Source organism: Ceratotherium simum, chromosome 17 (assembly GCF_057802395.1).
Source record: "Ceratotherium simum simum isolate JZ-2026a chromosome 17, ASM5780239v1, whole genome shotgun sequence".
NCBI classification, from domain to species: domain Eukaryota; kingdom Metazoa; phylum Chordata; class Mammalia; order Perissodactyla; family Rhinocerotidae; genus Ceratotherium; species Ceratotherium simum.
The window spans coordinates 23,495,253-23,567,341 of NC_141916.1; the positions used below are offsets into that span (position 1 = coordinate 23,495,253).

The 72,089-nt window shown below is 39.8% G+C and overlaps 1 protein-coding gene and 1 long non-coding RNA gene across 2 annotated transcripts; one reads left to right on the forward strand and one right to left on the reverse strand.

Moving 5' to 3' along the window:
• Positions 1-8,443: 8,443 nt before the first annotated feature.
• DBX2 (developing brain homeobox 2) lies at positions 8,444-44,344 on the forward strand. Its single transcript, XM_004428920.3, has 4 exons — positions 8,444-8,899; positions 23,280-23,375; positions 35,703-35,890; positions 42,452-44,344. The coding sequence occupies exons 1-4, from the start codon at positions 8,479-8,481 to the stop codon at positions 42,782-42,784; spliced, it is 1,038 nt and encodes a 345-aa protein (XP_004428977.2). The 5' UTR covers positions 8,444-8,478; the 3' UTR covers positions 42,785-44,344.
• A 3,848-nt stretch (positions 44,345-48,192) lies between these two features.
• On the reverse strand, positions 48,193-55,816 carry LOC147914755 (uncharacterized). The gene is made up of 2 exons (XR_015554886.1): positions 55,699-55,816; positions 48,193-48,439 (listed from the first exon to the last, which is right to left on the reverse strand). It is a non-coding gene; the product is annotated as an uncharacterized LOC147914755 (long non-coding RNA).
• Between the last annotated feature and the right edge of the window lie 16,273 nt (positions 55,817-72,089).

The following is a 72,089-nucleotide window of genomic DNA, read 5'->3' on the forward strand; positions in this document are numbered from 1 at the left end:
AGGACTAGTCCTCCTCACACACACACACAAAAAAGTGTATTTATCTTTTGCCTATCTGTAACTACATTTAATCTTCCAACTCTTAAAAAAATGGGTGATGGGGAAGCAAAGAGTTCCTCTATTTTTAACTAGAGTATTTCATTAAATAACATATTTTTAGAGAATAAATAGTTATGTTATTTTAATGATTGAGGAAATAAAGACTGTGGTTTATATAGAATAATTTATAAGCTACAGTTTACAATGTATAAAAATCTGACATCAATGATCTGTATTAAATAGAAATATCATTTGGAAATATGAAATTTTTCAATGCTGTCTCAAGTTAACAGCTGTATTAGGCAAAGGAAGAAAAATCCTGATAATTAATAGAAATAAAAGAAAAAGAACTACATATGTATCTAAATAATTTAATTGTATTATTATGTAGTCTTGTTACCACTCACCAAAACCAAAGATAACTCCTTATATGATAAAACTGAATTTACTGTTTTAAACCATCATATTTTTCTTTGATCTTACAACCCAGTAGTAGTGTTTGTATGTTCTCAGTTTTAACTGATGCATGTTATATAATTAGGATACTGCAGTATACTTTACTACTGTTCACAAATATTCAGTGCCCCTCCCCATGGGAAGATTTTATTTCCTCATCCTACTGAACTCAAGCATGGCCACGTGACTTACTTTGGCCAATGAAATGTGAGCAGAAGTGACATGTGCCCCTTCTGGGCAGAAATGTTAAGAGTCAGTATGTGCTTTGCTACACTTTCTTATCCTTCTACCAAAAGGCCAAAATTGTTTCAGATAGAGGTTACTCCATCAGCTTGAGCCCAGGAATGAATTTTATGTAGAGGAGAGCTGTAGCCCACCCAAAACGGACATAAACTTTTATTGCATTAAGTCATTATCATTTTGGAGTCATGTGTTACCAGAAAATGACCTAGCCTATCCCTGTCTTTGACCATTAGATACTTTTGCAACAAGTATAGTAAAACCTTACATTGATGGGGTATTGACTAGGAGAAGGCTATTTTGAATTAGTAAGAAGTCAGAGTTGTAAAATATTTCAAAGAAATCAAAGCTTATTATTTTCAAATATAACAAGAACCCTAAATAGACGACTACTTAGCAGTAATACTCTATTAGAAAGGTGAAACCTTGGGAGAATCTATCTAATTAAGCAATGCAATCTATACATGCAATATTGCAATGTAAGAAGAAATGAAAGACGTTGGTGTGTCACTCATTTAAGCGGTGTGCCATTTAACAAGTTCATTGCCGAATGACTGGTCAAGGTGTTTAGGCTAAAGGAAGAAAGTGTGGCTAGAGCAAAAGTGTTGCATTGGGGCTGGGGGAGATTAGCAGATGGAATGATAGGGAGAGTGAAATATATATATGAACTTAAAAAAAAGGGAAGGTATTTGAGGGACATAAGGAATGTCACTTGGGAAGTACACCACACAATTTAAGCGGCTGACTCTCAACCAATGCTTTCTTCAGAAGCTTAGTAATATTACTCTAGTTTCCAAATCAAAGCTGTGAAACTCAACAGAGGACTACGGGGCTAGAAAAAACCTACGGGGATTAATTTTTGTTTATTTGCCTAAAATGCTTATTATATTTTACATGAGATCACTTCTACCCAGAGAAACGACGCTCTAAAGCAAGGAGATTAACACATCTAAATTTGGTTCAGAGAGCCTGGATTCATAGCCTTAGAGCAGAGCTTCACAAGGGATTAACTTCTCTGTGTGCACTTGGTAATTTTGGCAGTAAATGTAAAAAACTTAATGTTCATCTGAAGGGACTATTTTGGTGTAAACACTGGGGACTATGACAAAATTCATAACGCAGTGTGCGGCCTCGCTTTTGTCCAAAGCAGTAATTCAGGTCAAACCAGGAAACTTTGAAGGATTTCAATATGAATGAGAGGCACCTGAGACTTTGAGGACACAGATAATGAGCAACGGTTGAGAAGACTGCTGTTCAGCAGCATCCAGAGTCCTTTCCTCAAAATCTTTCAGCAGTCTCGCATTTCACTTTGGGCCGAGCAGCACAAGTGGAAAAGTGGTTCGAAATGATCAATGAGCAAGTAACGCCAAAGAAACTGAATGGCCTGGAAAGAAACTGGGAAGTCTCCCAGTTACAGAAGAAAGTCAGTAAAATAGAGCTTGAAGGTAGAATGCAGGGCACGGAGATGAACAACGCCTGAGGCATGGCGAAATAATACACACAAAGCCAACAGGGCCAGCCAGAAAAGACATGTGCAGGAAAAGTAGGACAATAAGAGCGTGAGTCCTGCCAGACCAAAATTGAAAACATATTTATAAACGTCTTTCAGAGGTGAGCCAGATTTTTACAATTCATTTCAAAGACCCAAGAGTATCTGGAGGTGGGGTGGGGTGGAGAGAATGGGAGAATATTTAAGAAAGTCTAGAATTGTATAGAATTTAATTGAGTAATGATTATTGAAGTGGTTGAGTGTACCTAACTCTTAACATATTCCTGTACTTTTTAAAATTATTTTTCTCTAACTCAAGAATTAGCACGTAATTTACCCAAAGCTCTGAGTCGTGAGTGGGTGTTGGGCTGCGGAGAGAATCTACACAGTTAGCAGTTATTGGGAAATATCTGTTTCTCCCTGAGTGACCCTGACCAGCCAGATTTCCAGTGGATTACTAAAAAGGCTACAATGATCCCCTCGAATCTTCTCCTTTCAGTAGAGAACAGAACCTAGCTCCTCACAATCGTATCTTCTTTTTAAAGATGTCTGATTGTTGGAGCAGGTGCTCAGAGGCTGCCAATGAGAGGTCAGCAATTCATCCTGGAGTTCACCATCCAGAGTCCATATCTCCGGGGCTATGAGAAGGCTTCTCTCTCCACCCAGCACAGAGACTCTCCTGCCCAAAAGGAAGAATTCAGCCGATCATGGAGGAATAGGGAAGAGCTTCCTCAGACTCCGTTACAGAAGTCCAGTTCTTAGCGGAACTATTGTAAGCATGTGTGTTTAAAAAAGATTTACCTGCTGGTTGTATTTGTTTAGTACTTATAGGATGTGAGGAGGTGCACTAAATGGATACACATACAACAGAGCCATCAAAATAAACATAAAAGATCTAAAGAGAACTAAGGAGAGGATGGAGCTGAGAGAAATACAGGCTAAGCAACTTATTGCAATTGAACTCTAAAATTAGCTCACCTCCTTGGCATTCAAAACACATCAGGAAACACAATGGGCTGTATAGTTCTCACGGTTTGATAAAATGAAGCATACTGGTTCCTTAGGAGAGAAAAGGCTTCCCCAGACTCTAAATTCACAGATACCTTCTAGATAGCTCTCAAATTTTCCTGCTTCTCTCCATCATCACCACCACAAACCCAGCCCAAACTCCCAGGATCTTTTATCTGGATTACTTTAATAGCCTCCAATCAGAGTCTTCTCCAGATCCTAGCATAGTCTCCATCCCACAGGAGTGGTCTTTTAAAACGCAAATATGAGCTCACATCTCATTGCTTTTTTAAAATTGAGATATAACTAACATATTACATTGTATTAGTTTTAGCTGTACAACATAACGATTTGCCATATGTATATATAGCAAAAGGATTACCACAATAAGTTTTGTTAACATCCATCACCACATACAGTTACAAAATTTTTTTTTTTCTTGTGCACATTTCATCGCTTTCAGGACAAAGTCCAAAATCCTGAGTGCTGCATACAAGGCACAATCGGGCCCCAGCCTACTTCTCCAGCCTAATGACAACATAGGTCTAGGCATATGCTTTGCTTGGCAGGCTCTCTCCCTTCCTCTCCTCTTCACCCCCCGGCCTTCTTTAATAGCTAACTCACACTCCTTATTATTTTACACCTGGCTACCCCATAGGCTGCCCATCTGACCCTGACGGCATTTGAGTTTGCGATAATGCTCTTTTTTTGGACCAGATCTCAGCATAGGCCGAAGCGGTTCTTTAAGGAACGGTTCTTTAAGAAAGCTTTTTGTGGACCAGATCTCAGCAAGATGGCCTGAGCCTATTTGGGCAGGCTCAATTATTAGGTTCTTTTTAATAAATATCAGTATCATCTAATAGCTAATAAAGCAAATTAAGGGATATAGAGCCATCCCCATAACCCCACTACCAGGTGTGAAAGCAATTGTCAGACCAAATTCTACAACACATTTAGGTGCAAGCAGGTACAGAGTCATAATATGTTTTGTAAGCTCAATGATGTTCAGCTCTCAGCCCTTTCAAGTTCACATCCTGTATGAAAGATTCACTTGAGGAAATGTGATGGTGTTCCAGTCCTGGGATGCTGCTAACATCATAGTTAGGTTTAGGCTCAAGACTTCTCTAAGTCAGTGACTGAACACAGGACTGGTTCAGAATTAAGCTTTGGGCTTCATTCTGGAGGGCATAGGCTTTCATATAAAGGTTGGAATGCTTTCTCCACATTTTAAACACCACTTATTTATCCACTGAAAAATAACTTGTAATGTCCATTGTGCTAACTAAAAAACCCTCTGGTGTTAATTGAAGATAAAGATAACTGTTAGGAAAGGCAGTCTCCCATATGCAGTCTTGCATCCCCAAGTTGGCTGCATAAGAATGGGCCTTGGGCTTGGAACACTTCCTAACCAAGAGGTACAGAGCCCACACAGCCTGTGCTGGATGTATCACCTCTCTTTGCTCCATCAAGCACCTCCATCTCTCTTTTAAATTCAGCCTCCTGTCTGTAGTACCTGTTTTTTTCCCTCATCATATAAATATATTCATCTCTTTTAACCTATGACTCCCTTTAGCTTTTCCTATATGTTTCTTCAATTTCTACTTCCCCACTTTCTTACCTTCTATTGGCCTTCAATCATCCACAAACTAGTTTCTGCCTCCCTTGCTCCCATGAAAAGACTTTTGCCCAAGTCAGTAAGGATCAAGTTACTTCTTTTGGTTTGAGGCATTTACAGAGCTGTATATTAACTAAGGTAGGCGAGGATACGCTGTGGAAACCAACTCCTAAATTTTAATGGCACTACCTAATAAAGGTTTATTTTTTGCTTATGTCATGATTTACTCATGTAAATACTCATGTTTCTTGGCCTTTCAGGTGGTGATTCAGGGACTTAGGCGCCTTTCATCTTGTGGTTCCACCATCCGCTAGGGAATTATGGTCCTCAGCTGGACCATCTTTTTGTTCATATCCTATGTAAAACCTGCTCCTCAACTCATAAGTCCCCATCTTGGTAAATGGGCGTCTACTCAGTCACTAAACTAGAAAATTAGAAGTGATCCTACATTCTTCCCTTATCTTCTGTAACCAAGGTTTCTCAACCACTACACTATTGACATTTTGGGCTGGATAATTCCTGTGGGAGCTGTCCTGTATATTATAGGATGTTTAGCTGCCTCCTTGGCCTCTACTTACAAGATGCTGCCAGATACCTACAAGACCCCCACTCCCAACCACCTGCCAAGTTGCGACAACCAAAAATATCTCCAGACACTGCCAAATGTCCCCTGGGGAGGGAGGGGATCACCCCAGTTGAGAACTGCGTCATCCAGTCCTATAAACTCAACCATTGCAATATTATCCCTTCCATCCCACTCTTCTTGCCATTAATTTTACTAAACTCCACATCATTTTGTGTCTGGATTTCTCCAGCTGTCTCCTATCTGGCTGTGGCAAGTTGGCTGACCTAACAGTCATTCTTGACTCAAACCTTGATTGCCACCTTCCACTAAAGAAAAATGGAATGCTTGTTTTTCAGCCTCCCATGTGTGGCCAGGTGACACCATTTAGCATGGCAAACCAGGTTTGTGAAGAGGGTGCCAGTCGAACGTAAAGGTTAAGAGCCTTTGCTCTTAACTTTTGCTCTCATCCAGCTTGATGAGATCCAGCTTGGATTGTATGGACTTATCCAGCTGGGCTCATCCAGCTTGGATTGTATCTCAGCCTCTGGTAGTTGCGTAGCCTTAGAAAAAGTTCTCTGATCCCTATCACTAGGATAAAAATAGTCTGACTTTATATCATTATTGTGAAGATAAATGAGTTAGTATGTATAAAGTGTAGAGTACTATACCTGGCTGAAGGTAAACACTGGATAAATGGTGGCTATGATATGCGAATGGCAGTGATGATATCTCTCTTTTCCTTGCTAATGTCAAAGGTTACTACTTCACATCCCATCCCCAACCACTATCCACCTTTGAAGACTCAGTTTCGGGGAGACTTCCTCTGGAAATTTTCTCACACTTTTCCTTCCAAATTACAAGCCCCTCCTCAGAGGTTACTTGTTTTTCTCCCTCACTTGTCTGTGACCTCCTACAAAGCAAGGACCAGATCTTTCTTCTCTCTGTATATTCCCAGGACACCACAAGCGCTCAATGCACAAGCTCAGTAAAGGTCTATTGACTAAATCAATAAGTGAATGAATATAGTAGGATACATCAGCCTTGCAAATAACTCCCCTCCCATTTAGCAGCAGGTGATAAAATTGTACATCACATTAGAAAAGAATTCTAACTTTATTAATTTAGCTGCCTATGCTCATCTTCCGGGAGGGTGGACCTCACAAAAGCTTTGGACATAGCTAATGTAAATGAAAAATAAATCAACAAGTTCACCAAAAGGTGAAATTTTTTTTTTTTTGTGAGGAAGATCAGCTCTGAGCTAACATCCATGCCAATCCTCCTCTGTTTGCTGAGGAAGACTGGCCCTGAGTTAACGTCTATTGCCAATCCTCCTCCTTTCTTTTTTTTTTTCCCCCCTTTTCTCCCCAAAGCCCCAGTAGATAGCTGGACGTCATAGTTGCATATCCCTCTAGTTGCTGTATGTGGGACGCCACCTCAGCATGGCTGGAAAAGCGGTGCGACGGTGCGCGCCCGGGGTTCCCAACCCATGCCACCAGTAGCTGAGCGCGCGCAGTTAACCACGAAGCCACGGAGCAGGCCCCCAAAAGGTGAATTTTTAAAAGTAAATGTATCTCATTAGCCTAGCAACCTTAGCAAGCTTTTAAGTAAATTGAAGCCAGGGACCAAATTATTATGAGAGTAAAGAGGAAAACTCTAAATGTGACCCCCAAACTTGTCAGATATCCTTAAAAACCCTTATTCTAAATAAATTCATCTAAATTTGCACAGGAGAGTGGCAATGGGGAACGTTAACCGAGAGAAAAGTCACAGTTTTAACATTTCATTGATACAGACAGTTTCCAAAATGAGGCTTTAAAATTATCTTGTGGTTAAAGGGACTTTTAATTACACATATACACATGCGTGTGCGCTTGTCTCTATTAGCAGACTGTCCAGTCTCTATTTAGCAGACTGCTAATAAATTGAAAAATACCCAGTTTTCTAGGGGGAGAAAAAAAAGAGCAACCGTAATCCTAAGTAATTCAGTGTTCTCATCCCCGTCTCTGCGGTGGAATACCCAACCCACAGATGGTTAGGAGAACTTAGGGGTGGCTTTTCTTCCCGGGGTTTTGGATCCAACCATCTGTGCCATTTCACCAACTCCGACTAAAATCCCCTTCTCTATACCAAAATTTATTAGATCATCTCTTCTGGAATGATTCCTAAATCAAATCTTATTAAGACATGAGTGAAAATAAATCCCTGGAAACTGAGAAATTTCTTAAAATGTCTCCCCAAAAAACTCATTTCCTTTCCCCCTTAAAATAGGGGCCACATTGAATACATACACAACCCACTCTTTAATAGGTAACTTCTCATCGGTACGACCATGACAGTCTCAGTAACATTTGTGACATTCTATGATGACTAGAGCCCAAGTGACTCCAGTCACTTCCCCTGGATGCCAATCCGTTCCTGAAGTGACATCAACTCTTAAGAGCCAGGGGTCGCACAACAGGTGGAGCGCCAAGCACTCTCCGGATGCGAAAGCCGCAAGCCCTCAGGGCGCTTCCTTGCGGGCATCCACGAGACTTCAAGCCCCCGACGCTGCGCGCACTCCGGAGCTGGGGCAGCGGCTCGACCCGGCCGCTCGGAGGGGGCGGGCGCGCCGGGTCCACGTCGCCTCCACGCCCACCTCCTCCCGCTACGCATCCCCTCCCCTTGCCAAAACTCGGACTCTCGGAGCTGCCCTTATTGTTGGCCGCGTCTGTCACTTTGTGAGCCGGGTGACATGAATGGATGAGCTGGACACACCTTCCAGCCTTCTAGAAAAAAACCCATCCGGATCTGCATAGACAGCGGGAGGGACTCCGCCGGCGCCCCCAGAGCCTACGCCACGGGCCAGGGAAACGCACAGCTCCCCCCTCCCACACTCACTCCTCCCATCCCTTAAAAAACGCCCAACCCAAATAAATACTACCGTTCCAAGCCTGCCAGCGTGTTCCGTGCCATCTCCTCCCCTCAGGGTTTAGCGCGCTCCAGCCCTGCGGGAGGCGGCGGCGCGGGGCTGGGTGCGGGGCGCGCGAGCGAGAGGCGGGCGCGCAGCCGGCCCGCGGGCGCCCCACTATGCTCCCCAGCGCCGTGGCGGCCCACGCCGGCGCCTACTGGGACGTGGTAGCCTCCTCCGCGCTCCTGAACCTCCCCGCAGCGCCAGGCTTTGGTAACCTGGGCAAGAGTTTCCTGATCGAGAACTTGTTGCGGGCCGGGGGCGCCCCGCCGCACGGGCTGCCGCCACCCGCGCCCCACGGCCCGGCGACGGCTCTAGCCACCGCCACCGCCACAGCCGTCGCCGGCGCGCAGGTCCGGCCCCTGCCGGCCAGCCCTGTGCCTCTCAAGCTGTGCCCCGCGGCCGAACAAGTCAGTCCCCCCGGGGCGCCCTACGGCACGCGGTGGGCTTTTCAAGTGCTCAGCGCCTCGGCGGACGGGGCAAGGCTGCCGGGCCGGGCTTCGGCGGACCGGGACTGTACCTTCCATCCTTCAACCCCAGGTGAGCCAGCTCTCCCCTCTGCAGCCGCGCCCGGTGCCTCCCGGCCGGCCGGTCCCGGGATCTGGGCGCGCCGGCTCTGCGCACTGTGCCGAGGGCGCCCCGGCCCCTGTGTGCAGTATTCCGCGCCGGCCTGGGACCTTCCTAGAGCATCTCGAGCTCCAGTGGAAATGCTACTTCGGGGGTAAGGAGGGGACCACCAAGAATTGTGATTTTTCCCTCCAGCCCATGCTGCCAGCTTCCTCTATGTCCCCTTCCTTCAACAAGTGGTAGAACTACCTTGATTTTCAGGCCTTTCCGGAGAAACTCTGAAGGCACCTCGTTGTGTTAGCCGGAAAGGGCAGCCCCAGGCCCGAGATCTCTGAGCTCGCTGGACCAGTTTCATGGTTTTTCCCAAGTTCAGCATTTCTGTCCGCCCGCTCCTGTCCCGGAGGCCGCGCGACACTGGCTCCCTGGAAAGTTCTTGGCAAGTAGAGCTTCGCGCGGCCCTCTTCGGGGTCCTTAGCCTCTCCCGGGGTCCTTAGCCTCTCCAAGTGTTGCGACGGTCGGGACAGTTCGAGAACGCGCGCAAAGATCTTTGGAAGGAGAGTTGCGCAAAGTTTTGGCTTTCTCCACTCAGGTTTTTAGATCACTAAGGCGAAAGGAAATCAAGGCCGACTTGTACTTCGTGCTGAGCTGAAACAGTTGAATTGGCGCCTGGAGTGGGAAGTTCAACAATAAGAGGGCATTTACCAAAATAAAGGCAGTTTTGCTTGGTTTGTTGGTAATTCCCGCATAAAACCCAAGTAGTATGACTGAGAAGAGGATGCGGACAGTTTAGTCAAATATTAGCTCAGGCTTGCGGAGGCGCTGCCGAAATTGGCAATGAACAACGGAAAAAGCCTCTTAGAGACCAGGAGCTGATATCCCGCTGGATTAATTTTTTTTTTCTTTTTAGATTGCTTCCTTAGACTATTTTAACTCATTCTTTTAATCCCATTGGGTTTGTCCAGAATGACTAATAGACGCTTTTTCAGCAGATTCATTGTCCCAGCAAACTGCCGGATCAAATTTATTGCTAATGGCTTTATAGAATTTAACATGTTTAGAACCTGTCCTGGTCTTTCAGTTTGAAATGGTTACTAACAGAAAGGAGCAAATATAATTGTATGAGCACCGCTCTTATTCACGTAGTGTAAAACCTAAATTCTAGGAAGCCTTTTTGCAGCCTGGGAGAGGAACAAATAACAGTTGAGGCAGAGTATATGTGCCTTGGAAATTTGGGCCACTCTGTTCTTTTTGAAGTATTAAGAAAATTAGAAACGTATAAAGCGGGTTCGGGTGGACAAGAGTTAGTAAATAATTAATATTGTCTTATAAAAATAACATTTTCAAGAAAATTTGGTGATTTGCATAACTTTTGGTGATTTGGCGTCGTGTTCATAGAAGTTATTTTTCAAGGATTCTTAAATTACTCCTGATCATGATTGGCTACTCAACCATGGAAAGTTACTTAATTTTAACCATTGTAGATTTTACAGATTAAATTTCGATAAACCAAATGTGAACCAAATGCAGATATTTCAATAACTCTGAAAAATAATTTTGTATATCTCTTTGTTCCGTTCAAAGCATTGCAATTATTGGGAAAAGGGTTTCGTAACTACATTCTTTTTATTTTCAAGAACATATTCATTCTTGTACACTTATTAAAGTGCCAAAATGCAACAGTGATTTTTTGGAATAATTTAGAGGGTATAAGAATTTATGTTTCTCTTTGCCATATTCTAAAATAGTTGAGGCGTATATTTTTTTCCTAATATTTTGTTCAGTTCTCATGGAATATTTGATATTTTCCTAGGTAATTTTTGTTTGAACAAATAACTTTTTATTTTAAAAAATCAGGCTTGTAAAGAGTGCATTTAATTTTTGAAACTAGAAAAATATCTTAAAATTAAAACCCCATAAATTTGTGCCCACAAATATGCTGCTTAAAACCAGCATTTACATTCACTTGTTTCTGTAATTTGACAGAGAATGTAGTTTTCTGAACGTTGCCCCAGTTTTATTTAACTGACAGATTATTGCCTTACCGAATGTTGTGGGAATTTTTATACTGTGTAGAATTAGGAAGTTATAATGAGTGCTGACAATGTTACCTATCACCTGAAAATTAGATGAGGATGAAACAGTGAGTGATGTTCTGTAGAGAGTATAAAGGAGATAGAAAGCTACTGTTTTCAGAAAGATAAGGTTTCTGTCTGAAGTGTCTGCAAACAACCAGTTCTGATCCTTTAGACACTAATTTAGGAATGGATCACAAAACGTGATTTTTAATCATTTCAGCCTATTGACTATCGACTTTTTTCTCAGCCTTAATGTGTTGAGTGCACCAGTCTAAATGCTGCATGAGAAAACCCCAGAGTTCTTTTTAAGTGCATTGGTGAAATACAGCACTAGAGGATTTATGCCGCTGTGTGCATTTCTGCTTCATTATTTTTGTTACCCACATTTAATTATACCGTATATTTCATTCATTCAGCAAATGCTTACTGTGTGTCTCCCATGTGTCAGACTCTGTTCTAGGTCATTGGGATAATCAATGAACAAAACAGATGACTGTCTCTGCCCTTGTGGACCTTAGGTTCCATGTTCTGTACTGCTTTATGGTTTACCAAGCATTTTTGTAGTTGTTAGCTGCTTTAACTCTCATAATAGGCCATTTTTTTCCTACAATGATTATTGTACTTGCTAATTGTGTTTATGTCTGAAGTACCAGTTTAAACATATGTGGACTTGTGAAAGAGAAGAAAATTGCCCCAAATATTCAGGTCCTTTAGATTAGTCTTTCATTGAATATGAGAAACTGACAAGGGATAACGGGATGACCAATTACATGTATCACAATAATAAATCAGATTGTGATTTTGTATCTGAGCCCATAAGGGAAGAACTACTGGCTTTCTCCTGCATCTTGTTGTGTGTCTGAAATGTGGTGAAAGTTACACAGTAACACAGATTTCCAGGTCATGTATGAAAGTATAGCTGTCAGTGCTTCATCCCAGAAAATTGGCAAGTCTTTGAGTATTTAGAGCAAGAAAAGGAACACTCTGTAGCTATATGTTGTCAAATTATATAGCTTAAAAACTTAACTTTAAAAGTCAAAGGGCATTCCTCAAGGCTTGAGAGGGACATAGTAGGTAGTAAGTAGGTTCCCCTCCAGGGGTTGTATCTGGAAAAAAAGAAAAAAATCTTGAATTTGTTATAGTTTATTAGTGGAAAACAGGAGGTTTTGCAAATAAATGCTAATCATCAGCGATCCTTCCCCAGAAGCTGATTAATGTCATTATTTGGTGAATATTGTGCTAGATTAAAATATTCATGTTTTTGTTTATAAAAGAGGGTCTTGAAGTGTAAAAAGCTAAAAAAATTAAATTTCTCTTGGTTTGGCACCAATTTTCTTCAAAATAAGTGGAACAAATGGCCTTACTTCTTAATAACATTTATTTTAAACATTTTAGAAAATGTTTGACATAAACATAATTTCCTGAATATCATTTATTGATTATTAAATCTACTCCTTGTGCTACATATAAAAGGATTAGAAAGCAAATGTTTATTCTGGATAGGTGAGTTGAACTATTATTTTTTTATAGTAATTTTGTTAAGTAAGTTGTACTGTATAATATAGAAATGGGACCAGATCCATAGTATTTTTCCTGGCACCGTGTTAGGATTATTTCTTACCATTAATTCTTCTTATTAATACTTATTACCGTTATTCTTATTATTAATACTTAGTGTGCCCTCTCCTTTTCTTGTCCACTTTCTTGTTCCAGTTAGTGTTTATCTGTTAATCCTTGACTCTGTCTTAAACTGCTTGCACCTGTGTTTGTGCTCCAACTTGTAGTTTCTTCCAGTTTCATTGAGATACACTGAAAGTGTGAAATAAAATAGCTTTTCTTATGTTTTAGGTACTTGGGAGAGGGAGGAGAAGATGGATCTGTGCTCCAAATAGGGATTCCAGTCTAACTGGAGACTTGGTGATCTGACTTGTTAGGCCAGAGTTTGTCATTTATTTTTGCGAACACTCTGCTCTAGATTTGTTTTGGCAAATTAAAATGACAGACTCTTGAACGCTGATGATGCTGACCCAGACCCAGGACAATGAGAACAGAGAATTCGGAAAAGGATAATGATGGGACCCATTCTAGTGGTTCCTCACTCGGGCCATTGCCCTAATAAGCATCCTTTGGTGGAATTTATAGATAATCCCGAACCATATTCTTACTACATCTGTATATTTTTTGTAATCTGCCTGCCATATCTTTGGATTTATATTAACATATTAATAACTTTTACGTAATTCATGAGGAATCAGCTCTGAACAAATTATTATATGGTCCCCAAGTTAATAAACTTCAGGTTCAAGGAGAAGTTCTTACAGAGAAGAGAACCAATAGGACTAATAGTCTCTTTGCTTCTGGTACTGATGGAATAAGCCACACTTCTAACAAAATAATGTCTGAGAAGGAACTGCAACAGGGGAGCAATTTACTGCATGTAACTGGCCTCTGACTCGAGCACCTATCCCTCTCCCAACCCCTAGCACATGCTTCTCGACTTCACTTTAACAAGAAGGAATCTCAATCTGTTAACATGTATTGAAGTTATTGAGGTTTAATAATAAAATGGGAGTAAATCCAGCAGGCAAGTAGGAACATTTTAGAACTTTCCCCTTAACTCTTATTCACTTTAGGGATTTGAGGGTTATTTTAAGAGACACAATAGTTTGAATGCCCAGAAAATTACGTAAGGATTTATGCAGAAATAAATGTAGGATTCAGCGAGTTCAGGGTTACGTACTGGATGCCATATGTTGTGGGCAATTTAAAAGGATTGTCAATGTTATTTTATCTACATTTGTTTGCCATACATGTGGCTCAGATGTTGGAACCAAAGCTGTGCATTAGACTCCATTGTATACTCTTTGGGGGTGCCACCTCCTTCCTGTTCTTGTGCCCACCAGAAAAAAGTCTCTTTTTGCTGTAAGACATTGTGGTTAAGTTTGCTGCTGAACGGTGATAGAAATGGTAGCAACTTGTAAGCAAAGGAAGCAACTTCGGTAATAGTTGTGTTCATAAAATGCTTTGTGATTCCTTGCTATGCAAGTTTTAACAGAAGTGAAATGTTATCATCTTGAAAATATTTAAACAAATATGTCCTTATGTTAGTGTGGGAGGAGATACTTCGTTTACTCCTCACACAACCTACTTTCCACCACCATATTTCTGTTGTTGACATTCTCCAACTTTAGAATCCATCTTATATCTTTTGAGAGGACTTGATTTGCAACACTTAATACAGTGTTTATCCACTTAATCTTGGGTTAACAGAGGCTCTCAGTAAAGTTTTTCCTTTAATTACAGTAATTTTTTTTTCGTTATGAAAGTACACATCTTTTAAGTCAGTTAAATAACTTTCAGTTTTCCTTCAAAGACACCTGGAGTCTGCCAGGAATAAAAAGGCAAATTATAAAAAAGAAACAATATGATTTTTATCTAGGAATGCTTGTTAGAATCCTTAGTTAAGACTTCATTAGATCATGCTTCTATTTTTATACTCTCTTAGTAAGAAATTGGATTTTTGCCTTAATGTATAATATGCTTACCAGACCCTTGTATATTTTATTCCAAAATGTTTTATTTTACTTTCAATAATGTTTCCACTTTTAATGAAATCTCTCTCTTTCATTCTTTTTAGCCTGCAGTCAGTACTTGATTTGGCAATGCTGAGTGATTCATCACTTTATATAAAGTTACCATAACTGATTTAATTTTTAATAGCATTATTTGTTTTGTCAACCAGCTATTGGGAATATTTCAGGGGCACGTTTTTGGTGAGTTATGTTAACGGTAAACTTAGGCCACTAAAATTCTCTCTGAAGTCAAAGATCAAAAAGCCTCTATAAGTTTTTAGACTCTTGTTTCAGAACCAAAGCATCCAGGAAAAGGAAAGGGAAAAAATAAAAGAAAAATTTCAAGTCTTTTTCTATATATTGCCAAATATTTAATTGCCTTCTTATTTGTAAATATTCCAAAGAAGAACTAGGTTTTTCACTTTTCTTTCACATGTTCAGGCACCATACCATAATAATCTTAATTTTATTAATTCTAAGTGACCATCAGAAATAGAATATATAATATATACATTTCTATAGTCCTCTTGAGAGGACTCAAAATTTCTTGTTCTTTAAAACTTTAAATCTCTAATGCTTTTTAAATTAAAATATGTGAATGAGTCAGTAAGTTATTCTTTGAGAAGATTTATGTTCATTAAAAGAGATTAAAAACTATGACCGCTGGCAAGTGTTTTAATACACTAACTGAGGGCTGGATTGAGTTTAGATGTGTTGAACCAATTCTGTAGTTATATTGGTCTGAAACAAAAAAATAGTCTGATTCTTCAAAACAGGAACAGTCACACCTATTTGTTCACACATTTTCTACAGGTGCTTTTGCACTACAAATTGAATAGTTGCAACAGAGACGGTCTGGCCTACAAAGCCTAATGTATTTACTATCTAGCCTTTTATAGTAAAAGTTTGCCAACATTTTCTCCAAAGCATAAATGGAAATTTGGGTAAATTTTAAAATACTGTATAGTTTTCTGAGCTGGTTTGAGCAGCATGTCCATCATTTTAAAGCCTAGATTCAAGTCTCAGGTCTTTAGATTAATGATTATATAATCCTAAGCAATTCACCTAACCTCATTTAGCCTCTATTTCCTCATTTCAAAATGAGCACAGATATTAGGGACAGCATTTGACTTTTAAGCACATACCTCAAAAACCCATTGATAAGATACAGGGAAAGATGTGAAAGACTTTCCCCTGTTGCTCCATAAGTAAAATATTGGTAAAAGGAGTGTTCTGTATAAGAAACCATCTCAAAACTTAGAGGCTTAAAGGAACAATTTATCATTTTTGCTCAGTTTTGTGGGTTGACTGGGCTCAGCTGGGAGGTTCTCACTTGGAATCGCATGTGGTTGCAGTTAACAAATGTCAGCTGGGGCTGCAGTCATCTGAAGGCTCGACTGGGCTGGATGTCCAAGATGGCTACTCACATGGCTGACAGTTGATGCTGGCTGTTGGCTGGGTGCTCAGCTGGAGCTGTTCATTGCAGCATCTACACTTGGACTTTCCAACTGCCTTACGTTTCTTATAGCATGGTGCCTGGGTGCTGAAAGGGAGAGTTTTAAGAGCAAACATTCTAAGAAACCTGGGCAGTGGCTGCAAGTCTTCTTATGACTCAGCCTTGGAAGTTCTAGAATGTCACTTCTTCCATATCTTTTGGTCAAGCCAGCCAGCAATACCATCCAAATTCAAGAGAAGGGGAAATAGACCCCACCTCTCTATGAGAGGAGCGTCAAATAATTTGCAGCCATTTAAAATCTGCCTCAGGGTTGGGCTGACCCCATGGCTTAGCGGTTAGGTGTGCGCACTCTGCTGCTGGCGGCCTGGGTTCGGATCCTGGGCGCACACCGATGCACCGCTTCTCCGGCCATGCCGAGGCTGCGTCCCACATACAGCAACTAGAAGGATGTGCAACTATGACACACAACTATCTACTGGGGCTTTGGGGAAAACATGGAGGAGGATTGGCAATATATGTTAGCTCAGGGCTGGTCTTCCTCAGCAAAAAGAGGAGGATTGGCATGGATGTTAGCTCAGGGCTGATCTTCCTCACAAAATAAGAAAAAAAAATCTGCCTCAGGGTAAAATCAGGATAACCATCATCAGACACAATTCTTGCTACATCTGCGTAGACCAATGCAGGAATTAATTGCATAGAGTGGTATAGGTGGGAGCTAAAGGAGCCTTTGCTAAGGCTTTTAGAGTTTTTCAGAGCTACAGGTACTATTCTGTTATGGTATTCTCTTCTGTGGCATTGATTTTATAATAAAAAGAGCAAGAGATTTCCTAAAATATAGCTCATTTTTTTCCAGAACTGTCTAGTGGAGACTCCTTGAAGGGAGAGGCAGCAGTAGTGACCACGTTTGATGGTTGCAATGAACTAGGGCCCCAGAGCTTGAGGAGAGGCCAGACCCTACCCACCTTTGATGTTGTGAGGATAGAGGCGAAGATGCGGGTGGGAGTGTCCAAACAAATGGTTGTGGTTCCCTATTGCTACAGCATATTATTACTGCAGTAGAATCCTTCCGTTTAGTCCCTCCTTATTCCACCATGTCTTCCACTGCTGCTAGGTGAATTTTTCTAAAATAATCACCAAGCTACTCAAGAAAACCTTAATTATCCCCATTTGACTATTAGATCAAGTAAAAATATTCAATTTGTCCTTCCAAACTTTCTTTCCATCAGCTGTGTTTAGCTCCTCCACGTTGTGTAATGCTCCCTCCTTTGGCCTTGTCCAGTAGTCATGCTGGTCTCCTCAACTGGCCCCATGCATCACCACATCCTTGCCTCCTTTCCTTTGTTTGTGCAAACTCTCCTTCCTGGGATGCCTCTTTCTCAACTTTTGCCATCCCAAATACCTTCCAAATCAAGATCCAGATTAAGATGTTTTTCCTGCCTCAAGCCTTTTTTGACAAAGCTTTCCTAACAATATTTTCTTTTTACTTCTGTGTATTCAGTGGAAGTCTGGACCAGGCTGTTTCTTTTTATATGTTGTGTTTGAGTTGATCTCAAATTATATAATAATGGTAGGAGTAAAGGCTAACATTTATTGAGTGCCTGCTACATGTCAGGCATTGTTTTATGGTCTTTTCAGCGGTCTCATCGGGTTATACATTATATTCTGCTCTGCAGTCTTGAAAGAGGCTATGCTAGGAGGACCACTCCTAGCCAACTTGACTTAACCCAATTGGTGTGGGGCCCAGGCATCTGTATCTTTGAAAAGCACTCCAGGTAATTCTAATGTGTATTCAAGGTTGAGACCACTGGTTAGGAAAACTCACAGATCCCATCTCCTTCTTGGGGAATGCCTCAGACTTAACAGAACAAAATTGAATTTGGAGTATGGAGAAATTGACATTTCATTCCTTTGACCAGCAGATTCAAAATCTGTAAGTTAAGGAATATTAAAAAATAGAAATTCCTCCGGGGAGGGAAACTCCTTTTTCGTGTTTATAGTCCTAGCACACGGTGCACTATGTGACACTTGCAATAAATATTATTTGCATGGAATTAAAAGGACAGAATCAAACAAGTAGACCCTGCACTTGGTTTGTCTTCTCATGAGCTGTACGAGAACATTAAGACCTTTGTTTTTCTGTCTCTCAGATATGTGAGACAAAAAATGCTGACTTCTGTTGTTTTCTGATGAGCAGAAAAGTAAGGGATGAATTGACTTAACTTGCTTTCGCTTGTGATTGCAGGCACGTTTGCATGGGGATCACAGAAATGAATTATTTCCGGGTTGTGTGATAAAATAAATCACACCTTAATAAATAATTGATATTTCTTAGGTCTTACTACTCAAGACAGATGGTTACCATTCTTTATTTTTGGTGCACTCTACTCCAGATAGTCTGTTCAACTGTGTATTATTTTCAGGTCAGAAGTTTAGATGTCTTTATTCTCAGTGCCCATGTATCTGGCGCTTGAAGGAGGTCATTAAAGCCATCGTTTTGAAATTATTTAATTCCCTGTTATTCTTTCCCAGAGGTATTTGTTGACCCCTTGGTTGCATTAGTAAGAAATCTTGGAACCTTTTCTCATTTCTTCTCATGCTTCTTAAAATGTGCTACCCAATCGGCATGGCATCGCAGTAGGCTCCTGAAGTTTATTTTAAGGTTTTATTAGTGGTCTTTAGTATTCTTTCTTTGAAATGTCAGTTCAAGTCAGTTAGTACCAGTTTGCATTGATAATAAAAAGAATGTGATTTCACCCCATTAAGATAACCTGTTGTTCTCCATCGGAAAAGAAGAATGAAAATAACAAAAAAACAATTTAAAAAATGTATTGCTTGCTTTCTAGACAACAGAATTTTGAAAATAATTGCTCTGTAGCTAGGCTTATAACCATCCTTGGCTGTGGGATACTTGTATCACAGAACCCTCTAGTTAAGTGTAAAAAAAAAATCAGGCCAGTTCACCAGTAAGTTGGCTCTAAGTTCCCATTTTAGCTAAACATTCAAAATAATTATTAGGTATTTGGTGCTGTATCTTCAGATAAGTCAGAACATCTGATTAAGAAGTGAAAAGTTCGGGCCGGCCCCATGGCTTAGCGGTTAAGTGTGCAAGCTCCGCCACTGGCGGCCCGGCTTCGGATCCCGGGCGCGCACCGATTCACCACTTGTCCAGCCATGCTGAGGCCGCGTCCCACATACAGCAACTAGAAGGATGTGCAACTATGACATACAACTATCTACTGGGGCTTTGGGGAAAAAAAGGAGGAGGATTGGCAATAGATGTTAGCTCAGAGCCGGTCTTCCTCAGCAAAAAGAGGAGGATTAGCATGGATGTTAGCTCAGGGTTGATCTTCCTCACAAAAAAAAAAAAAAAGAAGTGAAAAGTTCATGAAGTTTTCTGTGAATAAGAGATTTTAATCATTTGGATTCAGACAGGCCCCAGTTTAGTTCCAAAATTTTCAAGTCATTTGTTTGTAACTTGTAAGATATTCCCACCAAAACTAGAAGTTAGATTTGTTGGTGGGATACTCCAAAATTTGGAATATCCTGAAGTGTTGTACCAAGAAAACCTAACATCATGCCGAGAACCTGACAGTGTGCATTTTTTCCATGGGAAAGGCCATTTGTTTTTCTCTTATGGAAAGCTTGGGCTCCAGCTCTTACTGCATAACTGACTGTCTCTGTGCATGAAATCCTTGTCCCTCATGGCTAATAACTAAATATTATGCAAAAGTATTTAGGTTTCTCTTGTCCTTTAAAAAAAATTTGCTGAAAACAGTCATCATCACATTCCAGATACATGCCCATTAGAGGTTGAATGTTCATGAATGAATGAAATAGCATGTGTTAAATACATAGCCAGTCCAGTGCCTGGCATATAGTCATCATAAATATTATCATCCTTACATATTATCTTATAAATATTGTCATCATATTATTATCCTTACATATTATCATCATAAATATTGTTCACGAAGCCTACCGTGACTTGTTCCTCACATGATAAATGATAAGGTGACTGCCCCTAGGTTCCATTGATGGGCTTTGAAATGCATATCATCCGGGATGAAATAGCCTTGTTCTCTGCCCTTTTCAAAGCATCTTCAAAGTGGTTTTTAACGGCTTACAAAAGTTTTAACACATCTGTCAACTTGTCACTTTGTTTTTATCAAATTTGTTTCCATTTTGCTCATTGCTTTAAGAAGTATGTGGTTTACAAACATTTAAAAGTGTAATGTATATATTTTAATGCATTGCGTTGTTTTAAATGGTTATTTCCTAACTCCTTTCAACACTCCTGCAATCACATGCTCAGCTGGATTAGCATTTGACTATGTCAAAGTAGGAGCATGTTAAAAAAAAATGGAGCACTTAATTGGAATTTCACAGCAATTTCCACATAAACCAGCTTAAACAAGGTGTATTTATGTATAGCAATCAAGAATTGACTAATTTCCTGTGTACATATATGTGTGTCAAAGAGGTGATTTAAAATGGTGAAGAAATTCTACACAATAGAACTTTAAGCCTGGTCATGTCACATGTAGTTCTTAAGCCATAGAGTTGTTACTGTAGATAGCATGTCATTTTGATTACAGCATTACTATATTAAGATAGGATAATATAAAGCAATATAACAGACTGTTCAATTAAGACTTTTTCTGGTTAAATTTAACACTAAGATCATATATCTCAGAACCTCATTTATCACAAATGAATTTACTTGATCACTTGTCTCAAATGAACCATTCACTTTTTTTATCCTTTATTTTTCCATTTTTAGGTCTACAAGGTTAGAATGAGAAATAGTTTGACTAGAATAGTAAAATTGGTAATTTGTACATATTGTGCATTGTTATTTTAATAGTATTATTAGTGTACGTATTTTCTTCATTTTATATTGAGCAAATATTTCTTTTGTGTGTTTCCAGCTATCACGATAAATGTTTAATTATATGTATGCAAATGCAACATTGCTGAGTCTTTTTCTTTTACCTCAATTTAAAAAGTGCCAAACAGCACAATGGCCATAACTTAATTGTCTGTGGAGTGTTTATTTTGGAGTTGAAATAACTTAGTTAACAAATGCTTGAGAATAAACACGAGGCAACTTTTATACATAGAAATATATTTCCATTTTTCAAAGTACTTCGTATATTTATAAAAATAAAGGAAAATGTAGCTGCCTCAAAAATGCCATACTCTTGAAATATAATTTAAGATGTTAACTTTAAATGAATGATTTATCATTTCTATGATGGGTTTATAGTCAATATTAGAACAACTTATAATAACAATGAAAATTTTTAAAAAGTTTTATAGAACTTTTTGAACACCACAATGGGTCTCCTTTTTATACTTTGCTTAGTTCTGTATTTTCAAAACAGCATTAAAACAAATATTTAATTTAATTAATTAATTTATTTTTTAAGATTTTATTTATTTATTTTTTCCCCCCAAAGCCCCAGTAGATAGCCGCATGTCATAGCTGCACATCCCTCTAGTTGCTGTATCCTGGATGCGGCCTCAGCGTGGCCGGAGAAGTGGTGCGTCGGTGCGCGCCCGGGATCCGAACCCGGGCCACCAGCAGTGGAGCGCGTGCACTCAACCGCTAAGCCACGGGGCCGGCCCAAAAAACAAATATTTTATTATTTGAAAATCCAGATATTAAACATTAATATTGACAACTTTCCACTATAGTATAGAAAAAAACCTGTGTTTATTATTAATTTGCAATTTGAAGGCATTAAGGACCCTGAGACTATAAAGTTCTTATTGGGCAATATACTTATTTTGATATATCCTTCAAAGATATTGGTGGAAATAAACACATGCTTATCAGTTGGTTAAAATACAAGTCTGAAATTACTGTATTCTTGAAAAAGGTACATATTCGTTTCAAAATAATATTCACTGTGTATGATTAAGAAAAGAAAAAAGTTGCCATTGAATTTGAAGGGAGAATAATAAAAATATTTATTTTCAAGTCATGTTCTAGATTTCAAGGTTGTCTGTTATGGAAGATACTGTATTTCAGGGTGTGTCAGGGGAGCAGGGAGGGGGTTAATTCCTGATCCTCATTCTTTACCTAAGAAGATCAGAAATTTCCTGTTTCTTAGTTTTACAGATCATTCATTCATTTATTGAAAACTTATTGACTATTTAGAATGTGTCAGACGCTCTGCTGGGTATGCCATGGTAAAAGCAAGTTGCCCATCTTCAGGAAGTCTCACCCATATTTATATTGTATTAAACCCCATTATACTAGAGGACATGGTGCATTTAAGGTACTTACCCAAAGACTGGCTTACAGTAAGTGCTCAATTAAGAAGAGCTATAATTAAGGTTTGTGACATCCTTTATAGCTACTTTTCATCTACTGAGAAACAGTTTAAAATTTCTTTATTTACAAGAGTGATGATAACTATCCCATGTGTATGTATTGAAAATGTTATGAATAGTGTAGTTTAATAAAATGAGCAGAACAGAATTATATGGCAACTCCCTATACTATAAACACAAATTCTTTCAGGTTGACTAGATTTCTCTTAAACATGTAAAAGTAATCAGAAAAACCTCTTTTTGTTATGGAATTGTTTAGTAAATTTGCTATTATCAACTTTGGAATCCAACTAACTATATATTTCAAAGAACCTTCTGAAAATAGACCAGAGGGTAATATAATGTCTTTAAAAAATTAAACTTAAGCACATAACATTCAGGTTGTTTCTTGGTAAGTATTGTATCTACAGCTGTGCTATTCAATATGATAGTGCCTAGCCACATGAGTCTAAATAATTTAAATGAAGAATTCAGTTACCCAGTCATACTAGCCACATTTCAAGTGCTCAGTAGCCGTATGTGGCAAGTAGACACCATATTGAACAGTGCAGATATAGAACATTGCCATCATCACAGGTAGTTCACTTGGGCGGTGTTGCTCCAAGATATTTTAAATATAGGAATATTTGATATTTACCACTTATAATTATGACCACACCGAAAGTCAACTATTAAGTTTGGTTTTGACAACTTGAGTCCTTCTACCACATCTTCGAAGTCTTGATTAAATTATTTGGCAAGCTCTTTGACAGATAAAGGCTACTCTAAAGTGACTTTAATTTCAGTAAAAGTTATAATTAAGTAAAGGCTCCAAAAATGAAGTGCTTTACTCAGTGACTTTTGGGAAAGTGGAATTTTGAATGTTGTCTAAAAGAAATGGCTAATCAATGAGATCCATGCTTTCTCTGCAGCGCCTTCCAAACCTTTTTTTCTGAGTGCCCCGCCATTCTACTCGGCGTGCTGCGGTGGGTCCTGTCGGCGCCCTGCATCCCCCACTGCCTTTGCAAGTAAGTTTTTATGCTTCATCAGCAATGCCTCAGTTATTCTGTAAACCAAAGCAGCGGGATTTAATGCGCTCTGGAAAACTAATTGGTAATGCAATGGCAAGGAGCTAATTCCTCGCTAAAAATCACAGCGATCCTATTCAGGAGGTTTCCAGAGATTTATCAAACCTCAGCACACTGAGCAATTGTGAGCGGTTTCTAGTGGCATTGAAACCCAGGGCTAACACACCAAGGAAAGCAACTTGTTTTCCGTTTGATATAAAAGATCTCAGAGGGACCGGTTTGGCTCTTTTTGAAATGTGCAGCAATACTCATTTACAGAAGAAAAAAGAGAGGAAGGAAGGCTAAGATATTGTACTGTGTAAAATTTCCATCCAGCTTAAAATGTGACACAGAAAGTCGCTAGGTGTCCATAGAAAATAATTTAAAATTGTTAAGATTGTAAAAGGAGATAAATACCTCCTCTTCATGATCTTGAAGAAAACCAACCAGGGTTGTAGGAAGTATTTTCAAGAGAACTTTTCTTTGAACGTTACAAAATTTTAATAGTGTCCAGGGGTGGAATGAGAATGACAACTTTCAAAAACTTGTAGAATGTGTGCACACACACACACACACAAGCAAAAAAAGAAACATCTAACTAAAAATAAACAAAATTCATCTTGATCTTGAGATTTCTAGGTCAGATAATAATCTGTAGACAGAGAATTTGGGTTTACGATGGAGAAGTCCAGTGAAGGGGTGCATTTATTTCATCTGCCCCAGAGAAGACATTATTCAGGTTTACAGCTCTGTCAGGCGAAAAGTGAAATAGGAGAGTCAGACTAAGGTACAGAGCACTGGCACGGTTGAATTCAGATCCTGGCTGCCTCTCTGCTTGTGTTTTATGAATGTTTCAGGAGAGCGGTTGCTCAACAGAATGATTCCTGACAAGTGAGGCAGCAAATGCTGGCCGTTTAATGAGCTGCAAGCTTCTGAGCATCTCTTTAGGGGGCTGATACTTTCCCACAGAGCACTTTACATGGCTGGGACCCGGCCACAATGGGTGACAGACCCGTGACCAATTGTCACTTTCACTTGACTCATCCACACGCGACCTCACCACGATTTTTCACTGTGCAGATGAACTTTAGGAACCGTTTCTTATGGAAAAGGCTTGGGCAAGGGTCAGTTGCCCTTTTGTATCGTCATAAAGCCAGGCTCTGTGCGTCAGTCTTTTCCCCTGTCTCACATTCCAAGTGAATTTCTGGACACCATTTAAAGCACTTGACTGAAAAATAAAGCAGTGAATGAAAGTGACTTTTATAGACTCATTCTAGCTCATCTTCCCATATAACCCTGTCCACCTGAAAAGGGATTTAGTGGATGAGCTTAGTGTATACAGGGCTGGCTGAATACATAGGGTCCATTATCAACTGTGGGGACTGTTTATTAACCAGGACCGATACACTACTATTTTGGAAGTGACCTATTAATTGTCCATTTAACTAGAATGTGTTGATTCAAATAGAAAAATAGAAACCATGACTAAACCTTTTACTCGCTCCTTCAAGGTGGTCTCCTATGAGGGTAATTGAAAACTGTTGTGCAAATTAAGGAGACATTTATCACCATATATTAGAGGATTAGGAAGAGACTGCTAAAGTACAGACTTAAAACCCAAATATCTGATACCATAGCATAGTGGCATCTCTGTGGAATTAAATCTTCAGTGTTGTATTCCAGGGGTGGAGATTAAAAGAGGTCCCACATCAGGTTTCGGTGATTTCACCTGGGTATAGTACTGGTCTTCTATTTTAGAAAATGTCTGGCAATGTAGTTTAGGTAAGTGGAAATGGACAAAAAAATTCCACATAACAGGGGGACATTCATGTACGTATGAGTGTGTGTGTATATTCGTTTTTTAGTAGTGTTTTAATAAGAGTCTCTAAGCCATAAAAAGTACACTAATGCCCAGGCTAGTTTAATAAATAGAGCACATAAAAGTAATTCTGAAGACATTCCTAGATAACTTCATCTTTGCAATTGCTTGAAAAATTACTTTAAGCAAGTCTCATTTTCCTCCATTTGCTTCTTAGTTCTTCCCACTTTATGGCGTAACCGTTGTACATTGTGGTGTCTATCCCTGGAGGCTTATAAAATTCTATGTTCGTCTGTTTTATTTAATAAAACACACAAGGGGAAAATCAACGCAGTTCAGATCGGGGTAGAGAATGCTGCATTTGGTTGGTCTCCATTTCTAAAGTTGGCGTTTTAAAACAATGTAGAGATGCCACAAGTGTTTTTAATAAACTTTGGTATCTCATTAGTTATAAATCTGAAATGAATTTCTTGTTTTTTTATTTATAATGTTGATTGTATTGGCAGCAAATAATAATGAAACGGTGGATTTATGCTGTCAATAAAAAATTTTACATAACCGTGATACCAACGAACGGTTAATAAGACTTACATCTCCACAGTAATCTTTCTTATTTAAGGCATTTACTAGATTTTCTTTTCTTCTTTTTTTAATAATGAGAACGATTTTTATGCCCAAGCATTTCAATTTTTTTCTATTGTAAAAAGAAGGAAAACGTACTGTCCAAGTAATCTGGTGTTAAGTTTCAGCATGGACAGCCAAAATTCAGGTTTTATACTAAAAATTTTAAGAAGTGATGAAATCAGTGGCCCTTATCACTGTTTCACAATGTTGATCTCACTCTTTTTGAAAGTGTAGGATCGGATCAACATATCCATAACTAGCAAGTGAAATATCATTTTGACTCTTTTAACATGATTCACTTGTTTAAAGTTGAGTTAGTTTTTCTTATTAACCTTTTAGATTTATGATTGATTTGTTGTTGCAATGTGGAAACAATCATTTGTCCAGTGCCCTGCTCACATATAGTAAGAAGTTTAATAGGCTGTTTAAACACAACCCTTACAGAGGAGAGAAATTAAAATGCAGTGGTAAAAGTTCTTCTCTCCCACAAAGCAGTGTAAGGAAAATCTTTGATATACATCCATAAGGTTCTTTTCAAAATAACACCATTTCTCAGCTAAAAAGAAATAGAAAGTTGTGGAAATTATGCAGAGAATGGCCTTAAAAAAAAAAACTACCTGAAAAAGTATAGGAGTCTTAATTATGTAGACTAGCTAATTGAATTAATCAGATAAATATTTTGTTTTGTCTTTGAGTACCCAACTTGAATTTGACCTTTCGAGAATTTTATGCATTAAAAGACAAAGTTTAAATTTGGAGCAGCAGGGGCCAGCCTGGTGGCGCAAGCAGTTAAGTGCGTGCACTCCACTGCGGCGGCCTGGGGTTCGCCAGTTCGGATCCCGGGCGCGCACCGACGCACCGCTTGTCAAACCATGCTGTGGTGGCGTCCCATATAAAGTGGAGGAAGATGGGCACGGATGTTAGCCCAGGGACAGTCTTCAACAAAAAAAAAAAAAAAAGAGGAAGATTGGCAGATGTCAGCACAGGGCTGATCTCCTCACACACACAAAAAAAAAATTTGGAGCAGCATTATAAGAATATGAGTAGGGGAATATTCTTCTGGGACAAACTGCTCTGCCTTTTTCTTGGGAGATGAATTTGTGTTCTATATTTTGAGATCATTTTACTATCTTCCCTTCTGTGTTAAAAATTAAAACAACATAATATACTCTCCAAATTTGAATTTAGGATTTTGTTGAAGACAGCAGGGAAGGGACATTATTTTACTATTGTGAATGTGGGTTGGTCCTGTGAGTGTCACTGTCAAAGATGGGCAATGCTCTGATTAGTATTCTGGCAACCTGACCTGGCGGTGTTCTCTTCTGCTCTCAGCTGGAGCAGTGAGTGACCTGAGGAAACTGACCAAGATGTATGGAGGTCCACAAAAGGCTGCATAGAAGTTTCTTTTGTAAGGATTTGTCTTTAGCCCTCTAAGATCTTCAGAGGGATGCAGCATTTTGTTCTAATAAGAGAAAGAAGCCTAATTGTTTTGGTGAAAACGTAATCGAGTTTGTGCAATAAGTTGAATGTAGGTTTTGACTTCTCAGTAGTGAAGGGAGAGGCGCTCCATAGATAAATGACAGTCGGTCAGCCAGGGAGAATGGTTAAAGGAGCCAGAGACTCAAAGACAATAGATTTTCCAAGTTGATGGCTCTATTCAGCACTTCTGCAGAGGCAGTGAAAGTATTTGAGCAACTGTTCCTGGAATGGGGTTCCCTTTCTCCCCAAATGTTCAAAAGTGGAGGGTGGGGATGGGAGGGGAACTGCTTGGCACTGTAGGGTGCTTATCCCTGATCTTGTCTATAGCCCTTGCATGAACATAACATGAAATCTCATAGGACACCTGATAAAGTCCTGATTGTAGATTCTTAATAACAAGTGTACAAGTACAGAATAGGGGAGGGAGAGAAGTGGCTGAATAGAACAAAGTAGCAAAGGATTGTACTCTTAGCTCCCTATGTGTCTACAGAACGATATGCGGATGTTGGGTTGTGCTGTTAGAAAGAGTCTCTAGGGCCGGCCCTGTGGCTTGGTGGTTAAGTGCGCGCGCTGCGATGCTGGTGGCCCGGGTTCAGATCCCGGGTGCGCATCGAGGCACCACTTCTCCGTTCATCCTGGGGCCGAGTCCCACATACAGCGGCTGGAAGGATGTGCAGCTACGACATACAACATCCACTGGGGCTTTGGGGGGAAAAAATAAAATAAATAAAATCTTTAAAAAAAAAAAAAAGAAAGAGTCTCCAGAACAAGGGAGTTAGTAGTCCTACTGGACCCTGTAATGGTCGGACTGCCTCCCCCTGTTCAGTTCTGGAGGCCCACTTTAAAAGGCACAATGGAGAAATTTGCATATAAAAACCAGGTCAGGAGGTAGTCAGCAACTAAAATGGTGAAAGGTCTATATGACTGGTCAGGAATTTTTTAAAGCAATTGAATATGTTTGCCCTGGGGGAGAAGAAAAATAATAAGGAGAACATGAGAGTTACCATCAAATTAGATATACTATATTCAATATAAATATAAAGGATAGAATTGGGGCGAGTAAGTGAAGTTTAGTGGAAGTTGAATTTGGGCTTAATATAAGGCAAAAATTTTTAGCAAATCAAACTGTATGATAATGAGGCATTATCATATAGCATTCCCAAATACTAGATTATATAGAAATTGGAAGATAGACTTCTAGTTTAAATAGGGCAGAGCAGGCAAATGCTGTTTCTTTTCTCTCCAAACCTCAAATCTGTAGGAATTACGTAAAACACACACACACACCTCCACACTTGAAAATAAGAAGGGTAAGAAAGCTCTTCATGGGAGAGAAATTGAGAAATCTCTAAAAGACAGGAGATGGGAAGTTACAGCTGTGAGTTTTGTTGCAGAAAAAGGTCAGCCCACAGACAAGAACCATCCCATGTTTGAGGAAAGCTGACTGGAGGAAGGAGACACAGACTCAAGGTTTGAAATAACTTATGTTTGAGGAAATAGTTAATGGAGGCTGATGGCACCTTAGCTGGCCCGGTGGAGAGGCCCAGATTAATCAGACGACCTCTTGTTTCTTCTAGCTCTGAGAAGCTACTATTGAATGTGTATGAAAGGATGAAAGAATTCTGCTTCTGAAAGGTTTGTTGGTAATCCCTGACTTGAGCTATCCTGAAATAATCTTAATTTTTTTTACTAAAAGCCTTGAGGCATCTAGATTCAGTGCTGCTTCATAAACTTGTGCTGTGATTTTCCTTACAAAGTCAGGAAGATACTGGGTTTTCAATTAATTTTTAATACAGAAAGCCTGTGTAAACTCAGAAAGAAAACCTGAAACAACATGGCTTATTGGGAGTGGCCATCATTGAGCACTATTTGGGTTGCTGTGATCTCAAGGTAGCCCAGATTGGAAGTAGAGGCTGGAACAGGAGAACAGGAAACAGCAAGGCCCGTGCCTGGGCAGGGTCCAGAAGCTTACGGTGGAGCAAAGGGCAATAGTGGGCATGAATGATCCAAAACCTTTACAGAACTGCCTCATGCAATAAGGTGAAAGGATGTAGGACAAAGGAAGCTGCCCTAAATGGGATCAATAATCCAGAGATTCAGATGAGTTAAGATGAGTCTAAACATCACACAAAGTGCTAGCACACAGTTCGTGGGACGGGACTCTGTTGGCTTGCAGGGGTAACAAGACAAGGCAGAGCTGCAGCTATTTGCTCTTGGGCTGATGTCTAGAAAGTGACTGTACTGGGTCCCCCTTTGTGTTCTAGGTTGCTGGCTGTTATAAGCAGCAGTGCCCTGTCTTCAGAGTTAAGGTGTGTTTTCTGGAGGTCAAGGCAAAGGGAGAGGCAAAGGCTTCCACTAGTTTGTCTGATGCTGTGTTTCTTTACTGCTCCCCCCACCCAACAGTGGCATTCACACACAGCCGACCTCTATTTGTAGTGCTCTTCATTAGACCCATTACACACAGGGATTCCGTGGGGGATAGTGCTTGGGGACCATCTCAGGATCCAGGGAATCATGCCTTCGAAAACTTTTCTACCCTAGGTCACTCTGCCATTTTGATGTGACTCTACCCACCTCCTGACCTCTCTCCCTACCCACTCATAGCTTTGACAATCTTTGGTATAATTTTAAATAGCATTGGTTGACCTCACTCTGCTTTGGTGTGTGACCTGAATTGCACAACTGAACTTTCTGGAGCCTCAGTTTTTTCCTATGGAAATTGGGGATGTTAATATCTACCTCTGGGGATTGTTGTAAAGATTAAATGACATGCTGCATGTAGTTGGCACATACATCAGCACATGTTTAGCCTTAAATATATATGGAAACTACATTATAAAATAATAATAACAATGATAACCCCAAATTGGTAGAGCCTCTAGTACCTTGAATTGGTGGCCCTGGCTTTTAAAGCCTCTGTTCTACTACATGCCTTAAACTCTTTATCTGTTTATTTTTATATTATTCATTTTTTGTCACCTGGAAGTTTCTATACAAGTCAGACATTTGTCATGAATTTAGGAATAGTTGGAGGTATTTGTTGTTTATAACTTTTCAGTACCTTCTGAAAGATTTTTGAGTCACCAACAAGTTTGTGAAGTCCGTATGTTTGTTTTGCAGGTGTAAATTTGAGCATGTGTTCATAGGTTTAGAAGGTGTGAACATGGTGTAGGTTCATCATGTGGTTTATGGTTAGATCCAGAGGTAGCCCATAAAGGACTCATGGGTGAGACATGGAAAGGAGCATCAATGGTAGAGGTAGCATCTTGTAGGAACCTGTGACCCATCACTTTATGAAAACAAGCAGGATCTGGGTATTGAGAGCAGTGCTAAGAGAAACCAGGCAACTAGCAAGGAAAGGAAGAACGTAATATTTCTTATCTTTGCCATATTTTTTGCTTGTTCATTGGTTGTATTTGTATTTGTCATAGGGCAGTTAAACTTGGGGGCCAGACCCGAGAGTTAATCCTGTGGCCCTCACAAACACTCCAGATCTCTCAGCGACTGAGGTCTGGTTTGGGTCCATGACCCCCAAAATGTTAGTGTTTACCCCATTGGTGAGAATAATTTATTTGTAGATTCCCTTGATGGCAGTGTTCTTTCTCTTTACTTAGAAATAGCTCATTAGGAAAACCTATGGATTTTTATTAAAAGTTTTAGGGCAATTTAAATGTGTTACCCATTGTTTTATTTAAACAAGTAGATCTTGGGGGAGAAGGGGTTAAAACGAGTGGAATCATGACCCCTACTTATAAAACCTCTACTTAGAAAAAAATAGATTTAGATTTTTTGAACTAGCCTTATGGGTCCATAAATTTGTTTTATTTCTATATACATATAAAAAGTTTTATTAACTCAGAGAATATTGGCTTTTCTAAAATGCTAGGTTGGTCAGGTCCTCCTTGAAAGGCTGTCTTCCGTGGCAAGTTATAACCTTAATTTGTTTCAGTCACCCCTGGCCCTAATCTACCTTCCTAGCTTATCTTCTGTGTTCTTCCCATTCATACCCTGCAATCTGGAAATACCAAGCTGTGTGAGATTCCTAGATCACCCATGTTTCACATTTGTCCTCACCCTGCTCATGCGTCTGCAAATGTTAATCCCTCTGCTCTGCCTGCCTGTGTCTAGATTGCCAGCAAGAGGAATTGCTGTTCTTATAGCTGCTCTTCTCTCTCAGGATTTACTCTGTTGGCCTCCAAGACTAAGTGGCTTCTTATCTGGTGCTTAAATGCTTTCTATCCTATGGTCTGCGGGTATTTATCTCGCTGTACTCCTGCTGTCTGTATTCTTCTCAGACCTCTCCTTATCAACTGTGAGCACCTGAAGGATGGATTGGATTCATCTTCACTTGTCACTCAGCAACAACTCAGTCACTCTGCAGATTATCCCCAAAAGGTCGCTGCAATGTTTGCTTGTTCTCCTTAGAAAATAGAACCAGACTTAAAATGTATTGTGGAGATGAATTATTTGTCCATAACTCTACAACGATCCCCTTAGTGTTTATTTTTGTCTTTTCATTCTTTTTTCTCTGCATTTTTACTTAGTTATAAGCATAGTATGTATCTTACATGTCATACGTATTATAGCATATTTTCTTTGCTGCTGTCTGATCTTTGTAGTCCTCATCTTTAATGATGCTTTAAAATTTCACCGAGTAGATATAGCATAATGTACTTATGCGTTTCTTTACCTTTGGATATTTAAGTTTCTCCCCCTAATTTTTAATACATATGGCTGTAATAGTGGTATATTGGATACATTTACCAGTTAAGAATGCTGGAATCAAAATGTCGAGTGAGATGGGCACGCTGGGATTTGAGGACGCAGGTACCAGGCTGTATAGGAGATGCCGTGTAGTCCAGGCTCACACACCGATCCAGGACGGGGTGCAAAAGCCTGTGGTCACAGACAGGAGCTCTGGCTGTGTTTGTAAGTGTTTCTTCCTTCCCATTCTTGGCCCGTCACTCCTGAGTAAGGAAGCAGTGGGGGGCAGAGGAAGGAGCCAAGAATTTGGATTCGGAAGGCCTTGCCACCAGCTGAGCTCAGTGTGCTTTCTAAGCTTTGGACCTTAACCACTCTGAACATTTCTTCATCTGTATAGAGCATGCCTATAACATATGATTCTTATAAGAATCGAATGAAATCCAATAAGGGGAAGTCAAAGAGATTTGTGAGGTCCTTACTGTGGGCTAGGCACTGAAGTTTTCTTGTGCTATTTTATCAGCTCCTTAGAGCAACCCTGTAAAATAAGCTGAAAGAGACTGAGTAACTTGCTCCGAGTCACACAGGTAAGTGCTGAGATCTAAACCCAGCTCTTCCACACTCCAAAGCCCTTTGTCTCGCGGCTTCCTCGAGAGCCATCATCCCAACAGATGAATCTGTGCTCTGAAATAATGCAGAAGGGCCGATTCCACGGTCTCTCTACCAAGGAAGGTTCAGAGAAGAAAAACATTTAGAAAAAGGTGAACATATTGAGATATTTAGAATATTATTGACCAGTATTTCATAAAACTACTTAAACTCTGATAAAGAAATAGTGAATCTAGTTGTCAAGACCTGACTTCAAGATATGACCTTGGCATGAGATAGGCAAAAAAAAAGAAATTGATGCTGTAAATGGAGAATTAACCAAGATCCCATGAGAGGATGAATGGAAAGAGCATCAATAAAAGTAGATCTTGGTAAAGAGTTGGGCTTGGTGACATCCCAGGGGCTATGGCGTTTCTAAGGAGATGCGAATGTTACAGAGCTGGAGGGAAAGAGTGAGAGGCCAGTGGTTCCTCTTGCAGTGTGAGGATGAACTGGAGCGGGATGTAACTCAGGGCTGAGAGACTAGCTGGGAGATGTTTGCAATCTTTTAGACAAATAGGAAAGGAAACTACCATATTAAAGAAGTAGAATTGACAAGATTTATTCATGTATTGACATTTTCCTTCTAAAATACAAGTCGGACTGTGTCAATATTGTGTGAGTTAAGAGTATTTGTCTTGGAATGAGTCTTCTTGGGTTTGAAGGCCTAGCCATGTGACCTTAGACAAAGTTACTTAAGCTACCTAAGCTTCATTTTATTCATCTGTAAAATGGGGAGAATAATAGTAGCATTCATGGCATAGATTGGTTGGGAGGGTTAAATGAAATAATGCGTGTCAGCACTTAGCAGAGTAAGTATAACAGGATGGAGTAGGTGTTCAGCATATGTTTATTATTATCATGTTACACCCTGCTTAAACATCTTCTGTTGATCTTCACTACCTATTGGACAATGTCCCAAACCCTTGTAGTTCTCTATGATCTGGCTCCATGCCACTCCCTAATCTCTATGCCAGAGGTCCAGATATCTTCAAGAGCCTGGCAGGTAAAAAGCAAGCTATGTGAGGCTGTGGCAAACTGGGGGCCACATGCTTCATCTCAAGGGGGCACCTGCTACTCACTCTGGTAGCTCTTTGCTTTGTGGAAAGGTGAGCCCCTTGTGGTTACCTTTGAAGAGAAGTTGGAATCCTGGACTTCACATGAAACCTCCCACTTATTAAATGTGGACAACTGAATCAGAATTCTTACCCAACGCTCTAGGACCAAACAAAGGCCAGGTGCAGGCTGGATAGGGTAGCCAGCTTGCACCCTCTGCTGCATGCCCTTCCCAGCCTTGCGGACTGCCTTCTTTTCCTTGCATAGACTTTATTCCTCCATGCCTTAGTGCTTTAGACATGCTAGTCACTCTGCCTGGAGTGGCCTTGATTCTTTCTCTCTTGAACTGGATTGTTCTTTGAGACTTGGCTCGACCTGACTATTTTCTCTGAACTCATCATTTCCTCCTTTGTGATGCCAGAGCATTTTGTAGATCATTCTAATCTGTCTATTGAAGACACTCATTTGCTTGTTTATTTAAAGATAATTATTAAGCACTAAAATGCATACCAGCTGTAGCTGTAAACCGGAGTCCCTCTTCCCCCGGTGCCTGTGTATTCTGAAGTGATGTGCATGTGTCAGTCCTCCCACGAGAAGGTGAGCTCCTTGAGGGCAGGGACCATGTGCTGTTTGTCTGGTTTCCTCAGCAGTTAGCCCAGTGAGCCTGATACCCAGTGTATTCGTGTTCTCTTGCTGCTGTAACGAATTTCCACAAACCTAGCATCTTAATACAAATGTATTATCTTACAGTTATGGAGGCCAGAAGTCTGAAGTGGGTCTTACTGGATTAAAATCAAGGTGTCAGCAGGGCTACGTTCCTCCTGGAGGCTCTAGGGGAGACTCTGTTTCCTTGTCTTTTCCAGTTTCTAGTGGCTGCCTGCATTTCTTGGATCGTGGCCCCTTCCTCTGTCTTCAAATCAGAAAGTGTAGCATCCTTAAATCTCTCTTTGACTATGACTTCCTTTTTTGCCTCCCTCTTCCGCTTATAAGGACTCCAGTGATTACATTGGGCCCATCTGGATACTCCAGGATACTCTGCTAATCTCAAGGTCAGCTGATTAGCAACTGTAATTCCATTTGCATCCTTAATTCCCTTTTGCCATGCAATGTAACATATTCACAGGTTCTGGGGATTGGGACATGGACATCTTTAGGAAGGCCATTATTCTGCCTACCACAACTGGGAAGCTGAATGAATGAATGAATGGTGAATGATGAATGAAACTCTCAGAGGATGAGAACACTGTTGTGCTGGCCACACAAAGGCAGAAAAAGTAGTAAATATCTCTGACCTGAAGGAGTTGATGATCAACTGAATTGGGGGGTGATGACTGGGGGGTCTTTAAAACCTCCCTTCTCAGATTAAACATCTCTGACTCTTGCAAGCTTTTCCTGACATCCCAGATTAAGATCAGATCCCTTGTTTTGTGCTCCCAAGGCACCCTCCTTAGGAATACTTGATCACAGTTGTGATGCTAGTTCAATAAATGCCTTTCACTAAATTTTTCGGGCACTGAGGGTGATAAAACACGTCTGTCTTATTTCTCAATGTGTAGCATTGAGCAGAGTACCTGGCATATGGTAAGTGTTCAAAAATTTGTTGAGAGAATAAACAAATGAATAAATAAATGAAGAATTAGAGAAAAATGAGATGTTTAAACCACTTATTACTTGTTCTGCATTGGAGCTTTATAACCTGGGACCATGGACTTCTGACATGGCATACAAAATTGGGAGGGCAAGCATATGGACTTTTCTTCCCAATGGGAGCAAGGAGCATTTGTCAGATTCTCAGTGGAGTCCATGACCAAAAGAGGTTAAGAAGCCCTGCTCTAAGTGTGCCGAGTTCAGAGACGAGATAATTTGGCCGTGGTATGGAGAAGGAGGATGCCGTCCTGGGAAAGACAGCTGACTTCTCACTAAAGCTAACTGGGCTTTTGTGTCTTTTTTTTCCCATCTAGGAGAAGAGAGTGTGCTGCCTCTCCTGACACAGGACTCTAATTCCAAAGCCCGGAGGGGTATCTTAAGAAGAGCCGTCTTTTCCGAGGACCAGAGAAAGGCTCTGGAGAAAATGTTTCAAAAACAGAAATATATCAGCAAAACAGACAGAAAGAAACTTGCCATCAACTTGGGACTAAAGGAATCGCAGGTACTAATGGGCAGGAAGATGTCCATTGCTCCTGATTTTTGAAGGAATACAATGGAATCCATTCCTTTGGCAAATATTTGCTGTCCTAGGCGTGTGTTGGACCCTGAAGCATTGTTGAAATGGTTTTCATAATTTTTAAGTGGGTGGAAATATATGTCACAATTCCTATTTGGAAATAGGTTCATCTGCTGAGAGGTCTAGGTTTTTGTCTGATTAATTCTTCCCAAATGAAGAGAAACGCTAAGGATGTGGTATTTACATCATTAAATTGTATGCTCTCTTTTCAGAAAAGCAGGTGACATAATTCCCTACAAAAGCAGGAACCAGTTTTCCTGTATTTTTGTTCATTTCCAATCCAAAATCAAGGCATGAATGAGTGACTCACAAACACCTCTTAATGGAGTTCATTATTTTGCTCTTTGGTTTTATGTTAAGTACAGTTAAGTAATTTGACATTTGCAACACTTACAAATCTTTTTTGGACCACTGATCTTTCATATAATTTTGAATGAGACTTTCTGGCCTTTTGGGAAGTGCAGAATACTCCATGTAAAGATTGGCCTACTTATTATGAATAATTAACAGTATAAGGCACTAGCATTTTCCTATTTAATCCTTCTTGTAATCACCATATGAAATAAGCATCCCCATTTTCTAGATGAGGAAATGTAGAGAAGTAAACATAGAACCAGTGTCACATAATGAAGCTGCTTTGGAGCAGGGCTCCCCGCCCGGGCAACCTGACTCTGGAGTTTGCATTCTGCTTAACCTAGAGCCGCAATGTGCAGTTGTGCAGGATGTTCACTGCACAAGGGCAGTTGGCTAAGGGGGATAGTAGCGACTGAAGTGCAGCAGCTGCTCTGCTTGCCACGCTGGCTTTCCTGATGCAGGGCTACTCCTACCTGGATGTTTTTGAATTACCATAAAGGCATTGAAGGGCAAGCAGAGGTTCTGTGTTAACCACCATGCTCTACTGTTCTTCACTCAATACAAATGACCTGGTTTCTAACTTTGGATTTTATTAAACCAGTTATTTTTGGATGAAAGTCTCCTTAACCTTGCTTCCTTTCTCTAGGGAAGTGATCTGTGTTCCTCCTCCGCCCAACTTTTTCTGGTCACAGGAAACTGTGTGTGGTGTGGTAGAGGGTAACTGGCCCAGGTCAGCCTCTGTGCTTTCCTCGTTGTGTGGACGAATGACTCCATAACCTTAACTGACTGCTCTGTGCCTCCGTTTCTCACGTAAAGGAGAGGGACAAATATAGGAATTCTGTGTCACAGAGCAATTTTCTATGTATGACAGATAAATCAGTAGCTATATCTTGATGGTCTGTTGTGTGCAAGACACTGTGTTAGGTGGGCAGTAAGAGGGAATATTGATAAATATTGATCAAAACATACTCCTTGCAACTGGGAAAACAAAGCAGAAGCTCGTGAACAGTTAGCTAACAATATAAGACAATGATATAGGAGACATCACCTCATAGGTTAGATGTGCTGCCAAATAAAGGAGCTACATCAGTGGTCTCAACGATCTGTGTCTTTCTGGAGGCGTATGTTAATCCCCATCTCTGGGAAGGACAGCCATAGGACTGACTGGTCCATATACCCCTGGGGAGTCTAGTCATGGAACTGTCTGATCCCCAGAGGAATTGTTGGGCCTGAGTGAGGACCCCCCGGGGGCTCGGTGGGCCTGGCCTGTATCTCGTTCGTATGGAAAAGAAGACCCAGAGTCAGAGGGGAGAAGTTGGCAGGTTTGGGAGGTTGGGGGGCCTCTGGTTGTGTCAGAACTTGAAGTAGGTGTTAAAAGATAAAAAGTGGCTAGGTTAGATCTGACAGGGCTCTGAGAAAGTGTGAAAATCTCTGATAGTACATATCGTCTTCTTAAAAGTAGACCATCAAAAAGAGAGTGCAGCAAGCATGTTAAAGAATATTTCTGAGGGGATGACCATAATCTCTCCACTCCAAGAGAACAAACTGTTTTCCTGTTTGTATGTTATATCTTTCAGTTCTTATCCACGGGTGCATAGTTTTGCATAGTTTTACGTAGTTGATTATATTGTTTTTAACATTCAAGGGCCTCAGGAGTGAATGATTTTTATCTTACTGAATTTGGTGACATCTCAGAAGCCATTTAACATTTTCTTATTTGCATATGTATCTAATTACCCAATTAATACATGGTATTTTTTATAGTAAATTCAAACAAAAGGGACATTGGTGAAGTTAAAAATAAAAACTCATCTACTCCCCTTCCAATGCAACTCCTGGTTACTACTGTCATTTATAAATGGCTCTTGTTTGAATTTATTGACATATCATGTATTATGGTCATGTGTTGCTAAATAATGGGGTTATGTTCTGAGAAATGCGTCGTTAGCCAGTTTTGTCGTGTAAACATCATAGAGTGTACGAACACAAACCTAGGTGGTATAGCCTACTACACACCTAGGCTATATGGTACTAATCTCGTATATGTGGTCCATTGTTGACCAAAGCGTCATTATGCAGCACATGGTTGTATTTTTAAAATAAATTTACGTGTGTTGCATATGCACAAACATATAACACAAACATTTGCACAATGACTACCATGTGCCCTTACATTTGATGTCGTTTATCCATACCATGACCCTGTGAGGTAGCTACTTATCCCTATTTTGCAAATGAAGAAACTGAGACCCAGAATTGTGTATATGTATTTTTAAATAAAAATAGGATCGTACTCTGCATATATTTTGACTTCTTCTGAAGGACAATACGAATCAGCTGTGTAACCAGCACACAGATCAGGCAGTAGAACATCACCACCAGGCCAGTAGCCCCTTGCGTATCCCCTCCCAGGCACTGTCTGTTGCATCCAAAGATATCCACTATCCTGACTTCGATTAGTTTTGCGTGTTTTTGTACTTGATATAAATAGAATCAGTCAGTACATATTCTTTGGTATGTGGCTTCTTTTACTTGACGTTATGTTTGTGAGAGTCCCTCATGTTGTTGCGTGTAGCAGTAGCTCATTTGTACTCATTGCTGTGTAGTGTCCATTACATGGGATGCCACAGTTTGCCCTTTCTAATGGGGGGCACTTGGATGGTTCCCAGTTTTCGGCTATTATAAATAATGCTGCTGACAATGTGTATTGTTTTGCACTTTGCTTTTTTTCTCCGCATTCAAATGTCGTGGGATGCATCCTTCAGTGTCTGTATATACAGATTTACTTCATTCTTTTTTAGTAAGTGTCTCATAACGGACCATTGCGTGGATGTATCCTAATTCATTTAGCCATCCTCATCTTTAAGTTTAAATTACTTCCAGTTTTCACTGTTGCATATCTTTATGCACTTGTAAAATCTTTCTGTAAGATAGGGAACTAGGAGTGGGATTTATGTGTTAATGTACATTTTAAATTGTGATAGATTAAAAAACTCCTTTCCAAATATAATATTGTATCAAGACACTGAATTATATCAAATTTTCACTCTTACTAATAAATAATCCCTTTTTGAAAACCCTGCACTATTTATAATTTTTAAAAATGTTGCCAACCTCATTGGCAATGGTATTTGTCATTTTTTTTGTTTTTTTTTTTCTGAGGAAGACCAGCCCTCAGCTAACATCCGACGCCAATCCTCCTCTTTTTTGCTGAAGAAGACTGGCCCTGGGCTAACATCTGTGCCCATCTTCCTCTACTTTATATGGGACGCCACCGCAGCATGGCTTCACAATCGGTGCGTTGGTGTGTGCCCAGGATCTGAACCGGCGAACCCCGGGCCGCCGCAGTGGAGCGAGCACACTTAACTGCTTGCACCACCGGGCCGGCCCCGGTATTTGTCATGTTTTAATTTGAATTTTCCTAATTACCAAAACTCGAAAGTCTTTTAATCATTTTACTGGCCATTTTTAATCTGTCAATTGGCTTTTTCATGGCTGCACCATTTTTTTCTATCATATTGCCTTTTTTTGATATGTAGCAATTATTTTGGCTGTTAATCAAAATATTTGGAATATGATTAGTAACATTTTCCTGTTACAGCCATTGCAAAAATCCTCTCCAAGTTTGTGGCTTTTTTTTAATTGTAGTAAAATAGACATAATATAAAATTTACCATTTAACCTTTTTTAAGTGTTAAGTGGTGTTAAGTACATTCACATTGTTGTGCACCCATCGCCACCATCCATCTCCAGAACTTTTTTCATCCTGCAAAAGTGAAGCTCTGCACCCATTAAACGTTGACTGCCCATGCCCCCCTCCCCTAAGCCCCTGGCAACCACCATTCTACTTTCTGTCTCTATGAATTTGACTACTCTAGGTACCTCATATGAGTGGAATTGGGCTGTATTTGTACTTTTGTGACTCGCTGGTTTCACTTAGCATAATATGTTTAAGGTTCATCCATGTTGTAACATGTATCAGAATTTCCTTATTTTTAAGGCTGAATAATAATCCATTGTATGTATTTACCACATTTTGTTTATACATTCATCCATCAATGGACACTTGTGTTGCCTCCACTTTCTGGCTATTGTGGATAACGCTGCTATGAACATGGGTGTGCAAATATCTCTTTGAGTCTCTGCTTTTAATTCTTTTGGGTATTTTGTGGCTTTTTCATATGTTTTTGATGTCTTTATTTGTACAGAAATTCTCATTTTTATGTAGTCAGCTGTCTTTTCCTTTGTGGCTTCAGTGTTTTATGTCATGTTTAAGAAAACATTCATCTCCCCAAGACTATAATGATAATCTCATATCTTCTTCTAGAACTTTTATAGTTTTGTTTTTATGTTTAGCTGTTTGATCCCTCTGGAATTTGTTTCTGTATTTGTTGAGAGGTAGAATTTTTATTTATGATTTCCCCCAAATATGTACATTTGTCCCAATACATATTGTGATTGTGAAAAAACTTCTTTCATGATTTTTTTTCATTGAGCTATCACTCAAAAAAATTTCTAGATATACAGAAAAGCTAAAGGAAGAAGAAAAAAATGAATGTGATGAGAAAGGCAAGAATCGCTAATGGGAACAAATAAGTGTCTTAGTGAAAACCCATTAGAAATACTTGGCAGGCTTTCTAGAAGTAAATGCCCACTGCAGATAATAAATGAGTTCATGAATAGAACCAAATGCTCTGGTATGTACACATTAGTACTTTTTTCTCATGGAAAGCCTTAATCACAGGATTGTAACTGAGATGGCAGTCTTTTGGACTCAGTTGCCTGGGGTAGGTTTCTTTTGTAGCCGTTTAGAACATTGCCAATCAGGTTGAAAGAAGGAAGAAATTGTTTTGCCCATCTGGAAAGACCGTCTCAGATAGAATTTTTTCCTTCATTGGGAGAAATATTTGGCTGATACACTTTAATAATTATTTCTTTAGGTAAAAATTCTCCAGTTTTTGTTTTAAAAATAGAAATCTACTGGGGCCAGCCTGGTGGCGTAGTGGTTAACTTTATGCACTCCGCTTCAGCGGCCCAGGGCGCGTGGGTTTGGATGCGGGCGCAGACCTATGCACCGCTCATCAAGCCATGCTGTGTCAGGCGTCCCACATATAAAATAGAGGAAGATGGGCGCAGATGTTAGCTCAGGGCCAATCTTCCTCAGCAAAAAAATAAAAAATAAAAAAAAATAAAGGAAATCTACTAAATTGTTCGTGTAAGGATGCAATGTAACACACAGGAAAACAATGTGTTTGCCTTTTAAGATATCAGGAAACCAATTGTGAAGTTTTCTGCTGAGGCACAGCTGACTACATGGTAGGTATAAAGAGAGGTTAATAGTAAAGAGATACTCAGGTGGGCTGAGGGGGATGGTATGGCTCAAATCAGAAATCACCAACATAAGCACTTTTGGTTTAGTTACAGTCAGTTGTTATTCTGAGCCTAATTCTTTGAGTTTGATGAATCCTGGGAGTCATCAAACTTGGAAACTGTATAAAACCTGCAATTTGTCAAAGCATTATAAAATGTATTCTTAATTCAGTCTCCAAAAGTTCCTGATGAGGTCAATGTTTATAAGAGCCTGGACACTGGAATGGGACAGTCATGGTTCTAGCCTAAGCGCTTCCATTTTACTAGCTGTGTGACCTTGAACTGGTTCATCGCTCTGAACCTGTTTTCTTATATGTGTAATGAGGGCTTCTTGCCGTCACTGTGAGCATCCAATTATATAATCCACGTAGACTGCATGGCCTGACGCCTGGCACAAAATAAACCCTCAGATGCTATTCCTAGTCGATTACATTTCCTTTGAATAAATAATCTAGCACATACTAAATGATGTATTAAAATATCAAAGAGAGTTAAATCAGTCTTGAAAGATGTCAGACTTACAGGAGGTAACCAATTTACCACAGTCGTTTTGTTTCATAAGTGTGTGTGGAGATATTATACTAAAGTAATTTCTCAGATGGTTTTGAAGGAGCCCATGTGAAAAGCCATAAGGACTTTGCCAGGCTGGCTCTCATACTAAGGTATTCTGTCGAAGGCAGAGTAGGAGAAATTACAGTTTAAAATGCTGAAGTGAAGTAATATGGAATAAGTGATCGTTTTGTCCAATTATTTTATCAATAGGTGAAAATTTGGTTTCAGAACAGAAGGATGAAATGGCGGAATTCCAAAGAGAAGGAAGTGCTTTCCAACAGGTGTATCCAAGAAGTGGGCCTTCAAGAGGATCCCCTCTCGCGATCTGCTCTGGGTTTCCCTTCTCCGTGTCCTTCACTCTGGGAAGTCTCCCGACAGCACTCGAGTCCAAGATGGAGGGAGAATTCGCCAGAACCTTCAGAAAGACTAATCCAGGAGAGTTCAGGGGCACTGCCCCCAGAAGCAAATTCACTGCAAGGTGCCTTGTATTTGTGTTCTGAAGAAGAAGCTGGAGACAAGGGTGCACTTCCTGGGGCCGTCTGAACGGAGACGTTCCTCCATGTTAATTTAAAAAAACACTTAACTAGTAGCGTTTGGACTCTAAAGCCAGCTAGCTTGTGCCTCTTCAGTGCCTAAAACCTAACACCTTCGGAGTGATGTGTGAACTAATGCCTTAGGAGACCCTCTCCAGTGTTCTTTTATTTGGGTCCTAGACTCAGATTTAATTTGTAAGTGGAATAGAATCCCTCAGAAAGTAAGATGGAACTGAAAAGAATGAGAGTAAAAGTTGGCTCAGTCCCTGCTCTGAGTATGTGTATATATGCATATGTCTGTCTGTGTGTATATATATAAATATGCATTAAAATTGTAGAGGCCAGTTCCTCTTTAAATATTGCATTAAGCAAATTCATTTCCTTTTGTATTAAGAAAAACCAACTGTTGACCGAATGTTATTAATTTTGTGAGAATAATTCATACCACAAGAATGTGTTTTTAAAAATTCTGGATTTTCTGGTTTCCTTCAGGATCCAGCTGTAAATGAATTTTAACAACTTAGCTCAGTAATCCTAATCAAATGAGCTGCTGTTAGATACAGACACTGAAAGTATACATTTAAAATTAATCCAACAAGCAACCTAGAAGAATTTCTGAATATAACAATTAGCATCCTTGATTTCCAAGTCTCTGGACTTTATCAGGCCATTAGTGAGGGAGGTTCCCATTTAACTAATGATTAGCTTTTGATCTCTTCTCTGTAAGGATGGGCCTTAACCAGGGATTGCAAAATGAAATGCCTTTAAGGTCCTGTCAGGTAGTTAGAGGACGTGGCCCACCTAAAGATACTTGAGTTTAGTAATTTTAAAATACTTTATTGGCCAAACAAAACATCTGTGCCAAGCAGTTTGCGACCTCCAGCCAAGACTTAAAGAAGTGTCACAGTTCTTAAAATGTTCCCAACTGGACTTCAAAACGCAATACTGATGGAATTTGTAGTGATTTCTGTTTGTACTCCTAGTTATAGACTCAATTTTCCACTTAGGTGGTATACACTATATATGTTAGGTTATTTTTTTGTATTAACGAACACCAGACAGATGTTTTATGTTTTTGAGTACCTTGAAATAGTATTATTATAAAATTGCATTTCTGGTAATGATTTGCTTAGTTAATCTAGAAATTTTTATTCCAGGTCCAAGAAAAATTATGTTTCACTTTGAAGGAAATGAGGCAGAAAAAGGCAATGATGTGGTTTTGAACTAGGTTATTATTAATCTGTGGACAAGAAACATTATTAGAAGTTCGTGATTTTTTTGGAATTTTGTTAGTGAGAAAGCCACGTGAAGAGAGTGGCTTCTCATTTGCTTATGTTCTTAGCTATAGACTTTGAAGGTTTAGGCTTTAGAAAAATTAGTATTTCAGAAGATAACGGTTTTAGTCAGCATCAGGAAATTATTTTGTATGAATAGAATTTGCATTGGTGTATGCCAGCCTGTGTCTTTATCACAAGATCTCTTACTTAAAAGTCATTTCAGAAGAAGCTTGTCTCAGTGTCTCTTTGTGGGAAGTAGATGCAGGGATCTGCTGACAACAATTTAAATTTTAAACCCTATCTTAAAATGATTTATAGTATGGTTTCTTTTCTTTGTATATGTGAACCTCATTTACATTTAGTGGGTCCTTTCTATGTGCTAGAGACTGTCCCAGACCTTTAGGGTAGAGTAACTCATTTAATCCTCATGACAATAGCCCTATGAGGTGGGGACCGTTGTTCTCAGGATTCCTGTTACCCGGACAAGGGACCTGTGGCAGTATGGTTAGGGTGATTGCCCAGGTCATTAGGTCAATAAATGGGATTTGGGCCCTGGCACTCAAGTTGCAAATCTTGGAATCTTACCAACCATGCGGGAGTGCGTACCACTGGGGAATGTATTCACCCAGCTATGGGATGCATTGTAAGATGTACATTTGGGGGATTGCAGTGAGATTTATTTTTAAAGAAATTCAGAAGTACATTGTACTTTATAGTCTCTTCCTTGGGGAATGGTTTTCTCTTCAGGATTTTCTCTATTAGTTTTGAAGTTTAGGGAAAGTAAAGAATTGCAAACGCCTCCAACTCTGTAGCCTCTATAGAGAATAGTCCCATAGGGGTGTTTCAGTGTGAAATGGAATTGTATTTTTTTAATTACTCTGCTAAAAATCATAAAGTGCTTCTCTGTAGTCAATGTTTCGTGAGAATAACTGGAAAATCAAGTGAGAGAAACCTGTGTCAGGGCCATCTGATTACTGAGGTTTTAGAAGTGGGCTAATTGGTGCTGGAATGATCTTCCGCCGAGTTGCGTCCTGAGCTCTGAGACCCAGGAGAGGCTTCTGTCTGTAAGATTGCCCTGATAGTTGAATATACAAGAGAGTTCAATATGCAAATCTTTTAATTGGTTCCCACTTTGGAATGTGTTCAAGCTTAGGAACAGAACACTTTGGATGAGTATGTGAGGGATACTTAGGACACACACAAACACATAGACACACATGTGCCTGTTGTTCCTTCACTTACCTGAATCGGAGAGAACTGCTGAGATTGATATTCTCATTGACAAGGGTCTCCCTTCTCCCTTAATTTGTGCTCTGCTAACCCTCCCTCCACCTACAGTGTACTTACACCTGCATTTCCCTTTGTTATTTAGATGTAGACTCCTTTTCTCCATGTGATCACATAGTATCTTTTAGACAAATACTGCTCCAGTAAGCGCCAGGACCATAGAAGCCTGGGGGCAGAAGTATTTAAAAATTTTTAAGGGCCGGCTCCGTGGCTTGGCGGTTAAGTGCGCGCGCTCTGATGCTGGCGGCCCGGGTTCGGATCCCGGGCGCGCCCCGAGGCACCACTTCTCCGTCCAACGCGAGACCGAGTCCCACGTACAGCAACTGGAAGGATGTGAACCTATGACATACAACTATCTACCGGGGCTTTGGGGGGAAAAAAATGAATAAATAAAATCTTTAAAAATTTTTAAAAGAACTTGTCAAATGGATCCTAAGTGGATGAGAAGAAAAAACGGTGAGCACCATCCTCTAGCTTTTATAAAGGGAAATATTTTATAAAGCTGAATATAAAGGGTTGGAAGTATATAAGCAGGTTAGGAATGATCACTGGATCTGGAGACAGTGAAGGCCACGATCATCGAGGTTTAAAAGCAACTCTATTTTCTTGGTAATGAGGTGGTTTGAATGGGGAACTCAATTATTTACTCTAGTGGTTCTCAAACTTTAAAAAATCCATACACATGAACATGCCACACCTTCCACCCAGTTTTGGGTACGTGCTCAGATTTGGACAGATATTTCATACACGCTCTTCAACATCCATACCTCCAGCTCTACCCTCTGAGAATCATTATACACCTACTTTTTCCACTTTTCAAATATAAAATAATAATTACATATGCTTGTCCAAACCACACACGTCCTTTCTGCCCCCCTTCACTCCCCATTCTGATGCGTCCTTTTAAAAGCTACGTACTTGCCAACGTGTTCTACGACCCATCCCCTGATGACCAATGATTTCGTCAAGCTCTGCTGGCCTTGAATACAACAAAGCTCATTCCGTTGTGTTCCTAAGCTTGTTAGACACTGCCACTGCAGCCATCTGAAATCCACAAAAATATTTTTTCTTTCTGGATTTCAACACTTATTGGGCGCTATGTGTGAGGCACTGTCCTAGCCTCTATGTAAACAAATATGAGGGAAAGCATGGTCCTTGCCCTCAAGCAACTTACAATCTAGCCTTCTTGCCAAACAACTTTGGAAATATCCCATGCTGCCAGTGACTGGATCCAGTAAATTTGGGGCAAAAATATAATCTTCTGACATCCTCTAAAACCTCATCTCTCCATTTGCAGCAGGGTGGGGGGTTATTAAGTGCTCCACTATTCAGAGGAATACAAGCTACTTGGCGTTGCTGGTTTTCTGTGCTCTCTCTCCTCTATTGAGGCCACATTGATCCCAAGAAGAGGCAGAAAGAGTCCAGGGGAAGAATTCCCTAGCTTTCTTTTGTCCGTAGTGTACCCTACCTTCTACCCTCTCAGCCTCAGATCAACCTGTACCCGTAATGGGTAGGAAGAGTAAAGAAAAAGCAAATAACACAAGTGGGGGGCAATCAGGATGATAAGTATTCTTGAATATATAGGGAAATTTTGCAGAATTAATTTATATCCTTTATAAACCATATCTGAAATAAACAACAACGTTAAAGACATGGTGCTAGCCTCACAAAGATGGTTCTTAGCTTCCAGCTATTAGTTGGGTTCCATTACATTGTTATTTTTGGCTATTAAAAATTATACATGCTCATTATAAAGCAACACACTTGAAAAATATAGCTAACAAGGAAAAATTCATATGTAATTCCACCATCTGGAGATAGCCAATTTAGCTCTTTCGTGAAAAATTTTCACTTTTGAATGTACGTATATGTAAACGTGTGTCTAAAGAAATTTGGATCATAGTGTATATCCAGTTTATCCTGCTTTTTTTTTACTCAACTTTATACAGAAAACATTTTCCTGTGCTATTAAAAATTCTTTGAAACTATTTATGATGGCTATATAATATTCCATTGTGACTTTATCACTTCTTGAGGTGGACCAGGGGATGGGGCCAGGAGATGGGGAGGTCATGAAAAGAATGATCATGGGCTCCTGTACCATAAAATGTACTTAAGAAAAACAATATAATGCTTATGATTTCTTTTAACTAAATGAAAGATCAGCAAACATGAGACGTAGAATGAAAATTGAAGAAGTTTGGACTTATACTTTCAGTGGTGTTGAACATCAGAGAGTATCAAACATACCAAATGGAGAGCCTCTTCTAAAAAGCCACCATGAAGTTTTTCAAAATGTATCCCATCCATTCAAAATCCAAGGGAGTGTACACGCCTGGATTTCAGTACATAGCCAGCAGCAAACTTACTAACATAGGGTAATATTCTACCTCCTTTTAATTGTGCTTTACAGTCACATCGATACATTATTTAGCTTTTTCAAGTATGTCTTATTGTCCACAATGTGGGCAGAAGTCAAACAAACTAATGGGTGCCTGGCATCTATCACCATTTTGAAGGCTGGGATGATAAGGCTGCTTTGCCTATTTCGTCTAGAATCCCCCAGCTCTCACAACACTATGGATATTCTCTCAAAGTTGCTTGAACAACAGAAATTATGGGGAAAAACTTTTGAGATCAGAACATTCTAAGGTTAAAAGGGAGCATTTAATGTTATATAAACCCAAAGCAGAACCATCAAGTGCTTGATGCTAATTGAAAGCCAAAAAATCAGGCATGTCAAGTTTCTATAAGATACATTGATAGGATTAATTCATAATGTATATCTAATCCTATTACTATGAATTTTCCATCGTAGTTGCCTAGGGGTGCCATAAAAGATTACCATAAACTGTGTGGCTTAAAACTACAGAAATTTATTCTCTCAGAGTTGGGGAGTCCAAAAGTCCAAAATCCAACATGTCAGCAGGGCCATGGTCCCTCTGAAGATTTTAGGAAGCTGCCTCTTCCAGCTTTCAGTGGTTCTAGGAGTTCTTTGGCTTGGGCTGTGTGACTCCAATCTCTACCTCTGACTTCATATGATCTTCTCTCCTATGTGTCTGCATCACAGATTTCCTTCCACCATTCTCTTATAAGGACACCTGTCATTGGATTTAGAGCCGACTCTAAGTGCAGGATGATCACATCTCAAGATCCTTAACTCGGTTGTATCTACAAAGGCCCTTTTTTCAAATAAGGTCACATTCACAGTTTCCAGGAATTAAGACATGGACATATCTTTTTTGGGAATCACCATTCAATGCATTACAACTGTATTCTACAATATCACAGCAAAAGATCTAGAATAAACAAAAATAAAAGACTTAGACTCCCTTGGCCTTCCTTGTAATGGAATTTGACTTAAATTGCTTTGACTTAAGCTTTTGTACCAACCAAGCAATGCACTACTTGCAAGAAGGGAATTTTTGTCAAAGTTGCCTCCATTTTGGATTTCTTTCCATACTAGGAAAATTTAAGAAAATGCAGCACTAATTTTTTAAAGCCCTCACATGGATTCCAGATGTTGACCATTTAATCCAAGAAGGTGTTTCCTTATTATACAAATGTGGTGCACATCAAAAAATTGGCATTGTTTAATTTATGACTCACACATGAACCATTGTTTTTTGTGATGTAGTTATTTTAAGTGATTCATAAACGAAACAATGCCAATATTTTGGACACGTACCATATTTGTATAATGAGGAAACACCTTCTTGCATTAAATGGTCAACATCTGGGATCCATGTGGGAATTTCTTTGAAATTTTAAATAAATACAAATTAGCATGGCATACTCACTAGTTGGCAATCAAAAGACAGTGAACTTGGTACTATATTGTGGTCAAGAAATAGGAATGTTGTTGACAGAAACATCCAATGTTTTTACAGCACTATTTTGAGGATGGGGTAAATGGAGGTGTGAGTGAAATACAATATGGGCACTGTTGAGTCAGGGATCAAAAATCTACGCAAGCGTGCTCTCTTGGTTGGAGTGTAAGTTATCAAAAACTTTCTGGAGGGCAATTTAGTGACACAAACAAGTTGTTATATGAGCATACCCTTTGACCAGACAATTCCACTTACTGGAATTTATCTTAAGGAAATAGTCAGAAATGTGCAAACAGTTTTATATAGAAGGATGCTTATCCTAATATATTAGATTTTATTTTTTAGAGCAGTTTTAGGTTGACAGCAAAATTGAGTGGAAGGTACAGAGATTTCCCATATGTTCCCTACTCCCACATATGCACAGCTTCCCCCACTATCAACATCTCACACCAGAGTGGTATGTTTGTTACAACTGAAGAACCTACATTCGTACATCACTATCACCTAAAGTCCATAGTTTACATTAGGGTTCATTGTTGGTGTTGTACATTCTGTGGGTTTTGAAAACATGTGAGATGACATGTATTCACCTTTATAGAATCATACAGAATAGTTTCACTGCCATAAAAGCCCTCTCATAATATATTTTTAATAACAATATGGGATTGGTTAAATCCCTTTTAGCAAACTTATATAATGAAACCCTATGCAGCCATTGAAAATAATATTTTAGGGACCGGCCCCATGGTGTAGTGGTTGGGTTTGGTACACTCCTCTTCAGTGGCCCAGGGTTCACGGGTTCGGATCCTGGGCGCAGACCTACACCACTCATCAAGCCATGCTGTGGTGGTGACCCACATACAAAATAGAGGAAGATTGGCAACAGGTGTTAGCTCAGGGCCAATCTTCCTCACCAAAAAAAAAAAAGAAAGAAAGAAAGAAAATAATTTTGTAGAAGAATGATGATCTATAAAAATGACCATGATTCATTGTTAAAGGGAAAACAGATTGCAAAACAATATATTAATAGCCTAATCTTGTGTGTCTGTGTGTGTGTGTATGTACAGGTTTAGAGAAAAGACTATACATTGTATGTTCCCTGTAGCTGTTTCTGAGTAGCGGGGTTAAAGATAATGTTTGCTTTTTTGCTTTGTTCTCCATTTTCCAAATAGTCTCCTGTAAATTATGTTACTTTTTGTGTGTGTGTGTGTGTGTGAGGAGATCAGCCCTATGCTAACATCTGCCAATCCTCCTCTTTTTTTGCTGAGGAAGACTGGCCCTGGGCTAACATCCATGCCCATCCTCCTCCACTTTATATGGGATGCCGCCACAGCATGGCTTGACAAGCAGTGCGTCAGTGTGCGCCCGGGATCCGAACTGGCGAACCCTGGGCCGCCACAGCAGAGTGCGCGCACTTAACTGCTTGCACCACCAGGCTGGCCCCAAAATTATATTACTTTTAAAGTTAGAAAACACACATCTTGACTTGGATGTCTCACAGACATCTCAAATTCAAATGAGCTCTTTCATCTTAAATCTTCACCGGTATTTCCTTCTTTCAGTAAATAGCAAAACAGAACGACCAGCAATGTGGGAGACAGCTTGCCTCTTTCCTCTCCCCTCCCCTCATATATAATTAATTACCCAGTCTTGTCAATGCATTCCCCTATCTGTCCCGGTCTATCCATCCCCACCGCCACTAATGCATTCAGGATCACCATTCTCTCTTGTTTGCACTTCTTGTTTCCCAGCTTCCTTTCCTGCATTCCTTCTAGCTTCCTTCCAGCTCCTTCTCCAGGCTGTAGTCAGAATGATCCTTTTAAAATGCAAATCTGATCACGCCGTTCTTCTCATTAAAATCTTTCTATGAGTCTCCCCTAAGCTAAGATCAAGACCAACCTCCCTCACATAGTTTAGTGTTCTCTGAGATCTGATTCCTGCTCATCTCTCTCGTCTCACCTCTCTGCTTTCCTTCTTGTTTTTAAATTCCAGGCATGGTGGATTTTCTTTATTTCCTTAAATTTCTTAACCTCTCCCAAGCCTTTACACAAGCTAACCCCAGACTGCTCTCCTTCTTTGTTCCCTACCTACATTTCTCCTCACCTACTCTCACTCATCCTTCAGGTCTTCCCTGGCCTCCCAAGTTAAATTCCTTCCGGTATGTTCCCCCAGCACTCTGAACATCATCCCTCTTCCCAACACCCTCACCGCCCTTGTAACTACCTGTTCATTTTTTGTCTTCCTGATCTTATGAATATAGATAGACTTTAAGCCCTGTAAGATCAGGAAACCTGTCTGTATTTTTCCTTTCTCCATCATTAATAGCTAGCAGGGAGCCTGGAATTTAGTAGTTCCACGATAAACATTTGTTGGTTTGATTTGAAATTAAATGATATCACTAGTTTTACGCCAGTTTTCCCCATGCATATTTGTCTTTTGTACAGTTCTCTTATTAAGTGAAAGTCAGCCGTATGTGAGGAAAAGACAGGGAAGTGGGAGTGACGTGAAGGGCACCGGCTTTGGTTGTCCTAGGGATGGCCGTGACAGTTTCCAAAGTATGGCAGGCTCAGTGGGAAATGCTTATAGTTTTCTACAGTCCAGTCTTTTTCTCCTTATGTTGTATAACGTTGAGCACAAACTCAAGTTATGGAGAAAAATGTAAGCAATTAGTCACATAATAATGCAAAGATGGCTTTTTGATAAAGGCAAAGTAAAAAGCGTATTTGTATTAGTCAGTTTAGGCTGTCATAACAGAGGCCCACAGACTGGGTGGCTTAAACAGCAGAAATTTATATTCTCACAGTTCTGGAGGCTGGAAGTTTAACATCAAGCTACCAGCAGGGTTGGTTTTTGGTGAGGCCTTTCTTCCTGGCTTGCAGACGACCACCTTCTCACTATGTGCTCACATGGCCCTTCTTCTGTGCATGTGCAAAGAGAGAGAAGTCTCTGGTTCCTCTTTCTCTTCTTCTAAGACACCATTCTATCAGATTAGGGCCCATTTAACCTGAATTACCTCTTTAAAGCCTCTGTCTCCAACTATAATCCCATTGGGGGTTAGAGCTTCAACAGAAGAATTTTGGAGGGACACAATTCAGTTCATAACAATATTATCTACATCTCATTCTATTCTATGTTGATAAAATTGAAACTGTATTTTAACATATGCAAATATTTAAAATATACTTTTGTATTAGTTTCCTATGGCTGCTGTAATAAATTACTGCAAACTTGGTGGCTTAAAACACCAGAAATGTGTTATCTCACAGTTCTGGAGGCAAGAAGTCCAAAATCAATATTACTGGGCTGAAATCATAATCAAAAGACAGAGTGAACTTGGTACTATACTGCTGTATAGTATACATATCACGGTGTTGGCAGGGCTGGCTTTTTCTGGAGGTTCTACAGGAGAAGCTGTTCCTTGCGTCTTCTAGCTTTTGCTGGCTGCCAGCATTCCTTGGCTTGTGTCTGTATCACTCCAATCTGTCTCCACAGTCACATCGTCTCCACTTCTCTCCGCGTCTTCTCTACTTCTGTCAGTGTCAAATCTCCCTCTGCCTCCCTCTTATAAGATTACGTATGATTGCATTTAGGGCCCACTCAGATAATCCAGGATAATCTCCCCATCTCAAGATCCTTAATTAAATCACATCTGCAAAGACTCTTGTGCCAGGTTAGGTAAAATATACAGGTGTCAGGGATTAGAACCTGATATCTTTGTGGGGAGAGGGACATTTTGCAGCCTACCACAACCAGTGTTTAAAAATATCCTAGTCTTTTACAATTAAGCCTTGATCTTAAAGTAGAGTTTCTCTTGGTCAAAAGTATATATTTATATTGTGGTCCTGTAAACATATATAAATCTTTATGATGAAGAACTTTGTCATAAAGATAGGAAATAAAATTAGAAGCCCTAATATCGTTGTTTTAAATGGGATCCTATTGTCTTTTCTCTGTATACCATGAAACTTTGAAATTCCTTTCATGTAAACAATACAAATTGGCCATATCATTGTTCACTTGTGCTAACAGGAATTACACATTCAATTTAAAGGTTTTCTACTCTCTTTATCATCTCTACTTATTTTAAGTTCAATTTATGTTTTATTGTATGATCTCAATTATTTTCTCTAGATGTTTTTAATCACTGCATTTCTAAAGTTTTATTCCTTTTTACTTTTTTATGTTATTCTCTTTTCTTCCCTTTTATGAAATATCTATAGTAACTGTACTGTACACTATTTATTCATGCCATATTGTTTTCACCTTTATAAGATTTGTCTTGTTTTATCTCTGAGAATTTATATCTTAGGTTTCTTACTTCAGCAGTGGAATTTGTTAGGCTTGTCTCATGAGTTCCACAACCATTTATCTTCATGTTTCATTCAAGACTGATTGCATCTTCCTCCCCATGTGAGCTCAACTTCCTATATCTGCAGACTCTGTGAATGTGCCAGTTTTATCTATACATCTAAACCAGAAGCTTGTAAGTAATCCTGGATATCTTTCTCTGTCTGACTCTCTCTCTCCTTCATATAATTAATCACAAAGTACAGTCAACTCTAAACATTTATCTTATATCTATACATCCTAAACACATATTTACTTCTCTCCATACCATGTGCGTTATTCCATTCCAGGACATCCTCTCTTACCTGGAATGACCTTCTAACTGGTCTCCCCACTGCTAATTGAAGAAGAGACTAATTAGCAATAGTTTAGTCTTCAAACGTGATCGTGATCTCTCTAAAAGAGGGTTTCCTATCTTCTAAAAGACGGTTTCCAACCTTCGGCACTATGGGCATTTGGGACCAGATAATTCTTTGTTGTGCAGAGCTGTCCTGTGCCTTGTAGGATGCTTATCAGCAACCCCAGCCTCTACGAATTAGCAAATCCTCCTTCACCCCAGTCATGACAATAAAAAATGTCTCCAGACATTGCCAAATGTCCTTGGGGGGAGGGGAGATTGTCCCCAGTTAAGAACCATTGCCCTAAAACATGGATTTGACCATGTCATTCCCCTCCTGCTGTTTCATTAATTCCTTATTTAATTCATTCAACAAATATGTTGTGCAAGGCTCTGTGCTAGACTATAGGAATATGATGGTGAACAAGTTAGATGTGATTATTTCCCGCACAGCTTATATTCAATTTCAGTAAACAGACTAAGTCAATAAAAATGTATAAATTATAATAAGTTCTAGAAGAGAAACAAGGTAGAGATGGGGCAAACTTTACTCTCGTGGTAACATTTCAGATGCATCATGAAGGATGAGAAGAAGCTAGATATGCCAAGAGTGATGGGAGGAAGGTTCCTGACAGAGGAAAGATCATGTGCAAATGCTTTAAAACAGGAGAGCATGCTGTGTTGGAGGAACTGAGGCAAGATCTGTGGGGATGAGCCTTGGTCAGCAAGGGGGAAGAGTCTGTAGAGTTGGGCAGGGACTAGATCAGGTTCAGTTGCATAAGATATGGTAAGGGGTTTGGGATTTATTCTAAGTGCAATAGGAAGCATGGAAGGGTGAGGGAATAATGTTATTATTATTATTTCTTAAAATTACTTCCTGTATGGGGGAATGGAGTAGAAAGAGAGCGGCAGGAAAGAAAAAGTGAAAAGAAAGAGAAAGAAAAAGGCTATTCAGTAGACTAGATGGGAAATGAGGACATGATAGTGGCATTGACAAAGCTGTTGACATTTTAAATGGAAAGAAATAGACATATTTGAGATAGATTTTGAAGCTGGAATCCACTTTCTGATGGATTATGTGTGATGGGTGAGGGAAATGAAGGGATCACGAAGATTCTGAGGCATGTGTGTTGAGCAATGAGATGAACAATGAAGGCATTTACTAAGATGGTGAAGGTGTGAGGAATGGGTTTGGATTAAATTCAACTTTGGCCTCATTAAGCTGGTGAGTCATCCAAATGGACATTGGTTAAAGTTGGTTATGGGTTTCTAGGGTTGAGAGGAGACATCCATATTGGAGATACCAATTTGGGAGTCATCAAAACATAGGTGGTATTTAGGGGAGTCAAGATGGCGGCGTAGGCAGACCCTGAGCTCACCTCCTCCCGTGGACACAGCCAATTTACAACTACTCGTGGAAAAATTACCCCTGAGACAGAACTGAAAACTGGATAAGAGGAACTCCTGCAGCAGCGGACAGTCCTAGCTGGGGTAGAAGAGGCAGAGACTCCCTTCCGGAGAGGAAAAATGCCGCCGTCACAAGCTGCCAGCTTCACGGCTGCCGGGAGCAGCTCACAGGTACGCAGCCTCCCTGGAGGCGCGGGGCCCTGAGCCGGGGAGCGCCCCCGCTGTGGGCATTTTGTGGACCCAGCACAATCGACACCAGCGGCATAATATCTGACTTTGCCTGCTACTAAAGCATTGGGTAGCACCCCCAGAAAACCCGGTTCACAAAGAAACTAAAACTGGCTCTTAAAGGGCCCGCGCACAAACTCACCCGTTCCAGAAAGCATCCTAAAATCACCAGAAAGAAAGGTGCACAGTGCTTTGGTGACAAGAGACTCACCTAATAGGCCCTGAGTGCATCTCGGTGAGGGGTGAGACCTCTCCAGGGACTGGGACATTGGCGGCGGCCATTGTTGTGGCCTGGTGTGAGCGTGCTGACACAGACGCCATTGGAGTTCTCCCTGAGGCCTGCTAGCCCAGGGTCTGCTCCACCCGCTAGAGCACCGATTTAATCCAGCTCAGCCAGGGCAGGCAGCCCACCCTAGAGACTGGCCCCACCCAACAACAAGCCCTCAGGCAACGTGTGGGCCTGCATAGATTGGTGACTGGATTCTCTGCAGCCTGGCAACTGAGCCGTCTTGAGCGGGCAGGGTGTGCACAAGGAGCGGGTGGAGAGTGTGGGGCGGTGGCGGAGTGTGTGGGGCTCCCGCCGTGGAGAGACTGGGTCCGCTTGGGGAGGTCGGAGCGCTCACACGGGGCAGGACTGTGTTGACTGTGTGTGTGGACCTGTGGGCAACAGGGCTTGTCAGCTGCAGAAGACTTGTGCTTCTCAAAGACCCACATAGGAGGTTTGCCCCACCTTCCAAAGCCTGAAACAATTGGGTGCTCCTGTGCCTGAGGCCAGCCCCACCCAGCTGCAATCCTCAGAGAGCTGACAAGAGACCTAATAGGCTAGAGGCTTACAGCAATTGTAAGGCCCTGAGCCTAATAACCTGCCACGCTGGGGGCCTACTCAGTTAAAAGAAATACTGCAACACAAATGTGGTATTAGAACTTACAGCCAACTGTGCTGGGGCTCCCCACACCTGATAAAGAGACTGAAGGGCCCACAACAACTACAAGCAGCTGAGCATTACAACAGCTGGCCAGGAGCATAACTCAGCCTCCCTGGGCACCTATAGGGAGAGCTAACAGGCCACAATAGAGGGACACACGTAGCCCACATAGGGGCCACCCCTGGAACATTGAGAACTGAGGGAAGCACACTGGAAGCCTCCTAAGCCATCACTTACATAAGGTCACCTATCCAAGAGCAGGAGACATAGCTGACCTACCTAATACGTAGACACAGGCACAGGGAAAGAGGCAAAATGAGGAGGCAAAAGAATACATTCCAAGTAAGGGAACAGGACAAAACCCCAGAAAAGGAACTAAGTGAAACAGAAATGAGCAACCTACCTGACAGAGAGTTCAAACAAAGAGTGTTAAGGATGCTCACTGATCTGGGGAGAAGAACAGATGAACTCAGTGAGAATGTCAACAAAGAAATGGAAGATATAAAAAAGAACCAATCAGAAATGACGAATACAATACTGGAAATGAAAAATTCATTAGAGGGACTCAAAAGCAGAGTAGAGGATAAAAAGAATGGATCTGTGAGCTGGAATAAAGACTAGAAGAAATTACCCAAGGTGAACAGGTAAAAGAGAAAAGAATTAAAAAGAGTGAGGACAGTCTAAGGGACCTCTGGGACAACATCAAGCTCACTAACATCCGTGTTATAGGTGTCCTGGAAGGAGAAGAGCGAGACAAGGGGGCAGAGAATCTATTTCAAGAAATAGTAGCTGAAAACTTCCCTAACCTAAGGAAGGAAACAGACATCCAGGTACAGGAAGCACAGAGAGCCCCAAACAAGATAAACCCAAAGAGGCCCACACCAAGACACATCATAATCAAAATGTCCAGAATCAAAGATAAAGAGAGAATCCTAAAAGCCGCAAGAGAATGTCACGTTACATACAAAGGAAATCCCATAAGGCTATCAGCTGACTTCTCAGCAGAAACCTTACAGGCTAGAAGAGAATGGCATGATATATTTAAAGTGCTAAAAGGAAAAAACTTACAGCCAAGAATACTCTACCCAGCAAGGTTATCATTCAAAATGAAAGGAGAGATCAAAATTTTCCCAGATAAGCAAAAATTAAAGGAGTTTGTCACCAAGAAACCAGTGCTACAAGAAATGTTAAAGGGACTGATTTAAGGGGAAAAGAGAAGACCACAAATAGGAAAAATTATCTATTTCCATGATTAGAACGTAATGGATACAAATGCACAAAAAAGAGGTTAGATATGATATCAAAAACATAAAAGGAGGGAGGAGGGGAGTTAAAGAGTATAGCTTTCAGACAGAGGTCAAACTAAAGTGACCATCAATTCTGTATAGAAGAAGTAAAGAACAGAAAAGGACTACTACAACACTGAGGGGAAAAAAAAAAAAAAAGTTAAAAAATGGCAGTAAGTACATACTTATCAATAGCTACTTTAAACGTCAATGGACTAAATGCTCCAATTAAAAGGCATAGGGTGGCTGACTGGATAAAAAAACAAGACCCATATATATGCTGCATACAAGAGACACACTTCAGACCTAAAGACACTCACAAACTGAAAGTGAAGGGATGGAAAAAGATACTCCACGCAAATGGCAATGAAAAGAAAGCTGGGGTAGCAGTACTCATATCAGACAAAATAGACTTTAAAACAAAAACTGTAAAAAGAGACAAAGAAGGGCATTACATAATGATCAAGGGAACAATCCAACAAGAGGATATAACACTTGTAAATATCTACGCACCCAATGTAGGTGCACCTAAATATATAAAGCAATTATTAACAGAAATAAAAACAGAAATAGACAGTAACACAATAATAGTAGGGGACTTTAACACTCCACTTACACCAACGGATAGATCATCCAAACAGAAGATCAATAAGGAAACATTGGCCTTAAATGACACACTAGAACAGATGGACCTAGTAGATATATACAGAGCATTCCATCCAAAAACCGAAGAATACACGTTCTTTTCAAATGCACATGGAACATTCTCCAGGATTGACCACATGTTAGGCCACAAAACAAGTCTCCATAAATTTAAGAAGATTGAAATAATACCAAGCATCTTTTCTGACCACAACGATATGAAACTACAAATCAACTATAGGAAGAAAATCAGAAAAGCCACAAATACATGGAGATTAAACAAAATGCTACTGAACAACGACTGGGTTAACGAGGAAATCAAAGAAGAAATAAAAAAATACCTGGAGACAAATGAAAATGAAAATACTACATGCCAGAATTTACGGGATACAGCAAAAGCGGTTCTAAGAGGGAAGTATATAGCGATACAGGCCTATCTCAACAAACAAGAAAAATCTCAAATAAACAATCTAACAATGCACCTAAAGGAACTGGAAAAAGAAGAACAAACAAAGCCCAAAATCAGTAGAAGAAGGGAAATAATAAAAATCAGAGCAGAAATAAATGAAATGGAGACCAAAAAACAATAGAAAAATTAATAAAACCAAGAGCTGGTTCTTTGAAAAGATCAACAAAATAGACAAACCTTTAGCTAGACTCACCAAGAAAAAAAGAGAGAAGGCACAAATAAGTAAAATCAGAAATGAAAGAGGAGAGGTTACAACAGACACCTCAGAAATACAAAAGATTATAAGAGAATACTATGAAAAGCTATATGCCAACCAATTCGACAATCTGGAAGAAATGGATAAATTCTTAGAATCATACAACCTTCCAAAACTGGATCAAGAAGAAGTAGAGAATTTGAATAGACCAATCACCAGTAACGAGATCGAAACAGTAATCAAAAACCTCCCCAAAAATAAAAGTCCAGGACCAGATGGCTTCCCTGGTGAATTCTACCAAACATTCAAAGAAGACTTAATACCTATCCTTCTCAAACTCTTCCAAAAAATTGAGGAGGGGGGGAAGCTCCCTAACTCATTCTACGAAGCTGACATTACCCTGATACCAAAACCAGACAAGGACAACACAAAAAAAGAAAATTACAGGCCAATATCACTGATGAACATCGATGCGAAAATCCTCAACAAAATACTAGCAAATCGCATACAACAATACGTTAAAAAGATTATACACCATGATCAAGTGGGATTCATTCCAGGTATGCAGGGATGGTTTAACATTCGCAAATCAATCAACGTAATACATCACATTAATAAAATGAAGAATACAAATCACATGATCATCTCAATAGATGCAGAGAAAGCATTTGACAAGATACAGCATCCATTTATGATAAAAACTCTGAATAAAATGGGTATAGAAGGAAAGTACCTCAACATAATAAAGACCATATATGAGAAACCCACAGCTAATATCATCCTCAATGGTGAAAAACTGAAAGCTATCCCTCTAAGAACAGGAACCAGACAAGGATGCCCACTGTCACCACTCCTATTTAACATAGTATTGGAAGTCCTAGCCAGAGCAATCAGGCAAGAGAAAGAAATAAAAGGGATCCAAATTGGAAAGGAAGAAGTGAAACTGTCACTATTTGCAGATGACATGATTTTGTATATAGAAAACCCTAAAGAATCCACCAGAGAACTTTTAGAAGTAATAAACGAATATGGTAAAGTTGCAGGATACAAAATCAACATACAAAAATCAGTTGCATTTCTGTACACTAACAACGAAGTAGCAGAAAGAGAAATTAAGAATACCATCCCATTTACAATTGCAACAAAAAGAGTAAAATACCTAGGAATAAACTTAACCAAAGAGGTGAAAGATCTGTACACCGAAAACTATAAAACATTGCTGAAAGAAATTGAAGAAGACACAAAGAAATGGAAAGATATTCCGTGCTCTTGGATTGGAAGAATTAACATAGTTAAGATGTCCATACTTCCTAAAGCCATCTATAGATTCAATGCAATCCCTATCAAAGTTCCAACAACATTTTTCACAGAAATATAACAAAGAATCCTAAAATTTATATGGAACAACAAAAGACCCCGAATAGCTAAAGGAATCCTGAGAAAAAAGAACAAAGCTGGAGGTATCACACTCCCTGATTGCAAAATATACTACAAAGCTATAGTAACCAAAACAGCATGGTACTGGCACAAAAACAGACACACAGATCAATGGACTAGAATCGAAAGCCCAGAAATAAACCCACACATCTATGGACAGCTAATCTTTGACAAAGGAGCCAAGAACATACAATGGGGAAAAGAAAGTCTCTTCAACAAATGGTGTTGGGAAAACTGGATAGCCATATGCAAAAAAATGAAAGTAGACCCTTACCTTACACCATGCACAAAAATTAACTCCAAATGGATTAAAGACTTGAATGTAAGACCTGAAACTATGAAACTTCTAGAAGAAAACATAGGCAGTACGCTCTTCCACATCGGTCTTAGCAACATCTTTTCAAACACCACATCTGACTGGGCAAGAGAAACAATAGAAAAAATAAACAAATGGGACTACATCAAACTAAAAAGCTTCTGCACAGCAAAGGAAACCATCAACAAAACGAAAAGACAACCTAACAATTGGGAGAAGATATTTGCAAACCATACATCTGATAAGGGCTTAATCTCCAAAATATATAAAGAACTCATGCATCTCAACAACAAAAAAACTACCAACCCAATTAAAAATGGGCAAAAGACCTGAACAGACATTTCTCCAAAGAAGATATACAGATGGCCAACAGACACATGAAAAGATGTTCAAAATCACTAACTATCATGGAAATGCAAATCAAAACTACAATGAGATATCACCTCACGCCCGTCAGAATGGCTATAATTAACAAGACAGAAAACAATATGTGTTGGAGAGGATGTGGAGAGAAGGGAACTCTCATACACTGCTGGTGGGAGTGCAAACTGGTGCAGCCACTATGGAAAACAGTATGGAGATTCCTCAAAAAATCAAGGATAGAACTACCATATGATCCAGCTATTCCACTGTTGGGTATTTATCCAAAGAACTTGAAAACACCAATTTGCAAAGGTACATGCACCCCTGTGTTCATTGCAGCATTATTCACAATAGCCAAGACTTGGAAGCAACCTAAGTGCCCATCAAGGGACGAATGGATAAAGAAGATGTGGTATATATACACAATGAAATACTACTCAGACATAAGAAACAATGAAATCCAACCATTTGTGACAACATGGATGGACATTGAGGGTATAATGCAAAGTGAAATAAGTCAGAGGGAGAAGGTCAAATACCGTATGATTTCCTTCATTAAGTAGTAGATAATAACAACAATAAACAAACACATAGGGACAGAGATTGGATTGGTGGTTACCAGAGGGGAAGGGGGGAGGGAGGAGGGTGAAAGGGATAATTCGGTACATGTGTGTGGTGATGGGTTGTAATTAGTATTTTGGTGGTGAACATGATGTAGTCCATGCAGAAATAGAAGTACAATGATGTACACCTGAAATTTTTACAATGTTATAAACCAATGTTACTGCAATAAACAAAAAATTAAAAAAAAAAAAACATAGGTGGTATTTAAAACTATTGGATAGGATCACATAAGAAAAAGTGTAGAGAGAAAAGAGAAGAGGGTCCTGGAGTGACTCCGAGGAACACCAACAAATAAGAGTTTGCCAAAGAGATAGCAAAAGAGAGTGAGAAGGAGTAGGCAGTGAGGTAAGAGGAAAAGCAAGAATGTGTTGTGTCAGGGAAGTTAAGAGAAGATTATGTGAAGAAAGAGAAGGTTAACCTCCTCCTGGAATGCTGCTGAGAGGTAAGATAAGGACAGAGAAAAGTTCTTTGAATTTGATAACAGAGAAGATGATAATGACGTTGACAAAGGTAGCCTTAATGGGAATTGTAGGAAGTGAAAGCCAGACTGGAGTGGGTTGAAGAGAGAATGAAAAGTGAGAAAGTGGACAGCGTTGAGTAGAGAAAAAGTTTGAAGCAGTTTTGCTGTGAGGAGGAGTGGAAAGAGAGCATGGAATCTGGAGGGGTTCATGCAGTGAAGTGAGATCCTTCTAAGCTGGGGCTACTAGGGAATATTAGGATAACAATGGAATGATTTAGTTGAGAGGGAATGATGACAATGAAGGAAAGGGAGAGAAGGAGCTCGTCTTGATTACAGCAAGAGGGATTGGATGAAGAGCCACATGTGGAGGAGTGTTCCTTTAGGAGGGGAGAGCACTTTCTCAGCTGGACTCATAGAGGAGAGCAGTGCAGAGGCAGATCTGTTTGTAGGTAGAAGATGAGAAGGGTCTTCCCATTTATGGCTGCTCAATGAACTATGAGGCAACGTCATCAGGTGAGGGTGAAGGTGAAGGCTGAGGAAGGGTAAGGAAGGTTAGAGGAAAAAGAAGATACGATGAAAGAGAGGGTGGAGAAATGAATCTATCAGAGAAACAGAGTAGGATTTCTGGGTCTTTCTGAGTACCCATTTGTGGTCTGTGATATGAATTTAGAGTGAAACAAGTAGGTTTATATGTCTGATTTTTCTCTACCAATTTTCAGAAGCTAGTGCATATACGAGGAAGGCAGATTAACGTTCCGGGTTGTGCCAGGAGAGAAGTATGGAGGTATAAAAGAGTAAGAGAGCTCAGGGTCTTTGGAAAGAGTGTGATTATGATGGTGGACCATGGGGTCGAGGCTAGACGAGTGAAGGGATGAGGCAGACAGGGTTGACTGTTAGTGAGAAAGAGGTGGGATCAGTGTAGTGGGGGTCTTGGTGAAAGTGAAGGTTTTTAGCTGTGGGAATGCATAAACAAGTGTCCTGATGGTTGGAAACTGTAATATTTGAAATTAAGATTTTAGAGGTAATATAGTTTCTAGAGCTGATGAGGTATAGAATGAGACTATGGGGATGGGTGGCTGATAAGACAGAGAGAAAGGTCACTGGTGATAAAGAGGTGAAGGAACTAGACTTCCTATTGCTTTTAGGATGTAGGTTAAATTTTTTAATAGGGCTCATGCAAATCTTTGTGGAATGGTTCCTACTTAATTCTTGATCCAACCTCATCATTCACCTCCATCTCCTCACTTCAGACTTTTTCCAGTGCATCTTGCTCTTCGTACTCTCACTATTGCCTTCAGGTCTTTGCTCAAGTTCTTTTGTTCCGCCTAGAACACTCTAACCTCATTACACTCCACTTCCCATCCTCAGCTATGCACATCTTTAAAATTTCCTAGATGTTATTTCTTCCATTAATATGTACCTGAACATAGAATTCTGGGTGAGACATTCCTCTTTTTGCTTTCAGACAGACTCTATACTTCATCTTTTATAATTGCAAGTGTGTTTCCACACTAGTCTGTATGATAGTGATTTTTAATGTTTGTTTAGACTTGATTATAGGATAATACATGCTCAAATTTTGTAATTATTCCATTTGTGTTTTGACAAGAATGTTGGATGCAGAGTTCTATGCATTCATTTATTCATTTGTTCAGTCATTCATTCTTTCATTTAACAAATATCTGCTAAGTGTGTACAATGTACCAGGAACTCTTTGAGATACCTGGGATACATCAGTTAACAAATCAGAAATCTTCGCTCTTAAGAGCTTACATTCTAGTGGAGGAAGACAGATAATAAATAATGAGTGTACTACTTAAATAAATTAGATGTATGTAAGAATCTGATAAAGGCCCTGGGGGAAAAAGTAATACGGGAAGGCTGAGGGTGGTTTTTGCAATTGTAAATAAAAGGGTCATGGAAGGCTTCATTAGGAAGATGACATTTGAGCAAAGACTTGAAGAAGGAGAGGAAATTAGCCATGTAGGTGTCTTGGAGAAGAGCATTTCAGGCAGCTGGACCAAGGAGTGCGAAGGATCTAAGTGGGAAGACAGAGTACATGGATGGAGATGCTGGTAAGTGGGAGCTTGTGTGGTATGTTGGAAGGACAGCAAGGAGCAGTGTGACTGGAGGGGTGCAAACAACAAAGAGAGTAGTAAGAGATGAGGTCAGATAAGAGGTGCACTTCATCATAAGGTCTATGGCCTTTACTCTGCGTGAGTGGGGGAGCAGGGAAGTGACAGGATGTGATTTACATTTTCAAAGGGTCACTGTGGCTACTGTGTTGAGAATAGACTAAAAGGAGAAGGATGAAGCAGGAAAGTCAGGAGGATAGTGTACCAATTCTTGGAGGAGATGATGGTGGCTTGGACCATGGTAGTGGAGAGAAGTGGTTGAATTCTGGATATATGTTAAAGATAGAGCCAAATGGACTTTCTGACAGAGCAAAGGTGGCGTGAGACAAAGGGGATAAGGATGAATCCAAGGTTTTTGCCTGGGCTTATGGAGGGATGGAATCATTATTAATTGAGATAGGGAAGTCTGTGGATGAGTTAGGCTTTTTGGGGAGAGATCAGAAGTTAAGTTTTAAACATGTTGAGATTGTGATGTCAATGAGCTCTTCAAGTGGAGATGTTCAGTAGGTAACTGGATATACAAACTCAGATTTCGGGAGAGAGGACTAGGCTGGAGATATACATTTGGGAGTCGTTAGTACATAGACAACATTTAAGCCCTGAGCCTGGATGCATTTGCCAAGGGAGTGAGTAGAGGGAGAGAAGAGAAGAGGACCAAAGGCTGGGCCCTGAGGCTCTCCAATGTTAAGAGGTCCGAGAGAAGATGAGGAACCAGTAAGAGACTGAGAAGGACCAAACTTCGAAGTGGGAGGAAAGCCAAGGGGATGGGTGTCCTAGAAAATAATGAGGAAGGTGAATAAAGAAGGAAAGAGTGGTCGGTTGGATCAATGCTGACAATGGTAGTAAGATGGGACCTCAGAAGAGACCGTTGGATTTAGCAATGGAGACCTGGACAAAAACAGTTTCAGTGAAGCGATGGATGTGAAAGCCGGACTAGAGTAGATTCGAGAGTATCGCAGGACAGGTGTTAGAAGACAGTAGATAGCTACTAGCAAAGGGGAGCAAAGAAAGGGGTAGTACTTGCAAGGGAGATGGGGTCATGCTAATGGAAATGCTAGCAGAATGAAACAGTAGAGAAAAGAGCACTATTGGAGAAAGGAGGCTAGAGGGGATGGGGTCTAGTGCACAAAGGCAGGGACTGACTTTACACAGGAGCACAGATCATTTATAGTAAACACAGAAAGGCGGAGTATGGGTGCAGATCCTGGTAAGTGCGTAGATGTGGTAGAGGGAGTCTGGAGAAATTCTTACTGCTTAAAATTTCTCAGTGGAGTAGCAAGGAAATCAGCTGAGAGAAGGGAGAGGGAGATAGTGGAGGTTTACATAGAGGGATTGGTGTGAAATATTTTATTGGAGAGCGGATAGTATGGACAAAGTTTGAAATAATATAGATGTATATGAGACGAAGCTTATTAGCAGTATTGCCAAATCTTTGTATGCTTATTAATTTAGGATTTGTTCGATCCAATTGCTGAGAAAGTTACAACAAAAGCTCACTGTAATAGAGGATTTGTCAAGTTGCTCATGTAGTTCTGTCAAATTTTGCTTCACATATTTTGAAGTTGTTTTATGAGTACATATAAGTTTAGATTTGTACTCAGTGAATCAAAACTTTTGTCGTATAGCAAACCTCATTAACTTTGGTGATGCTTTTGTACTTGGAATCCTTTTTGCTGCATCAGCTCTCTTTTGAGTGGTATTTCACACTTGTACTTTTAACCTTTTTATGTTTTAGTGTGTCTCTTGAAATAGTAGGTAGCCGAATTTTGTTTTGTTTAATCCAATCTGTGTGGGGTATGCAAGAAAGTTGTGAGTGAGTGTGTGTGTGTGTGTGTGTGTGTAGGGCGCTAGAGAGATTGTATTCCACTTCAGAATTAGATTTGGAAAAGAACATCAAAGAGAGTGGGTGGTGGTAGCAGTTTTAAAGAGAAAAGGAAAGCAGGTTAAAATCCATGGACTTGTTAGCAAAAGGAAAGCAGAGCCTGAGAACTATCCCATACCTGGCAAGGGTTCCAGTGGAGGTGATAAGGAGACTTTGGATGCTATATGCCTTCAGGGATACCTGTGACCTGCACATGAGGCCAAACCTATATGGAGCAAAGAGATGATCCAAAGAGTCCAAGTTAATGGTGTGGAATGGACTCACTGGGCTTTGTTCTCCCTGGGGTGGATCTCTGAGGCTACAGGGTACAGTAGGTAGGCAGGGAAAATCAGAACTAGGAGAGAGAGTGACCCCAGAACTACCTCATACAAGGGATCTTTTCTTTAAAAATAAGCTCTCATGAGGTTTTCACAATTCGGTTATCCAATCATTAACTAAATACATATTGATTACACAAGTCAGGCACTGGGTTGTGTGGTGGGGAATCCAAACAAGATGAGCAACAAACCTCAATAAACCTAAGAGGTTTATGACTCCTTTTCTTTAAACATAATCCTCAGACTTCCTGAAGCCATCCGGCAATTGGGAGATCTTAGTCAAAAGTTTTTGAAAAAACAGATCTTTAGGTGATTGCACTTCACAGGGGGCAGGATGGTAATGAGAGGACCCATCTCTCTGCCTGCCACAAGAGTAACAGCAATGGGTTTCATTTTGGGAGGAATCCCAGAGGCCAAACCAGCGTGCTTATCTATGGGACCCAATGGGGTGGTGACTAGGACTCCTGTTCTAGACACTAGAGCAGTGGCTCTTAAACTGTTTGGGAATCTGATAAAAGCAGTGGATCTTCTCTCTAGATCAGTGGCTCTCTAGGGACATTTGTAACGTCTGAAGACATTTTTGATAGTTACGATTGGGGCTCTGCTAGTGGCATCTCATGGGTAGAGGCCAGGGATAATGCTAACGCTACAATGCATATGACAGCTCCCACAACAAAGAATTATCTGGCCCAAAATGTTAATGATGCCAAAATTGAGAAACTCTGCTCTAGATAAAGACATATCTGCATTTACACACAAAACTTTGAACAGTTTCAGGGGTTTCAGGGACTTCCTGAAGCCTATCAATAGACCTACCCGGAGTCAATTGATCTCAGGTCAAAACTCTCTGCTGGAAGGTTCTATGTAGTCCCATATCAGGAAGAAAGATAGACTTCTCTGAGCTTTATTTCAAACAACTAAATTAAATTTTAGAACAGTTTTTTAAAAAAATGTGTTTAATGGTTTACACTGTTTGAAATAGAGCACACATTTTTACAAAAACTTTCCACTGTATTTTCAAATCAATGTATACTTTAAGCCAAACATTATACAGATGTTTTTGATTCAGATACTAATACATCAAGACGTTGTTTTGTTGGGTCATTTAATGTTAGCAAAGTTGGGTGAGCCTTCTTTTTAGTAAGTCTCCAAAGGGTCATTTAATTTTTAAAGGTAGGAGGTCATATTTTTCCATTAGGGAATTCAGTGACATGGGTTCAAATCATGTTCAAGTACACAGTCCCATTAGCATTTGGAGAAAACGAGTCATCTCTTCCTTATTTTATGATGCTTGTCCAGTATGCAAGTGCTTGGGGAATGACTTAAGTGATGGCTAAATGGATCTTTGTTCTATTATACTGCCAATAAAGTTTAGGCTTTCAGCCTCTTTGTAACTGTTGCCTCATTAAAACAGTTTCCCAGGAAATGGTGTAAAATTTTTTGATGAACAAGTGTGCTAATAACTTTCAGAAAAATCTCACTATTTGGAATTTATAAAACTTTCTGCTGCAATCTAGGGACTCATTAAAAGGGTGATTATATCAGCCCTGCATGTATATTAAAAGGCACATTTTCTTGATCATTCACTAATATGCTCTGAGTTTAGAAATGTTTTATTAAATACATGCTATTTACTATTTATTGTCAGGGATTGAAAAGCAGACAGGTTTAAGAAAAAAGCACTCTAAATCATTGAGCAGTCTTTACATTTTTAATGCCATTGAACAGCATAAATACCACTTCTTTGCTTTTAACTTTAGTTTGTATGTGTGATTGAACATGAAGGCATATTATTAGTAGCATTTTTTCCCTCTGAATATGGAGCTTAAAATGCTAGGAATGATGATTATGATTGCAGTTAAAAATGTTCATTGACTATATAATGTTTGAGAAGTGAAAATGGAGTACTGAGGCAATTGTTCTAGTTTTCATCTATTTGGTCATTCATTCAACAAATATTTATTTGTTCCAGGCTCTGAATTAGGAATTTGGGGTAATATAAAAATGAATTGAACATGGATCATCTCCTCAGTCAGTTAACTATTCTAGGTGGGAGATAAAGTAGGCCATTCATTCATTCATTCATTCAACAAGTGCCTATAGAGCATTTATTCTGTTACAGGTACAGTTCTAAGGCCCATGGAGCCATCAGCAAAAAAAAACCAAAAAAAAACAAAAAACAAACAGCCAGAATCTCTGCTTTTATCAAGCTTATGCTGAGTGAGGAAAGTGTTGGGAAGATCTGACAAGAGCATAATGGGAAGAAGATTCCTGCAGAGACTATGAACAATAATACCAGTGACAATACCTCCTCTACTTGTTGAGCATCGACTATGCGCCAGATACTGTGATAGGCTCATTTAATTCTCCGACATCCACTGAAGTAGGCATTATATTTATATTTTATTTTAACTGAGGCTTAAAGAGACTAGATAGTTCATTCAAGTTCATAAGCTATATGTATTATTGACTGAATTTGAATAGAATTCTGTCTGATTATCTTCAGACTAAGATGCCTGTGCTTTATTATGTAAGTATTGAGGAGCTACCAAAGGGTCTTTAGCAGTGCTTTAGGAAGTTCAATTTGGCAGTATAGACAGTACGAATAGCAAGGAGGGATGCAAGACTTGTTACCTCACTGCCTCCAAATATTTTCTTGATAACTTTCTCCAGGAGAGTTGTCTGATTTTCTATGGCACAAATACAGTTTGTCTTCTACATGTTGGTGTTTGAGTATATTTAATTTCACACTTTATTTTATAGTATCTTGCAGCTGTGTCTTTGAGAACATTGTCATCTTCTTGAAAATTGTAGAAAAGATCTGTGATCTTATCTGCCTTGCATCTCATATCATATCTGTTTGCAAATCCCATCCATTCCTGAGAAGAACCCATTCCATATGATTAGAGCATGGATGACTCTATCTTCCAGACACAGAAGAGGACACATGCCCCAGGCCTGACTAATTAGAGCACCTCAGTCCCTGGCCATAGTGCTTAGTTCAGGAAGAGTTGTCCCTGGAAATTGTCTGCCGGAACTGTTGGGAAAGTTGCTTTCTTTCTGTACAGGTTGCTAAGATAGCATGATGTGGTCTTGTGGGCTGCAGCTATTCATTGTGCCTAGAAGAGCTGTCCAAGATAGGAAGAGGGAGAGCTCTACATGAGCTCCTGGGTTTCTCTATGCCTGAAGCTAGAAACCTATGAACTTTTCATTTACGTATGCTAATGAAATCTCTATTTTGTTCATCTTAGTGTGAGATGGGGTTTTATCACTAGGAACTAGAAGAGTCCCAGCGAATAGAATGACATGATGTTGATTTCTCTTTTATCATTCCCTGTGCCTTAACTATGAAATACTAAGTTGGTGAACCCAAAACTTACCCAGATTTCAAACAATTAAGAATACATAGACAAAATGCAAAAACACTTGAATAGCTTGGACAACTGTCTTAGTTAACTACTTACTTCATATTTCAAGGGAAGATATCACATCTCAAAATTCCCAAGTGATACAGGACATGGTAGTAGAATTTTGCTTTTAAATAGAATGCTGGCATTTGGGGTTTTGAGGTTACTATAGTATAATTAATAAGGAAATCCAGCAATTCAGATATGTTAGAAGCTTGAGAGAAACAGTAGAAATTAGGTTTATGAGAAGTAGCTTAGGATGTTCTGTTTTTGAATCACAGAACATTTTCATTCAAGGCAAAGCAAATTATAACTCATGAACCAGAAACCCTGTGGAGACTCCAGAAATCATAAAGCCTGGTGAGGGATCAGGCTGGGATACTGTGTTAATAAATACAGATGCTCTGGAGTGAAGCAACAAATGGAGACAGCACTGAGAACCGAGCTGTGTTTGCATAAAATCATTGCCTTCTAACATGCCTAACAGGATGAGCATTGGGTAAAACCTATTAGAGAACAATTGTTATGGGTGTGAGGAATTGAACAAGTACCCCAGGGTCTTAATAGAGCTGAACGATCTTCACAAAGAAGTTCAAGAACGTTTCCATGAAGTCAGAGACTGTGGCTTTGTAATTGAGAATGAGAGGTCACCAATGGAAGGGTTTTTCATTTTCCTGGAAAAAGAGCAGAAACTTCCTCTACTTATTACCAGTAGCTAAACAGTTGGTAATATTTACTTAGTACTAATTATATGCATCCAACTTGTTTTTCTGTCATCTGTTCCATTTCCAAACCAGCTACATGCCAAGGATATATTATTCTTAAAATAATCATGATAGCCATTGGTATCCTATGCTTTATATACCTTAAAATTATTCCCCACCCACAGTTTAAATCCAATAGAACCATTAGGAACTTTTCTCTGAGAACTGCTTCTCCATGGTATTTATTTCACATTTCAATTGATAGAATATTCATCTTCACTCAATCACCTAATAAAATCCAGCTTTATAGTTGCTCTTCAGATGTCTCAGAGTTTGGACTATGTTTAGGGAGTTTCTGGCTGGGTAGTTGTACAATAGACATGACATTCTTTTTTTTTTTATAATTTTTTTTTTCCCCCAAAGCCCCAGTAGATAGTTGTATGTCATAGCTGCACATCCTTCTAGTTGCTGTATGTGGGACACAGCCTCAGCATGGCCGGAGAAGCGGTGTGTTGGTGCGCACCCGGGACCCGAACCCGGGCCGCCAGCAGCAGAGCGCGAGCACTTAACCGCTAAGCCATGGGGCCGGCCCTAGACATGACATTCTATATCTACCAACAGCCAGATATTACTGGACCTGAGTTTATTCATTGCCTGCAGTGTTTTTTAAAAAAAGAAAAAAATTATCTTTAACAATTTTATTGAGGTATAATTGACATATAATAAACTATACATATTTAAAGTGTATAAAATGATAAGTTTTGACATATTTACATACCCATAAAAACAAAACCACAATCAAGATAATTAAAATATCCATCACCTCCCAAAATTTCCTCATACCCATTTGTAATCCCTTCCTCCAGTCTCTCTCCATTATTTCTCAACCCCGTTCCTAAACAACTACTGTTCTGCTTTCCTTTAATTTGCATTTTCATTTCCCAGAATTTTATGTAACTGAAATCATACAGTATATACTCTTCTGTTTGGCTTCTTTCTTCAGCATAATTATTTTGAGATTCATCCTGATCCACTGTTTTAGATGTTTGATGAGCATCCATTCATGTTGTAGAAAATCAATAGTTCATTCTTTTATATTGCTGACTAATATTCCATTATATGGATATACTACACTTTATTCATCTGTTGATAGACATTTGGGTTGTTTCATATTTTTGGTATGACAAATAAAGGTGCTGAAACATTTGTGTACAAGTGTTCATATGGATATATACTTTAATTTTTCTTGAGTAAATACCTGGGAGCAGAATGGCTGGATCACAGCACTTCTCTTCAACATTGTACTGGAGGTTCTAGTTTATTCAATATACCATGAAAAGAAATAGAAGGCATCCAGTTTGGAAGGGAAGAAGTAAAACTGTCTTTATTTACAAAAGGCTTGATCATTTACGTAGAAAATTCAATTGAATGTACAAAA

Coding starts and splice junctions, on each gene's coding strand:
- DBX2 (XM_004428920.3), top strand. CDS start 8,479: ATGCTCCCCAGCGCCGTGGCGGCCCACGCCGGCGCCTACTGGGACGTG. Junction 8,900..23,279: donor CTTCCATCCTTCAACCCCAG/GTGAGCCAGCTC, acceptor CTTTCTCTGCAG/CGCCTTCCAAACCTTTTTTT. Junction 35,891..42,451: donor TGGGACTAAAGGAATCGCAG/GTACTAATGGGC, acceptor TTTTATCAATAG/GTGAAAATTTGGTTTCAGAA.